This window comes from Triturus cristatus, chromosome 7, assembly GCF_964204655.1.
Source record: "Triturus cristatus chromosome 7, aTriCri1.1, whole genome shotgun sequence".
In the NCBI taxonomy this organism is placed as follows: domain Eukaryota; kingdom Metazoa; phylum Chordata; class Amphibia; order Caudata; family Salamandridae; genus Triturus; species Triturus cristatus.
Window position 1 is genome coordinate 1,251,070,921 of NC_140590.1, and position 72,089 is coordinate 1,251,143,009.

Here is a 72,089-nt window from a genome sequence, read left to right on the forward strand (position 1 = left end):
GCCCATTCTTGACATTCCATTAAAATACATGACATTCCTGACATTCTATTAAAATACATGACATTCCAGACATTCCATTAAAAGACATGACATTCCTGACATTCCATTAAAAGACCTGACATTCCATTAAAAGATATGACATTCCTGACAAAAAGACATGACATTCCTGACATTCCATTAAAAGACCTGACATTCCATGACATTCCTGACATTCCATGACATGACTGCCATTCCTGACATTCCATTAAAAGACATGACATTCCAGCATTCCATTAAAAGACATGACATTCCTGACATTCCATTAAAAGACATGACATTCCATTCCAAGACATGACATTCCATTCCAAGACATGACATTCCTGACAAAAAGACATGACATTCCTGACATTCCATTAAAAGACATGACATTTCTGACATTCCATTCCAAGACATGACATTCCTGACAAAAAGACATGACATTCCTGACATTCCATTCCAAGACATGACATTCCTGACATTCCATTCTATGACATGACATTCCTGACATTCCATTAAAAGACATGACATTCCTGACATTCCATTAAAAGACATGCCATTAAAAGACATGACATTCCTGACATTGCAAAACATGACTGACATTCCATTCCAAGGCATGACATTCCATTCCAAGACATGACATTCCATTCCAAGACATGACATTCCTGACATTCCATTCTATGACATGACATTCCTGATATTCCATTAAAAGACATGACATTCCTGACATTCCATTAAAAGACATGATATTCCTGACATTCCATGACATGACTGACATTCCTGACAGTCCATTAAAAGACATGACATTCCTGACATTCCTGACATTCCATTGAAAGACATGACATTCCTGACATTCCATTGAAAGACATGACATTCTATTCCAAGACATGACATTCCATTCCAAGACATGACATTCCATTCCAAGACATGACATTCCTGACATTCCATTCCAAGACATGAAATTCCATTCTATGACATGACATTCCTGACATTCCATTAAAAGACATGACATTCCTGACATTCCATGACATGACTGACATTCCTGACATTCCATTAAAAGACATGACATTCCTGACATTCCATTCTAAGACATGACATTCCATTCCAAGACATGACATTCCATTCCAAGACATGACATTCCTGACAAAAAGACATGACATTCCTGACATTCCATTAAAAGACCTGACATTCCATGACATTCCTGACATTCCATGACATGACTGCCATTCCTGACATTCCATTAAAAGACATGACATTCCAGCATTCCATTAAAAGACATGACATTCCTGACATTCCATTAAAAGACATGACATTCCTGACATGACATTCCATTCCAAGACATGACATTCCATTCCAAGACATGACATTCCTGACAAAAAGACATGACATTCCTGACATTCCATTAAAAGACATGACATTTCTGACATTCCATTCCAAGACATGACATTCCTGACAAAAAGACATGACATTCCTGACATTCCATTCCAAGACATGACATTCCTGACATTCCATTCTATGACATGACATTCCTGACATTCCATTAAAAGACATGACATTCCTGACATTCCATTAAAAGACATGACATTCCTGACATTCTATTAAAAGTCATGACATTCCATTAAAAGACATGACATTCCTGACATTCCATTAAAAGACATGACATTCCATGACATTCCTGACATTCCATTAAAAGACATGACATTCCTGACATTCCATTAAAAGACATGACATTCCTGACATTCCATTAAAAGACATGACATTCCTGACATGACATTCCATTCCAAGACATGACATTCCATTCCAAGACATGACATTCCTGACATTCCATTCTATGACATGATATTCCTGACATTCCATTACAAGACATGACATTCCTGACAAAAAGACATGACATTCCTGACATTCCATTAAAAGACATGACATTCCATGACATTCCTGACATTGCATTAAAAGACATGACATTCCATGATATTCCTGACATTCCATGACATGACTGCCATTCCTGACATTCCATTAAAATACATGACATTCCAGACATTCCATTAAAAGACATGACATTCCTGACATTCCATTAAAAGACATGACATTCCTGACATTCCATTCCAAGACATGACATTCCATTCCAAGACATGACATTCCTGACATTCCATTCTATGACATGACATTACTGATATTCCATTAAAAGACATGACATTCCTGACATTCCATTAAAAGACATGACATTCCTGACATTCCATGACATGACTGACATTCCTGACAGTCCATTAAAAGACATGACATTCCTGACATTCCAGACATTCCATTGAAAGACATGACATTCCTGACATTCCATTGAAAGACATGACATTCTATTCCAAGACATGACATTCCATTCCAAGACATGACATTCCATTCCAAGACATGACATTCCTGATATTCCATTCCAAGACATGAAATTCCATTCTATGACATGACATTCCTGACATTCCATTAAAAGACATGACATTCCTGACATTCCATGACATGACTGACATTCCTGACATTCCATTAAAAGACATGACATTCCTGACATTCCATTCTAAGACATGACATTCCATTCCAAGACATGACATTCCATTCCAAGACATAACATTCCTGACAAAAAGACATGACATTCCTGACATTCCATTAAAAGACCTGACATTCCATGACATTCCTGACATTCCATGACATGACTGCCATTCCTAACATTTCATTAAAAGACATGACATTCCAGCATTCCATTAAAAGACATGACATTCCTGACATTCCATTAAAAGACATGACATTCCATTCTAAGACATGACATTCCATTCCAAGACATGACATTCCTGACAAAAAGACATGAAATTCCTGACATTCCATTAAAAGACATGACATTTCTGACATTCCATTCCAAGACATGACATTCCTGACAAAAAGACATGACATTCCTGACATTCCATTCCAAGACATGACATTCCTGACATTCCATTCTATGACATGACATTCCTGACATTCCATTAAAAGACATGACATTCCTGACATTCCATTAAAAGACATGACATTCCTGACATTCTATTAAAAGTCATGACATTCCATTAAAAGACATGACATTCCTGACATTCCATTAAAAGACATGACATTCCATGACATTCCTGACATTCCATTAAAAGACATGACATTCCTGACATTCCATTAAAAGACATGACATTCCTGACATTCCATTAAAAGACATGCCATTCCTGACATGACATTCCATTCCAAGACATGACATTCCATTCCAAGACATGACATTCCTGACATTCCATTCTATGACATGACATTCCTGACATTCCATTACAAGACATGACATTCCTGACAAAAAGACATGACATTCCTGACATTCCATTAAAAGACATGACATTCCATGACATTCCTGACATTCCATTAAAAGACATGACATTCCATGATATTCCTGACATTCCATGACATGACTGCCATTCCTGACATTCCATTAAAAGACATGACATTCCAGACATTCTATTAAAAGACATGGCATTCGTGACATTCCATTAAAATACATGACATTCCTGACATTCCATTCCAAGACATGACATTCTATTCCAAGACATGACATTCCTGACAAAAAGACATGACATTCCTGACATTCCATTAAAAGACATGACATTCCATGACATTCCTGACATTCCATTAAAAGACATGACATTACTGATATTCCATGACATTCCTGACATTCCATGACATTCCTGACATTCCATGACATGACTAACATTCCATGACATGACTGCCATTCCATGACATGACTGCCATTCCTGACATTGCATTAAAAGACATGACATTCCAGACATTCCATTAAAAGACATGACATTCCTGACATTCCATTAAAAGACATGACATTCCTGACATTCCATTCCAAGACATGACATTCCTGACATTCCATGACATGACTGACATTCCATTAAAATACATGACATTCCTGACATTCCATTGAAATACATGACATTTCTGACAAAAAGAAATGACATTCCTGACATTCCATTAAAAGACATGACATTCCATGACATTCCTGACATTCCATTGAAAGACCTGACATTCCTGACATTCCATGACATTCCTGACATTCCATGACATGATTGCCATTCTTGACATTCCATTAAAAGACATGACATTCCTGACATTCTATTAAAAGACATGACATTCCAGACATTCCATTAAAAGACATGGCATTCCTGACATTCCATTAAAAGACATGATATTCCATTAAAAGACATGACATTCCTGACATTCCATGACATGACTGACATTCCTGACATTCCATTAAAACACATGACATTCCTGATATTCCATTAAAAGACATGACATTCCTGACAAAAAGACATGACATTCCTGACATTCCATTAAAAGACATGACATTCCTGACATTCCTGACAAAAAGACATGACATTCCTGACATTCCATTCTATGACATGACATTCCTGACATTCCATTAAAAGACATGACATTCCTGACATTCCATTAAAAGACCTGACATTTCATGACATTCCATGACATGACTGCTATTCCTGACATTCCATTAAAAGATATGACATTCCAGGCATTCCATTAAAAGACATGACATTCCAGACATTCCATTAAAAGACATGACATTCCTGACATTCCATTAAAAGACATGACATTCCATTCTAAGACATGACATTCCTGGCAAAAAGACATGACATTCCTGACATTCCATTAAAAGACATGACATCCCAGACATTCTATTAAAAGACATGACATTCCAGACATTCCATTAAAAGACATGACATTCCATTAAAAGACATGACATTCCATGACATTCCTGACATCCCATTAAAAGACATGACATTCCTGACATTCCATTAAAAGACATGACATTCCATTAAAAGAAATGACATTCCTGATATTCCATGACATGACTGACATTCCTGACATTCCATTAAAATACATGACATTCCTGACATTCCATTAAAAGACATGACATTCCTGACAAAAAGACATGACATTCCTGACATTCCATTAAAAGACATGACATTCCATGACATTCCTGACATTCCATTAAAAGACATGACATTCCTGACAAAAAGACATGACATTCCATTAAAAGACATGACATTCCATGACATTCCTGACATTCCATTAAAAGACATGACATTCCATGACATTCCTGACATTCCATGACATGACTGCCATTCCTGACATTCCATTAAAAGACATGACATTCCAGACATTCCATTAAAAGACATGACATTCCTGACATTCCATTAAAAGACATGACATTCCTGACATTCCATTCCAAGACATGACATTCCATTCCAAGACATGACATTCCTGACAAAAAGACATGACATTCCTGACAAAAAGACATGACATTCCTGACATTCCATTAAAAGACATGATATTCCATGACATTCCTGACATTCCATTAAAAGACATGACATTCCTGCCATTCCATGACATTTCTGACATTCCATGACATGACTGCCATTCCATGACATGACTGCCATTCCATGACATGACTGCTATTCCTGACATTCCATTAAAAGACATGACATTCCAGACATTCCATTAAAAGACATGACATTCCTGACATTCCATTAAAAGACATGACATTCCTGACATTCCATTCCAAGACATGACATTCCTGACATTCCATGACATGACTGACATTCCATTAAAATACATGACATTCCTGACATTCCATTCCAAGACATGACATTCCTGACAAAAAGACATGACATTCCTGACATTCCATTAAAAGACATGACATTCCATGACATTCCTGACATTCCATTAAAAGACCTGACATTCCTGACATTCCATATATTCCGGACATTCCATGACATGACTGCCCATTCTTGACATTCCATTAAAATACATGACATTCCTGACATTCTATTAAAATACATGACATTCCAGACATTCCATTAAAAGACATGACATTCCTGACATTCCATTAAAAGACCTGACATTCCATTAAAAGATATGACATTCCTGACAAAAAGACATGACATTCCTGACATTCCATTAAAAGACCTGACATTCCATGACATTCCTGACATTCCATGACATGACTGCCATTCCTGACATTCCATTAAAAGACATGACATTCCAGCATTCCATTAAAAGACATGACATTCCTGACATTCCATTAAAAGACATGACATTCCATTCCAAGACATGACATTCCATTCCAAGACATGACATTCCTGACAAAAAGACATGACATTCCTGACATTCCATTAAAAGACATGACATTTCTGACATTCCATTCCAAGACATGACATTCCTGACAAAAAGACATGACATTCCTGACATTCCATTCCAAGACATGACATTCCTGACATTCCATTCTATGACATGACATTCCTGACATTCCATTAAAAGACATGACATTCCTGACATTCCATTAAAAGACATGACATTCCTGACATTCTATTAAAAGTCATGACATTCCATTAAAAGACATGACATTCCTGACATTCCATTAAAAGACATGACATTCCATGACATTCCTGATATTCCATTAAAAGACATGACATTCCTGACATTCCATTAAAAGACATGACATTCCTGACATTCCATTAAAAGACATGACATTCCTGACATGACATTCCATTCCAAGACATGACATTCCATTCCAAGACATGACATTCCTGACATTCCATTCTATGACATGACATTCCTGACATTCCATTACAAGACATGACATTCCTGACAAAAAGACATGACATTCCTGACATTCCTTTAAAAGACATGACATTCCATGACATTCCTGACATTCCATTAAAAGACATGACATTCCATGATATTCCTGACATTCCATGACATGACTGCCATTCCTGACATTCCATTAAAAGACATGACATTCCAGACATTCCCTTAAAAGACATGACATTCCTGACATTCCATTAAAAGACATGACATTCCTGACATTCCAAGACATGACATTCCATTCCAAGACATGACATTCCTGACAAAAAGACATGACATTCCTGACATTCCATTAAAAGACATGACATTCCATGACATTCCTGACATTCCATTAAAAGACATGACATTACTGACATTCCATGACATTCCTGACATTCCATGACATTCCTGACATTCCATGACATGACTAACATTCCATGACATGACTGCCATTCCATGACATGACTGCCATTCCTGACATTGCATTAAAAGACATGACATTCCAGACATTCCATTAAAAGACATGACATTCCTGACATTCCATTAAAAGACATGACATTCCTGACATTCCATTCCAAGACATGACATTCCTGACATTCCATGACATGACTGACATTCCATTAAAATACATGACATTCCTGACATTCCATTGAAATATATGACATTCATGACAAAAAGAAATGACATTCCTGACATTCCATTAAAAGACATGACATTCCATGACATTCCTGACATTCCATTAAAAGACCTGACATTCCTGACATTCCATGACATTCCTGACATTCCATGACATGATTGCCATTCTTGACATTCCATTAAAAGACATGACATTCCTGACATTCTATTAAAAGACATGACATTCCAGACATTCCATTAAAAGACATGGCATTCCTGACATTCCATTAAAATACATGATATTCCATTAAAAGACATGACATTCCTGACATTCCATGACATGACTGACATTCCTGACATTCCATTAAAATACATGACATTCCTGACATTCCATTAAAAGACATGACATTCCTGACAAAAAGACATGACATTCCTGACATTCCATTAAAAGACATGACATTCCATGACATTCCTGACATTCCTGACAAAAAGACATGACATTCCTGACATTCCATTCTATGGCATGACATTCCTGACATTCCATTAAAAGACATGACATTCCTGACATTCCATTAAAAGACCTGACATTTCATGACATTCCATGACATGACTGCTATTCCTGACATTCCATTAAAAGATATGACATTCCAGGCATTCCATTAAAAGACATGACATTCCAGACATTCCATTAAAAGACATGACATTCCTGACATTCCATTAAAAGACATGACATTCCATTCTAAGACATGACATTCCTGGCAAAAAGACATGACATTCCTGACATTCCATTAAAAGACATGACATTCCAGACATTCTATTAAAAGACATGACATTCCAGACATTCCATTAAAAGTCATGACATTCCATTAAAAGACATGACATTCCATGACATTCCTGACATTCCATTAAAAGACATGACATTCCTGACATTCCATTAAAAGACATGACATTCCATTAAAAGACATGACATTTCTGATATTCCATGACATGACTGACATTCCTGACATTCCATTAAAATACATGACATTCCTGACATTCCATTAAAAGACATGACATTCCTGACAAAAAGACATGACATTCCTGACATTCCATTAAAAGACATGACATTCCATGACATTCCTGACATTCCATTAAAAGACATGACATTCCTGACAAAAAGACATGACATTCCATTAAAAGACATGACATTCCATGACATTCCTGACATTCCATTAAAAGACATGACATTCCATGACATTCCTGACATTCTATGACATGACTGCCATTCCTGACATTCCATTAAAAGACATGACATTCCAGACATTCCATTAAAAGACATGACATTCCTGACATTCCATTCCAAGACATGACATTCCATTCCAAGACATGACATTCCTGACAAAAAGACATGACATTCCTGACAAAAAGACATGACATTCCATTAAAAGACATGATATTCCATGACATTCCTGACATTCCATTAAAAGACATGACATTCCTGCCATTCCATGACATTCCTGACATTCCATGACATGACTGCCATTCCATGACATGACTGCCATTCCATGACATGACTGCTATTCCTGACATTCCATTAAAAGACATGACATTCCAGACATTCCATTAAAACACATGACATTCCTGACATTCCATTAAAAGACATGACATTCCTGACATTCCATTCCAAGACATGACATTCCTGACATTCCATTAAAATACATGACATTCCTGACATTCCATTCCAAGACATGACATTCCTGACAAAAAGACATGACATTCCTGACATTCCATTAAAAGACATGACATTCCATGACATTCCTGACATTCCATTAAAAGACCTGACATTCCTGACATTCCATATATTCCGGACATTCCATGACATGACTGCCATTCTTGACATTCCATTAAAATACATGACATTCCTGACATTCTATTAAAATACATGACATTCCAGACATTCCATTAAAAGACATGACATTCCTGACATTCCATTAAAAGACATGATATTCCATTAAAAGATATGACATTCCTGACATTCCATGACATGCCTGACATTCCATTAAAATACATGACATTCCTGACATTCCATTAAAAGACATGACATTCCTGACAAAAAGACATGACATTCCTGACATTCCAATAAAAGGCATGACATTCCATGACATTCCTGACATTCCATATATTCCGGACATTCCATGACATGACTGCCATTCTTGACATTCCATTAAAATACATGACATTCCTGACATTCTATTAAAATACATGACATTCCAGACATTCCATTAAAAGACATGACATTCCTGACATTCCATTAAAAGACATGACATTCCTGACAAAAAGACATGACATTCCTGACATTCCTGACATTCTATTAAAAGACATGACATTCCTGACTTTCCATTAAAAGACCTGACATTCCATGACATTCCTGACATTCCATTAAAAGACATGACATTCCATGACATTCCTGACATTCCATTAAAAGACATGACATTCCTGACAAAAAGACATGACATTCCTGATATTCCATTAAAAGACATGACATTCCATGACATTCCTGACATTCCATTAAAAGACATGACATTCCTGACATTCCTGACATTCCATGACATTCCTGACATTCCATGACATGACTGCCATTCCTGACATTCCATTAAAAGACATGACATTCCAGACATTCCATTAAAAGACATGACATTCCTGACATTCCAATGAAAGACATGACATTCCTGACATTCCTGACATTCCAAGACATGACATTCCATTCCAAGTCATGACATTCCTGACAAAAAGACATGACATTCCTGACAAAAAGACATTCCATTCCTGACATTCCATTAAAAGACATGACATTCCATGACATTCATGACATTCCATTAAAAGACATGACATTCCTGCCATTCCATGACATGACTGCCATTCCATGACATGACATTCCATTCCAAGACATGACATTCCTGACATTCCATTCTATGACATGACATTCCTGACATTCCACTAAAAGACATGACATTTCAGACATTCCATTCCATGACATTCCTGACATTCCATTTAAAGACATGACATTCCAGACATTCTATTCCAATACATGACATTCCTGACATTCCATTAAAAGACATGACATTCCTGACATTCTATTAAAAGACATGACATTCCTGACATTCCATGACATTCCTGACATTCCTGACATTCCATGACATTCCATGACATGACTGACATTCTGATACATGACTGACATTCCATTAAAAGACATGACATTCCTGACATTCAATGACATTCCTGACATTCCATTAAAAGACATGACATTCCTGACATTCCATGACATTCCATTCCAAGACATGACATTCTATTCCATGACATGCCATTCCTGACATTCCATGAAATTCCATTCTAAGACATGACATTCCTGACATTCCATTCCATGACATGACATTCCTGACATTCCATTAAAAGACATGACATTCCTGACATTCCATGACATTCCATTTCAAGACATGACATTCCTGACATTCCATTCCATGACATGACATCCCTGACATTCCATGACATGACATTCCTGACATTCCAAGACATGACATTCCTGACATTCCATGGCATTCCATTCTAAGACATGATATTCCTGACATTCCATGGCATTCCATTCCAAGACATGACATTCCTGACATTCCATTCCATGACATGACATTCCATTCCAAGACATTCCATGACATGACATTCCTGACATTCCATTCCATGACATGACATTCCTGACATTCCATTAAAAGACATGACATTCCTGACATTCCATGACATTCCATTCCAAGACATGACATTCCTGACATTCCATGACATGACATTCCTGACATTCCATGGCATTCCATTCTAAGACATGACATTCCTGACATTCCAAGGCATTCCATTCCAAGATATGACATGTTTGACATTCCATTCCATGACATGACATTCCTGACATTCCATTCCAAGACATTCCATGACATGACATTCCTGACATTCCATTCCATGACATGACATTCCTGACATTCCATGACATGACATTCCTGACATTCCATTCCAAGACATGACATTCCTGACATTTCATGACATTCCTGACATTCCATGACATGATTGCCATTCTTGACATTCCATTAAAAGACATGACATTCCTGACATTCTATTAAAAGACATGACATTCCAGACATTCCATTAAAAGACATGGCATTCCTGACATTCCATTAAAATACATGATATTCCATTAAAAGACATGACATTCCTGACATTCCATGACATGACTGACATTCCTGACATTCCATTAAAATACATGACATTCCTGACATTCCATTAAAAGACATGACATTCCATGATATTCCTGACATTCCTGACAAAAACACATGACATTCCTGACATTCCATTCTATGACATGACATTCCTGACATTCCATTAAAAGACATGACATTCCTGACATTCCATTAAAAGACCTGACATTTCATGACATTCCATGACATGACTGCTATTCCTGACATTCCATTAAAAGATATGACATTCCAGGCATTCCATTAAAAGACATGACATTCCAGACATTCCATTAAAAGACATGACATTCCTGACATTCCATTAAAAGACATGACATTCCATTCTAAGACATGACATTCCTGGCAAAAAGACATGACATTCCTGACATTCCATTAAAAGACATGACATTCCAGACATTCTATTAAAAGACATGACATTCCAGACATTCCATTAAAAGACATGACATTCCATTAAAAGACATGACATTCCATGACATTCCTCACATTCCATTAAAAGACATGACATTCCTGACATTCCATTAAAAGACATGACATTCCATTAAAAGACATGACATTTCTGATATTCCATGACATGACTGACATTCCTGACATTCCATTAAAATACATGACATTCCTGACATTCCATTAAAAGACATGACATTCCTGACAAAAAGACATGACATTCCTGACATTCCATTAAAAGACATGACATTCCATAACATTCCTGACATTCCATTAAAAGACATGACATTCCTGACAAAAAGACATGACATTCCATTAAAAGACATGACATTCCATGACATTCCTGACATTCCATTAAAAGACATGACATTCCATGACATTCCTGACATTCCATGACATGACTGCCATTCCTGACATTCCATTAAAAGACATGACATTCCAGACATTCCATTAAAAGACATGACATTCCTGACATTCCATTCCAAGACATGACATTCCATTCCAAGACATGACATTCCTGACAAAAAGACATGACATTCCTGACAAAAAGACATGACATTCCATTAAAAGACATGATATTCCATGACATTCCTGACATTCCATTAAAAGACATGACATTCCTGACATTCCATATATTCCGGACATTCCATGACATGACTGTCATTCTTGACATTCCATTAAAATACATGACATTCCTGACATTCTATCAAAATACATGACATTCCAGACATTCCATTAAAAGACATGACATTCCTGACATTCCATTAAAAGACATGATATTCCATTAAAAGATATGACATTCCTGACATTCCATGACATGCCTGACATTCCATTAAAATACATGACATTCCTGACATTCCATTAAAAGACATGACATTCCTGACAAAAAGACATGACATTCCTGACATTCCAATAAAAGACATGACATTCCATGACATTCCTGACATTCCATATATTCCGGACATTCCATGACATGACTGCCATTCTTGACATTCCATTAAAATACATGACATTCCTGACATTCTATTAAAATACATGACATTCCAGACATTCCATTAAAAGACATGACATTCCTGACATTCCATTAAAAGACATGACATTCCTGACAAAAAGACATGACATTCCTGACATTCCTGACATTCCATTAAAAGACATGACATTCCTGACTTTCCATTAAAAGACCTGACATTCCATGACATTCCTGACATTCCATTAAAAGACATGACATTCCATGACATTCCTGACATTCCATTAAAAGACATGACATTCCTGACAAAAAGACATGACATTCCTGACATTCCATTAAAAGACATGACATTCCATGACATTCCTGACATTCCATTAAAAGACATGACATTCCTGACATTCCTGACATTCCATGACATTCCTGACATTCCATGACATGACTGCCATTCCTGACATTCCATTAAAAGACATGACATTCCAGACATTCCATTAAAAGACATGACATTCCTGACATTCCAATGAAAGACATGACATTCCTGACATTCCTGACATTCCAAGACATGACATTCCATTCCAAGTCATGATATTCCTGACAAAAAGACATGACATTCCTGACAAAAAGACATTCCATTCCTGACATTCCATTAAAAGACATGACATTCCATGACATTCATGACATTCCATTAAAAGACATGACATTCCTGACATTCCATGACATGACTGCCATTCCATGACATGACATTCCATTCCAAGACATGACATTCCTGACATTCCATTCTATGACATGACATTCCTGACATTCCATTAAAAGACATGACATTTCAGACATTCCATTCCAAGACATGACATTCCTGACATTCCATTTAAAGACATGACATTCCAGACATTCCATTCCAATACATGACATTCCTGACATTCCATTAAAAGACATGACATTCCTGACATTCTATTAAAAGACATGACATTCCTGACATTCCATGACATTCCTGACATTCCTGACATTCCATGACATTCCATGACATGACTGACATTCTGATACATGACTGACATTCCATTAAAAGACATGACATTCCTGACATTCAATGACATTCCTGACATTCCATTAAAAGACATGACATTCCTGACATTCCATGACATTCCATTCCAAGACATGACATTCCATTCCATGACATGCCATTCCTGACATTCCATGAAATTCCATTCTAAGACATGACATTCCTGACATTCCATTCCATGACATGACATTCCTGACATTCCATTAAAAGACATGACATTCCTGACATTCCATGACATTCCATTCCAAGACATGACATTCCTGACATTCCATTCCATGACATGACATTCCTGACATTCCATGACATGACATTCCTGACATTCCAAGACATGAAATTCCTGACATTCCATGGCATTCCATTCTAAGACATGATATTCCTGACATTCCATGGCATTCCATTCCAAGACATGACATTCCTGACATTCCATTCCATGACATGACATTCCATTCCAAGACATTCCATGACATGACATTCCTGACATTCCATTCCATGACATGACATTCCTGACATTCCATTAAAAGACATGACATTCCTGACATTCCATGACATTCCATTCCAAGACATGACATTCCTGACATTCCATGACATGACATTCCTGACATTCCATGGCATTCCATTCTAAGACATGACATTCCTGACATTCCAAGGCATTCCATTCCAAGATATGACATTTTTGACATTCCATTCCATGACATGACATTCCTGACATTCCATTCCAAGACATTCCATGACATGACATTCCTGACATTCCATTCCATGACATGACATTCCTGACATTCCATGACATGACATTCCTGACATTCCATTCCAAGACATGACATTCCTGACATTTCATTCCATTCCATGACATTCCTGACATTCCATTAAAAGACATGACATTCCTGACATTCCATTCCATGACATGACATTCCTGACATTCCATTAAAAGACATGGCATTGAATGGCGTGGGGTGGAGTGACGTGCAATGCAGTGGAATGTCATGGCATGGAATGCAGTGGAGTGGCGTGGAATGTAGTGGAGTGGCGTGAAATGCAGTGGCATTGAATGGCGTGGCGCGGGGTGGAGTGGCGTGGAATGCAGTGGCATTGAGTGGCGTGGCGTGGAGTGGCGTGGCATGGCGCCGAGTGGCGTGGCATAGAGTAGGATGGAGTAGAGTGGAGTGGCATTGTGTGGAGGTATAGCGTTAAGTGGATTAAAGTTTCAGAGAGTGTAGTAAAGCTTATTCCATGCTTGAATTTTGCCAGGTAGTACCTGCCAAAATTTTTATTTTGGAAACTGGTTATGAAGAGGACAAATGTGTGGAAATCTAATGTTATAACCCAGATTCCACACATTCTTTCTTATTCTTAGAAGAAAAATTCATATTTGCCCCCTGGAAAAAAATCACTAAGAACCTCATTTAGAGCTGTCTGGAGAGGTATACATGGCGGAATATTGCTCTGGTCAACAAAAGGTTTTTTGGAGTTTCTGGGCCCCGAGTTATCGGGTCCTCAAACTTCTGAACTGATTTTTCTAAGCCAAGAGACACAGGATCTGAAGACTTCCTAGGAGCATCAGGGCTGTGGGAGGCTGCTGTGCTTAGACACTGCCCACACTCGTACTTCAGCATGGAAAGGAAAATGATTTTCCCAGCTGAAGTTAAGGAAACTGTGCCTTCCAGCCACTCCTGACCCCTTCTACCGAATATGACACTTTACCCCGCATTTTTTACTCCGCAAAATCTTTTACAACACAGGGCTTTACAACGCAATCCATTACAATGCATTGACCTTTACAACACAATTTACTATTTTAACTCCACCAAAGTGTTGTAATGGTTTGCGGTGTAAAGCCCTGCATTGTAAAAGATTTTGCAGAGTAAAAAATGTGGTGTAATGATATGCGTTGTAACGCAGTCATTGTAAAGGATGTTTACCCTTCTACCCCTGGCGACCATGAAAATAAAAACCCTCATAAAATCTACCACCTGTTGTGAGAAGGTGGTAAATGTATGTGAATTTAGGCCCATTTATGCCCCAGAAAGGAGAAAACATGCAGAACTGGTGCTGCAAATCTATGATCTGCATGTTATTTACCAGTCTGGGGGGGGCGGGGTGGATTTGTAATCCTCATTAGCTCAAGGGAGACACCCATTCGTAAACCCTCACAGATATAACAGGGAAGTGAGAATGAGGCCAGATGTGTGATTTTTAATGGTTCCTAAAGGGAAATTAGCGCACAGTAATTCTTCTAGGCTCAGAATGTGGACTTAAAAGAGAGGAAGAGGACTGGTAAATTACTGATAACTAATCCAGACATTAGTATGACCTGAAAAGCTTTCACATCCAGAGCTAAATCACAATTGCACTACGCATGTTGACAGTGAGAGAATTTGGAACGTTTTATCTAGCACTAATATCTCATTCTAAGCAGCGGGTGCAAAAACACTCTGGCACAAAAACATATAAATTGGGTGCGTGGTGTGCCTTTACACCAGATTTACAAGTTAGTGTGCGAGCAATCAGTTTTTGGACTTCACAATTTCTGTGCCATGTTCCAATCTGCAAAAACAGGTGGTATAATCATGCTCAAAATGCCAGTGGGCCCAGTTTACACCTGAATGGTAATCGGTGGAGGGCAAGGGCGAGCATAAATTCTTTTTATACCAGTTTTGTAATTCAGGTAAAATTAATGCTGCATAGCTAATTCGTTCCTTTTGCCCAAAAATGACAGTGAAAGAAGCACCATAATAGTAACTACTCTTTCTGCAAAATAACGGGTGTTACTATTACCCACCTTAATCGTGGTAGGTTTAAAAACTGTAGAAGAACGGAAGGTTGAGTAGGTTTTATTGGGATTCCAACACATGACCTACAGATTGGCACACTTTTCAGCAACTAGCGCTTAACTCACTGAACCATTTTGACAAAGGGAATAGAGGTATGTTGGCAAAAGGAGCGGTTTAATAATTGTTTTCCTAAAATTTCTAACAATGCAAACTGTAATGTAATCAAATAGGCTCACTTCAGAAATACTTAATGCCAAGGCCTTCGTTATTATTTGTGTGGGAAAAATATATTGGTAGTTAGTTACCAGTACCATATGCTAAAGTAATTTTAGGTGCATAACTCCTCAGTGTTATGCACTACAGCATGAGGAAGAGAGAACCAAATGCAGCTTACTGCTTTAAAAAAAAATCAAAAACACTGCACTATTTCAGTTAGATTATCAGCTTCTGCATTCGGCAGAATTTGATGTCGATTTTCAGTTTCAGAATACAAGTCAAATTAAATCAAATGTTCTCGTGAGCAGTTCAGTCGGTTTCCATAAACCTATAAGCCTGCAACAGGGTCCAATCCACACTATTTTTAACTGGTAGAAATGGGCTGACTGTTTTAATGATATGTCATTTTTTTCATGAAATGCTAAAGAATTATGCTACCTCACTTCCTCGGGGTATTCCCCACTTTCCAATGCAGTATTTGTTGCATGTGGGAAGCTAGAATATAAAGTCCTACAAGTATAATGGAATCCCTTCTTGAGGAGCCGTTAATTATTCTGTAAATCAATTCCACACATCTTTGGTAAATAAACCGGAATTATTTTTATCATTTGCTGTTGAGATGTTCTAATCCCTTAAGGGAAATATACTGCAGAAATAAATATGGTTGATTTAATTTACACATCCCAGGTATGTTTCTGCAAGGGGCAGAGCTTTCTTGGAGTTTGGTACTTTTAAAATGCTAGGTCTTCTTGAAAGTGCAATTGGTTTGAAAGTGATTCCAGGATGACAGCTCGCCCCAGTCACAGCATGAGGCAGCTACACTTAATGCGGTAATTAGCACATCTCTTCACCTGGGCTAGGCTGCGCGGCACACCCTTCCTTCAACAGTAGCACAAAACACGAGTTGAAGGATTTCATTAACATATCTATAGTTGCCGAGCAACTGCTCCCATCCCCAATGCCCCACCGGAATCTCCACGCATTAGCAGTACTTTAAGATGCAATGTGCCTTTGGCCTCTCCAGAGCAGCAGCGTTAAGTGAATTTCAGAGTGAAGACTGGCAAGGTATACATCCTGTAGGAAATGCTGGCTGTAGTTAAATCATTTACAGGTATACGGCCTTACAATTTGTTTTATTATTAAATATACATTTTGCTACTGTGTGTAATAAAAATATAGTTTTAAAACATAGTGACTCCTTCAGTTTGTAATAACTACATATAAGGTGCTTTAACTCAATTCAATTCAATTTCAAGTCTTTATTTCGATTTACATCATAAAAGACAACATAAAATTTTAAGACAATTTAAAAGGGAGGGATACAAAAAGCAAGGGAGGGGACCAAAAATCTCAACGTAGACAGCCAATGGGACAAACATAGCAACAACAATTTAAAAAATAAATAAATATGTCATTTATTAAAAAACCCTATAAATGTTAAAATTACCAAATTGTCAAATGAGGCGTAATTTATGTGCACGAATAGTCCAAAACCAGTGGAGGAATTTTGCAATAGCAATAGTCACAGATTGAGTTGCATTTGTCTTAAGGCACCGCAAAGCCTCAACACCTGACCGAAAACCCAGTAAAAGACAGATTGGTTTAAGCCAGACCCGCCTTGGAATTTTATACTCCGGGCAGACAAATAAAATGTGTGCAATATTTTCCCGTAGTGCTGGACAAAAAGGACAATCAGGGTTAAGGCCTTTTCGCCATTTAGCGACAAAAGAATTAATTGGAAGAGTGCCCACCCTGAATTGATGATATCGTTTTCTGTCCTCCACAACTGTAATACAGTCCCAATAATTTTCAAACGAGGGCCTGTCCTTAAGTGCCAAAAAGTCCGAAGTTAAAGACCGGCCGATACTTGATCCAAATCTTCTTTCTGAGACCACCCGCCAGTATAAGTCTTTAAAAAAATTTCTAGGGGGAAAAATGTGTAGTGTGGGCTCCTCCCATTGACTTGCTAGGCCCATGGCAAAGTAGAGTGACCTGACCTCCCTCAACCATAAAATCTTATGCGCCTTGTCCATCCCCCTGACATCCAGAAAAGCCCGGGCGTATTCAGAGAGTTCTGGAGTTACCCAGAGCCGCCTCCAATAAGCCACTGGTCTATAGCGTGCTATATCCTCTAGGCGCAAAACACCCAGATCGTAATACAGGGGAGTTAGAGGAGTTGATATCGGAAGGCCAGAAATTACACGCAAAAACTTGTTCTGAGCCCTAGACAACTGGGTAAGGTTGGAATAACCCCACATTTCTGCCCCATAGAGAGTTGCCAGACCTATCTTGGCATCGTATATTTTAAGGGCTGGAATAATAGGTCTGGTGTGAGACAAGTGTAGCTCTTTTGTTAGTGCACCAGTTAGCTGTGCATGCTTAATTACCACTTGATCTATGTGCGGTTTCCATTCCAATTTCGATGCCAGGGTTATACCTGAAGAACCAGAACCTTATGGGCCTGGTGGCGCAGGGTACGCCTTAATCTCCGGGGTTCTCCTGCTCAGCTTCACAGAGACACGGGACACTCTGTCAGGCGTAAAAGATCGGATTTATTTAGCTGAAGCTAGTACAGTTATCCCAGAAGTACACAAGGTAGGTTCTCAGGAGACTGCCACTTCACTCTGTGGCGCACAATCTTATATAGTATATAGGTGACTTATACATTAACCAAGAGCACACCTAAAATATATAAAAGGAGCCAATAGGAGAAGTTGGAAAACAGGAAGGAACCAATAGGAAAGGTTGGAAAACAAAAGTGTCATGTAACTCGAAGAAACCTCTCCTCCAACTGTGTTTGTCACCCCTCCCCACAGGTTAAGGTATTAACCGGGTCTGTAACTGACTTGCAGGTGGCGAGACACCTTTGTGTGTTTTGGAGGACAGTTGTGAAACGAGAGAATACGAGCAGAGAACAGCAAAGGCCAGATGATAAGATAAAGTCAGAAAAGAATAGTGTGAACCAACAGATAGTTGAGACAGGGATTAAGGAAACCAGACGGGGTTTAGTGCATTCGGCCGGTCCCTGACACCGGCTTCGTAAACAGAGGCAGAAGGCCTATTTCGACATAATGTTGCAGAAAAGAGCAGAAATGCAGAAATGACTTTGTTCGCCGTGCTGCCTGAGTGAGGGCAACATAAAATGGTGGCGGAGCACAAAATGGCGGGTCGATTCGATCGCGATTGAAAATCGAATTTCCTCATACCCAAGTAAGAAAAGACCTTGGTCTGCTCTAATTTAATTCCATTCATCAACACTGTCCCTCTGACGTGTTTGGACTTATGCAAGACCATAAATTTCGTTTTAGTTACATTTACAATAAGCCCATGGTCTTTGCAGAAGACTTCGAACAATATCTATAGCTTTTTGTAGGCCCTGCTGGGTCTTGGAAATTAATAGAGTGTCATCAGCAAACATCAACAGAGGAATCAGTTTACCATCCAACTTTGGGGCATCAGTCGGAGTTCTCTTAAAATAGTTGATCACTTCGTTGATGTATAAAGAAAAAAGAGTTGGGGCTAGAACGCACCCTTGGCGTACTCCCCTGGCAAATGGAAATTTATCTGTGACACTGCCTGATTGATTCCATCTGACTTGGGCAAAATTATCCTCATGTAATTTCATTAAAAAAATTCAAATATCGATGGGCATTCCTCGATCTTTAAAAACTGACCACATTTTTGCTCGAGGGACTAAATCAAAAGCTGATTTTAAATCAACAAAGGCTGCAAATAACATACCATCTCCCAAATAAACTACCCGCCAACAAAAACCTAAATACCTGATCTATGGTGCTCGTGTGGCTGCGAAACCCTGCCTGAAGTGGTGATAGGACTTTCTCCTCCTCTATCCACCCTTGGATTCTTAGTAAGACGAGCCTTGCCACCACCTTCTGAATACAATCGATCAGGCTGATAGGCCTATAATTACCTGGGTCGGAGCGCTCTCCCTTTTTAAAAATCGAAATGATTTGGGCGCCCTTCCAGGTATTAGGTATGGGTGAACCATTTGATATGCAATTAGCTAGACATAAAATGTAAGGTGCCCACAGTTCCTTGTCGTGCATAAACAGGTCAGCCAGAACCGAATTTAAACCTGGGGCTCTGCCTCTGGGGACGGAATTCAGTACCTTTCACACCTCATTTAGATCAAAAACCAGAGGAGTTATGTTCATGGAGGCTGGAATAATTGGTATACAACTCCTCTCGAATGCATCTATAGAAGCAAACTGAGATGCATAGTGCGAAACCCACAAATTGGGTGGTACAAAGTTAACTGGTTCATCTCTTTTTGAGCCCCTTCCCCACCTGACCAAGTCCCAAAAAGAACACATTGATCGTTCTTTGCTGGCTGTGTGGAGATCACTCCAGTAATCCTGATCCCATGCGCGTTTTGCCTCATATTGAGCTTTTTTATAGGATTCGCGAGCTTTCCTTATATCAACTATGTCCTTGGTTTTTACTGCATCTGACAAGGCCTGATATGCAACCCTACAAGATTTCCCATACCATTGGTCCTCCTTTCTGGGTGGCCTATTCGGTTTGGCATGAGTCTGTTTTATAAAAAAAGACACTAAGTTGATTAAAAAAATTCGTATGGATAATATTTACTTTACCCATATCTTCCTTCTGAGCAATACAATATTGTAAATCATTGGTGGCTTTAGTAGTCAGATCCCTAATGCTTAAAATCTGACTCTCATTCATTGGACAGTTATCTCATTTGACACGCCTTGAGTCATTGGATTGGACAATTTCCACCTTCCTAGGAGGAGCCTCGTGACAATTGGTATTAAATAATAATTTAAATGATAGTAGTAGGGGGTCATGATCACTCTCCACCCTATCCACCACTATCATATCCTTAATACTGGACCAATGTTCTTTATTGGTAAGAATATAATCAATGCGACTTTTGCGAAGTCCATTGTTATACGTGGAGGCCCCATGTGTGTCAGAAGCTGATCTACCATTTATGGCACGTAGTCCATGACCAATACAAAGTACCTTATGCTGTAGTGCAGCCTCGGTCCATTTTTTAATTGGCAAGAGTGTCAGCTGGGGAATATTCCAAGTACGATCCTCTTCTAAAGTAAGATCGATATCATTGGTGTCCAGAGGTTCAAAACAACAATTAAAATCGCCTGCTACAATGACATTACCCTTTTGGCTATATACATCGAGGAGATGGTCCAACTCCTCCACAGTGTTTGAGGATTTACCCCCCGGCAGCCCTCTGGCATAGATATTAAAAACAAAAAGAGCCTTTTGTCCAAGACACTAGACTTGGATAAGTAAAATGTCATTACTTTTCGAGTCCAATTGAGTCAAGATATACCCGCTGTCCTGTTTAATCCATGTTAGGAGTCCCCCCTTAGCTCTTCCATGGAGACTAGGGTCAGCGGGAACATAAAAACTGAGGTAACCAGGTCTATGATCTAAGGCAGTCGACCAGGTTTCCTGCAGTAATATAATATCCCTGTTCTCCAGGAACTTAGACCAATCGGATGACACAACTTTATTCCTAAGCCCTGCCACATTCCAAGAAACTAAAGATGAGTAAACATTATTGTCATCCCTATCTTGGGGACCACATGATGATGCTTCCTGCAAGTCTCCAACATCTTGGTCTCAAATGTTTCGAAGCCACTTGCACATGGCTATTAGTATTAACAGGTACACTAGTCTGAGCCACTTGACATAGTTCTGGGGAGAGTACACCGAGTAACCCTCCATCAGATGATGTAATTTCTTCAGAAAGATTTACCAAACAATGTCCTCGCAAACCCTGGTCTTGACCATTAACCAGTCGATCATTACAATCAAGAGAGCTCAACGCCTCAAATCTGTTACTTACTACAATAGGTCTAACATGAGTGTCAAAACAAGGAACATGGTCTCTCCCTCTGATAACGGCTGTAGGGCATGGGGGATAAAAGTACCCTAAAGGCAGTATATTGACACGATCTTGGTGTATCCTCATTGAACCTGCCTGTCGTAGGATATGATCAACCAATTGGGGAGATGCAAAATTAACGACAACACAATCCCCACCCATACCCTTCTTGGTGTCTCCCACCCAAATCCACCCTTCGAACCATCTTAAAATATTTATATAAGTTGTCGCCCAACACTGTTCTAGAGTTCAGATGGTGTAATACTTTATTTTTGAGTGATGACCAATGTTCCTTTTTGCCATCCAGTGTTTTAGGAACATTGGCCAGTATAATAGTGTATGGGCATGCCTCAGGGGGAAGATGGAGATTTTTATGTTTTTGGGAATTATGGTGAATACCATTTAAACTACCCCTAAAACTTCCACAACCAGAGGTGGTACCTCCTATAGTGGCTGGAATATTTGGTGCGGTTGTTGCCTGTACTGCTACCTGATCACTAAATGATTGCGCTCCACCATTCAAACTAGTATCTAGTGGTATATGTGTGGGAGCACAATCAGGACGAATGGCTGTCAATTTGGTCTTCATCATGCAGCCCTGATGGTTTAGTACCTGATTTTCCAAGGTGATTAGTCTATGGTCAATTAACTCCAGTTTTTCCATAACCGGGCTAATAAGAGCTTTTTAAACGCTCCTCTAAAATCCCCAAAAATCTGAGCATGTGATCGCCCTCAATAGGATTATTAGATATGAAAGTCGTTTGGACTCCCTCTACATGAGACTTAGATTTAGTGACCTGGGTTGGTTGACTTTTTACAGGAGAACTCGGGCCAACAGTGGATTTGCTTTTCCTCGCTTGTTTGGCATGTGGTTTACTGCCCTTAATGGCACTATCTGCCTTCCGCTTCCTTGGTAGCTCTTTAGCTCTAGTGACAGACTCGGCCCATGCCTGCCTAGTGCGTGTGTTGGGGGGAAGGCATTGGGCTAGGAGCAGCAGAACAGGAGGGATTTGATATGATTAATAAATCTTGGTTTTGTAACGATACCATAGGTGCTTGAAGATCCCCATAAAAGCGGTAGTTAGTGCATTTATTAAGTTATTAATGTTGACACAAGGTGGGTCAAGAGATAGCCTCCTTTCAACCAGTTCTATCTCTTTAGTCACCACAATTTCGGCCCGTTTTAAATACGTATCCAATGTTCCAACCACCCCTTTAGGATTAGCAATAGATTTGGCCATATTACCAGGAGCTTCCACGAAGAAGAAAGCAAATGTCAATCACACAATTGTAAGGGGCCAGACAAATAGTCACAAATCAAGATGGGAATTGTTAGATGGAAGGCACATAGAGACTTATCTGCTCGCCATGTTCGATACAAGTGCTCCGGAACCGCCAGGCAAAATGAAAATGAGTAGTCCCGACCCAGCCTCCTTCGTCCTCTGACGGCCACAGACGGCCCGTCCTTTGCCCGGGCTTAGCCCGGCGTCGCCCGCCCGTGCTTGTCCCGCGTGGCGGGATTCCGGGTTCCTATAAATATCCCCCGCTGACTTAGGGGAGTGGCCGGCAATCACGCTGGTGCCCCGCTGAAACCTGGGGCTTGTAGTCCGGGCTCTGTGTCCTGCTGGCAGTCAATTGGCGGCAAAACGGCAAAATCCGCTAACGAAGCATCTCCCGCGAAGCGGGAGGCGCGAGCGGTAGAAGTAGCCCCCGCTGACTTGGGGGAGTGGCCGGCAATCACGCTGGTGCCCCGCTGAAACCTGGGGCTTGTAGTCCGGGCTCTGTGTCCTGCTGGCAGTCAAATGGCGGCAAAACGGCAAAATCCGCTAACGAAGCGTCTCCCGCGAAGCGGGAGGCGTGAGCGGTAGAAGTAGCCCCCGCTGACTTGGGGGAGTGGCCGGCAATCACGCTGGTGCCCCGCTGAAACCTGGGGCTTGTGGTCCGGGCTCTGTGTCCTGCTGGCAGTCAATTGGCGGCAAAATGGCAAAATCCGCTAACGAAGTGTCTCCCGCGAAGCGGGAGGCGCGAGCGGTAGAAGTAGCCCCCGCTGACTTGGGGGAGTGGCCGGCAATCACGCTGGTGCCCCGCTGAAACCTGGGGCTTGTAGTCCGGGCTCTGTGTCCTGCTGGCAGTCAATTGGCGGCAAAACGGCAAAATCCGCTAACGAAGCATCTTTAACTCATATTACTGCTCCGATAAAAGTCGCAATGATTTTGTATTGTAGAGAAATATTTGTTCAATCGATGGTGTCACTAAATGTCTAACAAGCAGTTGTATTGCAGTCCACAGCGTTTGAAATTATTGTCATGCACAGAAGCCACCCTAGTTAAAATCTATCTGTGGTTCCATAAACTGTTTAAATAACGAAAATATTCTTATTTTTTTATAATCATGCACATTTTCTTTAAATGAAAATGCCAGCAACATTGAGAGGAAAAAGAAAGAAAATGCGCCCATCCTTTAAAGGCATAGGTCGTAAGCAATCCCCAGTTTTACTTTCTCAGCTTTGGTTTAGCATTCAACCTATTGCAACCTAACATACAGAGATAATGTGGAATGCCCTACACAAACTAGCCATTAGTACAATTCGACATTACACTAGCACTAATATAATTTGCGCACACAAGCAGTCTGGCAATGCATAGAGTAGAAATACATAGCACCAAAAATGATTTTCCTATAGCGGAGCGCAAGAAGTGAGTCATTTGAACATGCAAACCTTTTGCACATGTTTACTATATAGAGCACCAGAAATTTAAAATACAAAATGTTCTCTGATAAGATAGGTAATGCAAAGGGGTACGTTGGTCCTGGTTTTAGGTTTCGAGATAGATCGAAGGTTGGTAAGAACAGAAAATATGGTATGGTATGGATATTGTGTAGGGCTAATACCCAAAGTACTGAAGTGACTTGTAGACATATAGTACGCTAATCTATATGAAGAGTTGCAGGTTATCATGCACAACATTTACAGACTATCATGCTTTTATTACATGGTTGATATGCATTTGTTTTTGTGTCACTGATTAAATGTATGAATATTACAGACTGTTGTTCACACTTCACAAAAGGGATGTTTTCTATACTGGAAATGTTGTGTATAGTAAATTACAATTGTTACACTGTGTATCACACAGTTGTCAAGCAGTCTCCACAACCTTAAATCAGAAACTAGTTTCCAGATGTAAAAATCTCTTTTGCTGTCAAACACACCTTCCAATTGGCAAAGCGCCAGACTAACTGACCTATTTTGTGATGTCAATTTTTTTAAATTAGCTGGATTTGCAAAGGCAAACTAGGTTTTCCCTATCTATTAATCAGGTTTTAGGAGTCTGTAAACTTATACCAACTCCTAAATTGGGATGTAGAAGCGCTACCAACTGGGCTGAGTCACAATTTGTAACCTATGTTATTAATACTAATGAGGTCGGTTGGATTTTGAGCAACTTTATACAGGAATCTTGCAAAATCGCCTATTAATGCATAGGTCAGTTTGCAAAATCTAACTGGATTCACAGTGCGACTAGTTCTGGTGAATTCAATCTTAGTACATCTGGCCCATAATCAGAGGATCTACAAACTCAAAAGGGCATTTGCTATTCTTTCTGTAATGCAAATAGGTAGGATCATGAAAGAGGTGTGATGAATTACCAAACCCTGAGTTGGGGTAGTATCTGATTCGCAAAGGGCACACTCTCCCCTTTTTAAATCGTGCCAGAGCCATTGGGGGCAGTAGAAATTGGTCCAGAGGAAATCAATTTTTTTTTAAAACACAGGACTTGTGCTTCATATGGACATCAACTTGCTGCTTCTTAAAAAAAATGTTGAAGGATGAAGGTCTGATATGCTTTAAGCAAGTTGTTTCGTCAAGTGGATTCTCCTTCAGCACATCCCTTGTTAGTGAACGGAAATGATACATCTGACTAAAGGAAATGTAAATTGTCATGATGTTCCTGCAAAGGGGTTACTGACTGTCAAGCTCTTTATCCCGTGATTGTAATGCTTGGTGTGACAATCTGCATGCAGTTTTTTTGTCTCATTTGTTTTATGAATATGTACACAGATTGGAATGGCATGGTGAGCAAAAAAACGATGGATTTAGGCCCAGATCTCTGTACTGGGGTGAATGTATGACATTGTTCTGCATTCTGTCCATCAATTGTTGTTTTTGCATTTGTCACCCCGAGTGGGAAGGGTATGCTCAGACGTGAGTCCCTTGCTCTCCATGCCACTGGAATCAAGCTATCCTGGCTGACGAGGGCTGAAAGCCCGAAACCGGTCCTAGGATGCTTGTTTCCAGTCCAGGGAGGACCTGGCTTGGCAATTCGGGCTGGACTGTTCCCATGGGGCACAGGGTCAAGACTGATTTGCATATGGCTGGGTTCAAACTGGAATGGCATGGTGAGCAAAAAAACGATGGATTTAGGCCCAGATCTCTGTACTGGGGTGAATGTATGACATTGTTCTGCATTCTGTCCATCAATTGTTGTTTTTGCATTTGTCACCCCGAGTGGGAAGGGTATGCTCAGACGTGAGTCCCTTGCTCTCCATGCCACTGGAATCAAGCTATCCTGGCTGACGAGGGCTGAAAGCCCGAAACCGGTCCTAGGATGCTTGTTTCCAGTCCAGGGAGGACCTGGCTTGGCAATTCGGGCTGGACTGTTCCCATGGGGCACAGGGTCAAGACTGATTTGCATATGGCTGGGTTCAAACTGGAATGGCATGGTGAGCAAAAAAACTATGGATTTAGGCCCAGATCTCTGTACTGGGGTGAATGTATGACATTGTTCTGCATTCTGTCCATCAATTGTTGTTTTTGCATTTGTCACCCCGAGTGGGAAGGGTATGCTCAGACGTGAGTCCCTTGCTCTCCATGCCACTGGAATCAAGCTATCCTGGCTGACGAGGGCTGAAAGCCCGAAACCGGTCCTAGGATGCTTGTTTCCAGTCCAGGGAGGACCTGGCTTGGCAATTCGGGCTGGACTGTTCCCATGGGGCACAGGGTCAAGACTGATTTGCATATGGCTGGGTTCAAACTGGAATGGCATGGTGAGCAAAAAAACGATGGATTTAGGCCCAGATCTCTGTACTGGGGTGAATGTATGACATTGTTCTGCATTCTGTCCATCAATTGTTGTTTTTGCATATGTACACAGATTGCTCTGCACATTTATATAAAATCATCCTCACTATATTACTAACTTAGTCATGCATAAGGAAATTGGTTTGCAATGCTGTTGTCACAAACAATGCCATTTAGTTGGGTATTTATGGTTTTTGTAAGCAGCTATGCATTATGTACTGTCTTACAGAAAAAGGTTAAAAAAACGGTCATTCATACAGCACCTACAGTAGTAGAAATACTATCCAGTTACGGAACACTAGCTACTATCCTAGCAATATTTGAAGACGCCTACAGTAGTAGGTCTAAGAGGCCCACTTGGTAAGGAGTAGCTACCCTAGTGATAGCTATAAAAGCCCATAGAGAATGAAGCCTTAGGTTGATAAGACCCATTCAGGACTGGAAAATTTGCTATCTTATGACGACCATGATGTAACCCAAGCCCACAGGTGTAAGACAGAAACCTTTTGTACCAAGGATGTCATGGGACTGTGAATTGGGTTTCCTTCCAATTGAGCAAAGATTTGTTAGAAAGCAGCAGTAGTGGCTGCTACTGAGTGGGGGTGGTAGGCGGGAAGGAAGAGTAGAGGAATAAAAAATAAAATAAAATGACTAACCTGGGTGCCATCGGCTGCCGCCTCTCCTCCGTCGTCTTCTCCGAGCCGCAACAGGAAGCACACAGCCTCCCAGAGTCCCCTGGCCAAACACACCGCTGCAATGCAGCGTTGGTATTGGTCTGAGCATCGTGGTCCAGCACTCAGACGGGAACATTTAGGCTATGCATGTTCCCCACCAGGCTGTGTAATGCATCCTGGTGGGGAATATGCAAAGTGCGCAGGACTGATTGGTTGGCCCAAGAGGGCCGGCCAAACCGTCCTGCACACTTTAGAGTGTGCTTAACACTCCTCCCCCTGGCTCCTGCTCTACACTATAAAACACATAGTGTATCTAACAGAAATTATTTAATCAGCCTGTGTTGTGCCTATAATCACATAAGCTATACAATCTCTATCTGTCATACTAGCTGCCATGCCATTCTGCCCACAAATGGCTTATTAAATGATTTACTCAGCAATAGGTGTTACCAATCCTTACGCAGCAAATGCTAACCAAGACCTTCATCTTGCAGTGGGTTGCCATCCAGACCAGGCGCCATGGTATCTTGGAAAAAATCTATATAACCATGTTTTTAGCTAGGGAGAGGGGAGGAGGACTCTTTCTACACACCTGCAAGCTGTGCCGGTCCAAATATATTTTGCACTTATTCGCCAGAACCCCAATTAGACAACAGAAGGGGTCTGCGATACCTGGCCTTTTCTCTTTTTTTCCGTAGAAAAAAGGCTATTCCCACCTCTCTGGGAGCTGTGGATGTTTAAATGGGTGCACTCCCATACAAAGAGTGGACATGCTGAATAGCTAACTGGAAAAAACACCATTGGTACCTCTGGAAGGTCCACTTCAGACTCAATTTTATTTGACAAAGGATGGTAAAGAAAGGGATGCTTACTTTTTGTGAGATGTGCTTCTTCTCACAACATTTGCCATGATGTCTTGTCAGCATAGGATTCAGGCTCCACTTTACTTCAAAAAGTGGATTTGTGCCCGGCTGGTGTTTCTTTAATTTACATACAGTTACATTTTCCACTACCTTCAGATCCCAACTCATTGGCTTTACAGTTGACTATCCCCCTACTGCCTTGTGATTACATAGTTTTATTCTACCTCATGGGTGTCATAATATGTGTGAAACCTGATATGTTGCAAGCAGCGTTATACACATAATTAAAATATGGTTTTTAATGTGTCTTCCAGTCTGCTACTGCCATGAGTATTTGGCTCAGATACTTGTAATTATTAGGGATGTGGTGAATTTGCACAACGTATTTTTCCCCAAAGTTACACAAAATTTCAGAAAAATAGTTGCTCAATTACACAATGTGCACCTCACATGACTTTTCTAGGTGATAGGTGATGGCTGTGGGCATACCTAGAACAGAAAAGTTACAAAATGTGCAGACAGGCAGAGATTGGCTTAAGGAGAAATTGACTAGTTCATGAATAAAAGGCCTCCCTGCTAGACAACTTCTATTCAAATCAGCATCCAACAGGCGAATATAAGTATAAACTTTACATCATGTGAAATGGTGAGCATTTTGCACATTTTACATAATGTGACATTTATAAATTACTTAGGATTTCACCCAACTAATGAAGTTTATGCACGGGCCTAAACGTTACCTGACACTTCGATAGCTCACATTTTACTAGGCAAAGTAGCACTTGATCTGAACCATTGTACTGACCTATGATGAGTCATACCTTTTGGAATGGGAAATAAATATGCAGATGCCAAATTACAGTGTGGAATTCTGCACATTATTCCCAGCTAGTTTTAACAGATTGTAAGTAGAAGCGGTGGCTTCCGAGTGGGTGGAGGAGTTTGGAAGGTTGGGGTGACAAAGGGAAGAACAGTTCTGGCGGGGGGGGGGCAAGTGAATGCTTCCCTGTTACCAGACAAAATGCTTGTCCAGGATTGGGGATGAAGATTGTATGCTGTTGCAGCCAAAGCTTCATTCATTTTTTCCAGCTGGAAATTTCAACCAGGAAAATAAGATCTGGTGTTCTTTTACCCAGGAAAACTACGTGTGCGAAACCTGTCCCAGTCGTGATAGGGCAGATCTGATTTCCAAATGAGAATTCTGCTCTGTCAGACACATAATCAGTACCTTACAGGTTATCTTCATTACCCACTGTAATACTCTTTCTCATCACAGGCCGTACTAATGAGGTGGATTACACCTCAGAGAAAATAACTTGCATTAATAAACACTAAACATCTGTAGAAGATAGTTTTCTTGCCCACCAAATAAATTTGCTAAAAGAGAAGCTGGCCAATTATAGAAGCATTCCAGGCAAAGCAAAGCTCTAGGTGGAAAGATGTTTGGTAGGATGTAAAGACTATGACAAAGAAGCTTGGACTAGAAGATTTGGAGATTACCATTAAGCAATCTAGGCTTTCCATAAATACTGCTATTCCCTGTCACATTCTTACTAATCAGGTATGTTAAATTAGAGTTGTTCTGGCCTCAGACTATCCTGTACATGAACTAAGAGATTTGAACCTGCTTTGGAACTGAGCCAAAGTAAGCAGCTCTGCTGCAACACCACATCCTCTCTCCTGTAGCACTCTGAAAACCCATTGTGGTTCAAGGTTTCTGACTTGACTTCAGTCTAAGTAGTCAGTCAGCATTCTATTTGTGGAACAACAGGGCCAGTGAATGTTACATTTTAAGACCGCAATTGATAAAGTATGCAGCAATCTGACGATTAGACCTCCCTCTTCCTTCAAACGCCAAATTATTCACATACCATCCATAGTAAAGGAAGTGTTGCTGCTAACAAACAAATACCATAAATGAATTATAGTGGCCTGACAAAGCAATAAGTAAGTCAATATAATGAGGACATTGAGTTAGGGGTGACACTTAGACTTTTCCCTGCTTCCAAAATTATGTGAATTTGAAGGACAGTGGCAGATCGCCTCCAACTCCTTACTTACCAGCTGCTTCGTGGGTCAGGCTGAAGTATTCATCCACGTAGGTGTATGGAGTTATCCTCCAAGTAGCAGGAAGGCTATTACCTCAGACAGGAACTCCATGTAAACCTGTAGGGTGGGTTGGCTTGAAGCCAACAAGTTGGACCACATACTACTAATGACAACCAAGAGTAGCAAACAACATGGATCCCTTATGCTGAAATATTTTTAACACAGCCAAGAATCAACTGAGCAGTTATAGTGTCAGATTTCTCTTTCATCGTTCTGGGGATCTTGATGGATCATATCAGAGTGTCTAGTTCAGCCACCAATCTTCAACATACTGAGACTGTGTATCTAGCAGGTCAGCAGAAATTTTACTTTTATGATGTATTGGTATCGGAAGACAAGACAATTTCTACACTGAGCCTAGGAAGCTCTTCAAGAAGCTTACTTTGATTTAAGGTTACAGAGATTCAGTCACTCCTAATTCCATGGTTTGGTAGAAAAAAAGTGAAAATAATTAATCTCCAAGACTCAAACATCTGCAGGAGGTTTATGCTTTATGTGCATGGCCAGATCATCAAGGAATTACTAACAACTCTAACATAAGTCTCAAACTATTGTTGCTATCCTTAATTAGTTCCCAGGTTGTACCTTCTGTACAGTTTCACAGTGGCTGCTTGCTGTTGCTGGAAAGGATGAAAAACATACATACCAGATTACAAAAATGAATTCAGTTAAAGTCTCAAACTAGGGGAGTATTCCATGTGAGGATTCATCTCCTCTAACCTCTGTGCAAATCATTTTGATTGCATGAGAGCCCTTTTCAGACGTGCAAAGGTCTATCCAGATACCAGATTCCAATAAGGAGGTGTTGCTAGTACGGTTTCTGTGAACAATGTAATACTTTCTGAGTCGGTTAAGGGCAAAACTTGTACAGATTAATAATCTGCTATCTATTTAACTCTAAACATGTACCCCTGGGTAGTGTGCTACTGGCCTCAAAATGCATCAACACCTCATCAAGGGTAATAAGCATTATATCAATACAATTTATAATTACATGACAAAATATGCCGCCATATTTCTAAATATGCAGATGTACAAAGTAAATTATGCTATTTTATGTCATACTTAAGGGAGGGGCGACCTGACTCATGAGAACCCAAAGACAATGTTGACAGGTTTGTACCCTGTCAAAGTAGGGAACTTTCCTTCTAGTCAGGGTAAGGGGGCTTACACTTGTAAAATAACCTTTGCTCACCCCCTTGGTATGAGCAGACAGGCTTATAGCAGAAGCAATGTGTAAAGCATTTGTACATAAAACACATAGTAACACAGTGAAAACACTACAAATGGACACCACACCAATTTAGAAAATTAAAATACGTTTATCCAAACCAAACAATGACAAGAATCCAGCACACATATATCAAGATATCACTTTTAGAATGAGAATTGCAAAAATAACACTTGTAACAACATATAGGTCCAAATGGGGCTATTACGACATCGTGACAGGCACAAATCCCAAGTACGCCGCTGACTGCAAGGTGTAGAGGCCGGCCACCTATTCACATTGATCCCTAAGTAACAGTACCTTGGAAATCAGACTCAATGGATGGTGCACAGCATCACGGAGGTGAAGCGTCAATGGGCCAAGGCGAGGGCTGGCTCCTTACTGCCACAGGGAGGCGAGACATTTAGTCCATGAGGCATCGATTCCATTCAGCAGTCAGTGTCGATGAGTTCGGGAAGTCACCCACATCGGTTATTGGCTTTGCGATGATGAGATGCAGTCGCTGGCGACGTCAGGTGTCAGTGCGAGCGCTGGCGTCGGGAAGAACGATAACTTGCAGGTATCGGCGGTTGTCAGAGCTGCGGTGCAGTCAGGGCAGTGCGTCGTATACTTCACGAACAGGTGCCCACGGTCTCGGTGTATGTTGCAGCATTGCTGGCAGCATCGCTCCCCCAGGATCTGGAATTGGCACCCTTTGGCAACCAGGAGTCCAGCAGAGGAAGCCAGGTGTTGTTTAGCAAGTTGCAGGTAAAGTCTTTGTGTCCCTGAATCAAGCTCTACTTCAAGCCCTTAGAAAATCTTCTTAAATAGGATACCACAGCAAGGCAAAAGTCCATCCTTTCCACTGCCCACAGACAGAAGCAGCAACTGCAGGCCAACCCAACAAAGCAACACTTGTTCCCATCGCTCCGTGTGCTGCACAGAGTCCACGCATTTGATCAGCATGTAATATGCACACATTTATGACCCGATGCCATGCGATGTGAGAAACTCTCACTGCCCTCATCTTCAACTACAAAGCCCTCAACTGAGCCCCAATAGGAATTGCCATCCCCAACCCAAATTCACCCAGACACCTATGGGCGACTCAGTTCACAGTATGCACTAGACAAGAATTCTATGTTGCATGAAAAAACCTACAGAAAAATAACATCTGGCAAAACTAAATTACACTTGGGGTATGCAGCATTAAAAAAATGTGAAATGTAAACAGGGACTGCATTGCTAACATACATTACTGTTAGTCTAGTGCCAAGGCTTACAACTGGTTACCCAGTTGCACAGTCCACAGTGCTGGCCATAACACCACATCGTGGGAAGAGGGAGTAAAGCAGGCAAAAGCCACATGAAAGATCGACTTGTTTTTGGATCAAGGTTCTAACAGAACTTCAAGCTGATTCAGAGCCAGGATTCAGGCTCAAACCTGACTCAAAATTTCAGTATCCTGAGCCATCTCTAGATTGTTTGATTGGAGAATCAGGTCTTCAGCTTCTTGCAGAATTCAAGAAGAGAAGAAAGAAGGAGGCTCCGATGTGGAGTGGGAGGTTGTCCCGCACTTTAGGAGTGATGTAATAGAACGCACATCATCCTAGTTCTGCGTATGCGTGAAATGTATGCAGATTGGAGTCCTGTGGAACAGTGGTGTCTAGTCTGTCTGGTGGAAGGAGATGCAACTATTCAGATACGTGGTGTCTAAGTTGGCTAGTGCCTTCGGTGAGTGTGTGAGGTGTTTAAAATGAGTGTGTTTGTGTATCAGGAGTCAGTGGAGCTCTCTGAGGTGTGGTGTGATGTGAGCACTATGTGGGATGCTGTGGATGAGTAAGACTGCTGAGTTCTGAATGGATTGTAGTCTTCTAGTGGGTTGCTTGGTGATCTCAGAGTAGAGGCTGTTCCGGTAGTCTAACTTGCTAGTGACCGTTTTTCTAGTGTTGCTTAGAAGCCATTTTGAAAATACTCCTCAGCATTTCCAGAGTGTGGTGATGGTGCTGACTAGTGCATTTATGTCCAGTATGCTGTTGATGATTTTGAGGTTCCTGGTATAGCTGCTGGGTGTGGTTGTGGGTCCGAACTTGGCTGGTTACCAGTTGGAGTCCTATGGCGAGATGTTCTTCACGAAAATCACTAGTACTATCTTATCAGTGTTAAGCTTGAGGCAGTTGACTCATCCATTTAGCAACTTTGGTCATGCATGCGGTGAACTTGACTCTTCTGTTGGGTCTCTTGTCGGAGAGGGAGAGAATGAGTTGTGTGTATTCGGCCAGTGGCAGTTGGTGACATTTGAAAGTAGCATTTTGTAAACGTTGGTTATGGTTTTTATGTAGGGAGCAAAGAGAGCAAGCTTAATGGACAAACATGAAGATTGGGAGAACCTCCTCCCAAGAATAAAAAAAAAAAACAATAGGCAAATGGTGCAAATGAATTTAGTGAGAATGCAAGGTTTCTAAAGCAGTGGAAACATATAGTCTTAAAATATTAAACAAATTGAAAATGTCCCCGTATCTTACTGCATTAACATGCTCAACAGTGCCTGTAATGCGAAAATTGTACAGCGCTATAACTTCAGGCCAAGTGACTTGCACTACATGCAGCATCGACTTGGAAGAAAATGATGCTCTAACCAGGTTTCAGGAAACACCCACACCTCCTGGCTGCAATCAGTCATATGGAAATATGTGTAGACAGGTTTGAAGGTGGGATGAAAAAAGCGGAGGCTCGCTTAAAAGGGAAATGTAAAACACATTTTTGTTTCCCATAGTTTGTCACTCGACCAGCATTTGTTTTCTTTCTGAGATGTTTCTGTATCCTTGTATATGCTAATACCTAAAACAATCCCTTGCCATCCAAAAACCCATACAAATGCAAAACCTTAATAAAATCATTATCACTCAAAAACCATACCCAACCTAAACCCTAATAAAATCATTATCACACAAAAACCCATACCCACCCTAAACCATATAATTTCCCTTGCCCCACAAAAACCCACACCCACCCAAAACCTTAAAAATTCCATTGCCACCCAAAAACCCATACCCACCGTTAATCATACAAAATCCCTTGCCACCAAAAATCCCACACCCACCTTAAATGATAGAAATCCCTTGCTACCCATGAAAACCCATACCCACCCTAAACCCTAAAAAAAAAACAATTACCACCCAAAAACCTACACCCACCCAAAACCTTAAAAATTCCATTGCCACCCAAAAACCCATACCCACCGTTAATCATACAAAATCCCTTGCCACCAAAAATCCCACACCCACCTTAAATGATAGAAATCCCTTGCTACCCATGAAAACCCATACCCACCCTAAACCCTAAAAAAAAAACAATTACCACCCAAAAACCTACACCCACCCTAAACCCTAAAAATTCATTTGCCACCCAAAAACCTATACCCATCCTAAACCCTAAAAAATCTCTTACCACCCAAAAACCTTTGCCTACCCTAAACCTTAAAAAAATCCCTTTCCACCCAAAAACCCATACCCGCCCTAAACCCTAAAAAATACCTTGCCACTCAAAAATCCATACCCAACCTGAACCCTAAAAATTTCCTTGCCACCCAAAAACCCATACCCACCGGAAACCCTAAAAATTTCCTTGCCACCCAAAAACCCATAGCCACCCTAAACCCTTAAAAAGCTCTTTTCACTTCAAAGCCTATAATCAACCTAAACCCTAAAAAATACCCTTCCACCCAAAAACCTAAACCCACCCTAAACCCTAGAAATTCCCTTGCCACCCAAAAACCCGTACACACCCTAAACCATAAAAAAGCCGATATCGCTTAAAAAAAAAACATACCCACACTAAAACCTAAAAAATCCCTTACCAACCAATAACCCATACCCACCATGAATCCTGAAAATTCCCTTGCCACCCAAAAATCCATACCCACCGGAAACCCTAAAAAAACTCCTATCACCTACAAATCTATATTCACACTAAATCCGAAAAAATACCTTAGCACCAAACACCCATACCCACCCTAAACTCTAGAAATTTTCTTGCCACCCTAAAATTTCCCTTGCCACCCAAAAACCATACCCACCCTAAACCCTAGAATTTCCCTTGCCACCAAAAAACCCATACGCACCCTGAACCCTAAAAAGCCCATATCACCTAAAACCCATACCCACCCTAAAACCTAATAAATCCCTTACTGCCCAAAAACCCATATCCACCCTAAACCATAAAAAAGCCCATATCGCTTAAAAAAAACATACCCACCCTAAAACCTAAAAAATCCCTTACCAACCAATATCCCATACCCACCATAAATCCTGAAAATTCCCTTGCCACCCAAAAATCCATACCCATCGTAAACCCTAAAAATTCCTGTGCCTCCCAAAAACCCATACCCACCCTAAACCCTAAAAAACTCCTATCACCTACAAACCTATATGCAGGCAACGTCGCACACCACAAAGTCTAATATACCATGTTGTTCATTTTTTAGAAATTGTCCATAGAGTATTATATTCATATGAAGAAGTAAATCAATATCCCATCTTGATTCCAATGTTGTATATATGTATTTTATTTGTCATATATGTATCCAAGTTCAAATCACAGCCGACGCGCGTTTCGCCCACAGGGCTTTTTCAAGGCTGCATACATATGAAAAAGAAAATATAACATAAGGTCTTACTAGATTTCATGAGTAAATATGCTGAAGAATAACACAGTTAGCCACAAACCAAGTGTACAAAAAGAAGGCAAAGAAAAATTGTGCTGATGCACCCGTGTAAAGAATAGGACTGAGAATCTTATATTTGAATAATACCACAACCATGAATAGTCCCGTTTCCGGTGGGAATAAGAGTTAAACTAATAGATATATGGTGAATCCACTTTTCGCCAGATTAAGACATAAGTATAAATCAGAAGTCATTATTTAAGCATAATATTTTGTTAAAAAATAGTATTGAGAAAAGGCGTAGCCAGTAGATAGAGCCACACAGTGTAAGGAATAATTAAGAAGGATGAGAAGGGTCGTTGTCTCACCTTAAAATGTTCGATATGTCTACTGTTCTATAAGTAGTCCCTAATCATGTAAAGTCTCCTATTAGAATTCTGTGGGCAAAGAAATAATGGGCCTGCCAGGGGGAAAAGATCCTTATTTGTGGATCTTAGGTAAGCAGTATATACATGGTATAGTTGGCGTGTCATTATATAGATATCTGAATTCAGTGTCTGAAATAAGACATCTGTCTTTCCAGTACAATAGTTTGCTGAGTATTGTATCTTTGGTGTTGGGAAGTGGGTTGTGATCAATATGAATGTAAGTAGTGGCATCGCTAAGTTGTCTATTTCTGCCATGTAGTCTATTTTGTTCATTAGTACCACATTTCCTCCCTTGTCGGCCTCTCGGATGACAAGGGAGTGATCATTTTTGAGATTGAATATTGCCTGTTTTTCGTCCATCGATAGATTTTGTACCCGATGTATTCTTTTGGTAAGTGTCTTATCTTCCAATTTGTATAGATCATCAAAAACATTTCGTTGGAATTTGTCGATCAGGTTATAGCCTGACATTTGTGGAGTAAATCTGGATTTTACGTCAATGCTATCAATACAATCTTTTTACATTTGATTCTTACTTATGACTGGTTAATACCTACGTAGGGGGTCGCTCTCGCACCCGTTTACTGACCAGGGAGCTATTTACTTCTTAGATCATAATCTCATTTAAATGGAATAATTGATGGTTCGTCACACGTTACGGTTAGTCTATTGACTTACCACAATGTAAATTAAACGATTAAGGGCTATAAATAAGACTCTTTTTTTCTTCATTGAATTATACAGGACGGATACTGGTCCAAATACTCATTACATTTACGGACACCTATGAACCAGGAGCCAATCAATACATGTCCTCGGCGTTAGGGCATTTGCTTACATATTGGAAATATTTACTTTCTGTAAGAATTTTATTTTGCTTAGACTAAAGGATGACATTGACAAACTTTATTCATCCTTTAATTACCGTACTTTTGGGTGCTCTCAATATAGGCATGTTTTGCTAGTTAAAATATCGACTTATTTTGTATATACGCTTACATTTGTATATAAATTTTTCTTTGCCCACAGAATTCTAATAGGAGACTTTACATGATTAGGGACTACTTATAGAACAGTAGACATATCGAACATTTTAAGGTGAGACAACGACCCTTCTCATCCTTCTTAATTATTCCTTACACCGTGTGGCTCTATCTACTGGCTACGCCTTTTCTCAATACTATTTTTTAACAAAATGTCAGTGGTTAATTTGTAAAATAAGAAGTGTCGGGACTCCCATCACGAGCCAGCTTTGACCAGCCCATTTCCCCTGTTGTCACTGGCTAACATACAACCAACAAACACTACAAGAGGGTAGGAGATGTAGCGTAATGGCCAAGCTGCCGACCTCAGAACTGGGCGACCAGCTTCGAACCTCGGGGTGGGCTCAACCTGCTGTGATTCTGGACGAATCACTTAATGTCCCTGTGCTCACCAAAATTGAATTTGTCCTTAACTAGTGCTCAAGCACCGGTGCTGATGATTAAGTGCAGGTGCTGAGCACCGGAAAGCACCTGCTCAAATTAAGCACTGCAAAATATTATGCTTAAATAATGACTTCTGATTTATACTTATGTCTTAATCTGGTGAAAAGTGGACTCACCATATATCTATTAGTTTAACTCTTATTCCCACCGGAAACGGGACTATTCTTGGTGGTGGTATTATTCAAATATAAGATTCTCAGTCCTATTCTTTACACGGGTGCATCAGCACAATTTTTCTTTGCCTTCTTTTTGTACACTTGGTTTGTGGCTAACTGTGTTATTCTTCAGCATATTTACTCATGAAATCTAGTAAGACCTTATGTCATATTTTCTTTTTCATATGTATGCAGCCTTGAAAAATCCCTGTGGGCGAAACACGCGTCGGCTGTGATTTGAACTTGGATACATATATGACAAATAAGATGCATATATACAACATTGGAATCAAGATGGGATATTGATTTACTTCTTCATATGAATTTAATACTCTATGGACAATTTCTAAAAAATGAACGACATGGTATATTAGACTTTGTGGTGTGCGACGTTGCCTGCATATTGGATTTAAGTCTTTTGGATTTTATAATCGCAAAAGACACGTTTAATACTCTTAGTGGATGAGTATTTGTCTTCGTTCAGCACCCTATACTACTATTCGATTCTTTACTGTTTGTTAACATTATTGATGTACATTTAATGATGTGCAGATCACTTGAGCATATCCACTGAGGTCTCTATTATATGCACCTACAAACCTATATTCACACTAAATCCGAAAAAATACCTCAACATCAAACACCCATACCCACCCTAAACTCTAGAAATTCCCTTGCCACCCAAAAAGCCATGCCCACCCAAAACCCTAACACTAACCTCACAACCCAAAAACTCATAACCACCCTCAATCCTAAAAATTAATTATCACCGGAAAACCCATACCCAACCTAAACCATAAAATGTACCTTGCCCCCAAAAACCCACACCCACTCTAAACCTTAAAAATGATCTTGCCACCCAAAAACCCATGCCCGCCCTAAACCCTAAAATTTCCCTTGCCACCCAAAAACCATACGCACCCTAAACCCTAAAAAGCCCATATCATCTAAAAATCCATACCCACCCTAAAACCTAAAAAATCCTTTACTGCCCAAAAACTCATATCCACCCTAAACCATAAAAATCCAATTGCCGCCCAAAAAAATCATACCCACCCTAAAATATCCCTTACCATTCAAAAATCCGTATTCACCTTAAACCCTTAAAAATCCCTTGCTGCTCAAAAACCCATACCGACCCTAAAAAAATCCTTGCCACCCAAAAACCCATACAAACACTAAACCCTAAAGATACATTGCCACCCAAAAACCCATACCCATTCTAAACCCTGAAAGTTCCCCTGCCACCCAAAACCTATGCCCACCCTAAACCTTAAAAAATCCCTTACCACGCAAATACCCATGCACAACTTCTTTTTCTTATAACATGCCGTACTCTTTATAAGATCATCGCATGAGCAGTACTTCTTTTAGTTAAAAATCTTTCAGACCATCAGTCTTTCCACAGCAACATTTTACTGCAAGTACATGAGTATAATGCGAATGGTAGCAGGGTTTGGGGTGGTGAAGCTGTAGTAGATCTGCCTGATCTGGTGGTGGAAGAAGGCGCCAAGTTTGTTGCAGAGGTCTTGGGAGGGTGGGATGTATGTTGACTTCTTAAGTCGTCCGGACTCATGGAGGGCGGGAGTGAACCAACTGGCTTTCTTCGAGTGTAGCTTGCCTGGTGTCTTCTGGAGAGGGCCAGAGTGTCGGCGCAGTTGGAGATCCATTGGTGAAGGTTTTGCGCTGCGTTGTTGGCGTCTGTTGGTGTTGGTGGAGTGGTTGTGCTGAGGAGGTTGACGAAAAGATCTTCTGTGTCCTTGTTCCAGCTACGACGGGGGATGATGAGGGTGATAGTGTAAGGTGGACAAGGCAAAGGCGAGATGCACGCAGTGGTGGTCAGTCCAGCCGAATTTGGTGGTGTGGCTGTAGGTGATGTTTCTTCTGGCAGAGAAAATGGGGTCAAGCATGTATCCAGCTGAGTGAGTTGGTGTGGTGACTAACTGCTTGAGTCCGATTTTGGCAAGGTTCACCAGTAGGGAGGCAGTGTTCTGGTCACTGGGCTTGTCCAGGTGGAAGTTGAAGTTTCTCAGTAGGATATAATCGGTGGATGCTAGAGCCTGGGGTACGATGAGGTCTACGTTGGTGTCGGTGAAGAGCTGGCGGGGGCCTTGGGGGACTGGATATGAGGGTGCTGCAAAGGGTGTTGTTGGTCTGGATCTGGAAGTGGAGGTGTTCCATGATTGTCATTTGGTCGTTTGAGTGCATGGTCAGTCGGAGCGTGTTCTTGTGGATGATGGCGATGCCTCTTCCTGGTCAGTCGGTGCAGTCCTTGCAGGTGATTTTGTAGCCGTCGGGGATAGTGATGGCGATGTCCGGTCCGGATCAGGGGTTGATCAAGGTTTCCATGAAGAAGGTGATGTCGGGATAGGCCACGTTAAGGAGGTCCCAGATTTCAGTGGCATGTTTGTGGAGGGATTGCACGTTGAGGAGTATGCAGTTGAGTCTGTCGAGTGTGCTGTTGGTCGGTTGGGCGGCAAGAGGATCTGGCATGCTGGTGTGGGTGAGGATGGGGCTGCAGTTCTGGCAGAAGAAGGGTCCATGGGTCTTCAGTGACACGAGGTTGCAGGCGGTATGGCGTCCCAAGTTGTGGGTGAGGAGGGTGCTGGCATCATAGCGGTGGAAGGTCCGAGAACCAGGCTCCCTGGTGCTGGGCATGGTCCAGGCACGGACAGGTGCAGACAGGCCTGCCTTTGGCACCCCAGTGGTACAGCCGCGCAGCAGCTGCCATTAAGTTGTGCTGGGGGCTGGCCAGCTAAGAGGCAGGAAATGCAGAAGAGGAAGGGTCACTGGAGGGGTCAGGCCATGGGGATCACAGCAACAGGAACGAGGGTTGCAAACAAAGGAAAGAAAAAGGTAAAAAAGTAAAAAGCTGAATAAAGACAGAAATGAGAAAAGAGAGGCAGAGGGACAGCCCAGCAGCAGAGCAGTGACGCTCTACCACTAAACCACCAGATATGAGGCGCAGGCAGGGGTATGCGGGTGGAGGTGGGCCTCGAGCTCCTGACCAAGGGTCAGCAGCAGGAACAGAGGCAGCAGCAGCTACCAGGCAGAGCTTTGCTATGAAGGGATCAAGTCCACTAGAAGGTCAGTGTTTGCTACTTCCACTCCAATCTAAGTAACAGTAGGGAAAGTGTTGGACTTCAAAGGGGTTCAAATGGCCATTTTCACATCAGTCTAAACAACATTAGGGAAGGTGTTGAACCTCTGAAGGGGTCACATTTATTATTCCCATTCCACCCTATGCAAAAGCAGGGAAAATGCTGTATTTCGGAGAGGTTAGATTTACTATTCCCACTGCAATGTAAGCAACAGCTGGGAAAGTGTTGGACTTCAGAAGGATTAGATTTGCTATTCCCATCCCAATATATATAAAACAGAAGGAAAAGTATTGGACTTCAAAGAGGTTATATTTACAATTCTCCTTCCAACCAAATCAACAGTAGGGAAAGTGTTGGACTTTGTAAGGGTTAAATTAACTAGCCCCACCCCATTTAAGCAATAATAAGGAAAGCATAGGAATTGGATAGACTAGATTTACTGTTCCCACCCCAATTTAAGCAACAATAGGGAAAGTGTTGGACTTCAGAAAGGTTACATATACCATTCCAATACAGTCATTAAAAAAAATATTTAAATACCTAAAAACATAAAATGACTAACCATAGATAAATTAGAAAACATATATTGTACACATTTAATTAAAATGCACAATTTATAATAAATATACAAAATAAATGCATGATTAAATGAAATATTTAAATAAACATACATAGAATTCACTTCTCTCACTACTACTGAAGAAACCCACAAACACCAAGAAGATAAATTAAAATATAAATAAAACAATAATAAAATTAAAATAAATTAAACATAAACATTATAAATATAATATACACTTGCTGATATGTATTACTAATTATTTCTTGCATAGTCGAAATAAAACTATTCTTTCATTTTAAAGATTCAATTAAAAATTATATAATGATTTATACATTAAATATTTAAATAACAAAAAATTAATAAATAAATCTATTTTCATTTAAATAATTTCTCACTCTATTCCCCTACAAACTGAACATGCTGCTAAATCATCTATAACTAATTATACCATAAAAAATATATATTAAAAATCTGAAATTAAACCCAAATAAATGAGAGAACAATTAAAACATTACATACTAACCATTTATATATTGATTTTACCATACATTACTTAACATAAAAAAATTGTTAAAATGTAATTAACCTCCCACCATATTCCCCTAAAAACCCGATATCCCACTACTAAATTATAAACTACTTAACATAGGTATTTGTAGATCGCACATTAACTTTTAGGTAACTTGGTGCTAACAGGTGTTTATTGTTACCCAATAGTACTGAGCCACCAGACCCATCTAATTACCTATTGAAAATTCAATTACACATTTAAAATTAATTGCAAACTATATTTAAAAAAGACAATTTTACTAATATTATAAGTATATATATATCTAATTAAAAACAATGTTTATTACAAGTATACTAAAGTACCCAATATTAATTACAACAATTGTCTTCATTACCATATTGTAGACAATAAAATCTGCATTCTTAAGGGTCGATTCAGATCCGGGTCGGAAAGCACTCCGACCGAGCCGGATCCGGAGTGTTTTCCGACCGAGCCGGAGTCCTGCAGTCCGACGGAGCGAGTACGATGCAGCCGTATGCTGTATAACTCGGTTCGGTCGGACTCCCATAGAAGTCAATGGGAGCCGGTCGTACGACGCGTACATGGGCTCCCATTGACTGAATGGGTACGTCGTGGACAAGTGCGCCCCCTACAGTGAGTACGCGTCGGTGCCATTCGCACCGTACATGCCTGTGTTGGGGAGACCCATGGGTCTCCCCCTGTGTCCGAGTCATAGGGCTGCGGGTGACAGGGGGTCCGACGGGGACCCCCAAAGGCAACCACCCGGACGATTTGCGAGCCGGACATTCCAGCTCGCACAGGCTGTCCGACACGTGCATCGTACTGGCTCGGTCGTGAATAGCATCCATTGCACGCCACGGTTAGCTTCCGACCGAGACATATGGAGCGGTTCGGACCTGAAAACGAGTCGGTCGGTGAATTTCATGTAGCTTGCATCGTACTTGCTCGCTCGTACAGCTGTATGAGATGGGCGGACAACACACGTACGGCGCATAGTTTTTCCGGGCGGATAGCGTTCGGTGCCCTTCCGACCCGGATTGGAATCGGCCCCTTTATTTTGATATTCTGTTCCACTTTAATTTTGCAGTGGTGATATTTTTGACAACATATTTATGTCACATGATATTTTGGAAGGTTTCTTTTCTCACAAAAACAGCTAGTGCATGGCTATCAAATTGTCCCTCTCTATTCCTGAACAAATGATTCACCGGCTCCTTTTAGGAAGCCTAGTTTTATACACCACACACACCGAAGCACAACATTTGGGCGGACTCCTCAACAAAGTTTTGTTAACATTGTGAAAGATTCCTATAGTTAAAGTAGGCACATTCTGAGGTTTTTATTCCCATGAAAAAGACAGCTGCATGTCAGCTAAAGTGACTTTCTCTACTCTTACATTATGAGCATACAAGCTCAGTTCAGGAATACAATTTGTAAGACTCTTGTATAAGATTTGACCTTCAAATAACAAGACCATCAACACTAAGAAAGTCTCTTGTAGCTGACATGGACACTTTTGAGAATGTTTGAGCCTTGTTTAAAGATTTCTATTTTATACTCCAGATATAAAAGGCTAAACAAATAGAGGTTTCAACTTTGTGAAAGTTTCCCATGTTTCCCCTAGTTTGGAAGGAATAAAGGCTGAGTCGTAGCACCAGGATTCAAACATGTGAGAGAGTGGTCAAACACATCCCTCAAGTGGATTCATTCATTTAAGCCACCAGACTAATACGATCTGTATGTGTTCTCCAACAAACCTATCAATACACACATCACTGTGGAGACATGACTTGAATATGACTGTAATCACACATTATCACTGTGAGGATTTAAACCTCACTGTAATCGCACAATCTCTATGTGAGGACTTGTACATGACTTTAATCATGCACTATCACTGTGTGCTATCCACGTGCATCCCATTAATCATCTCTGTGGGGACCTGGGCATGTCTATAATCAAACACTATATCTGTGAGGACCTGGGCATGTCTTTAATCATACTCTATCTCTGTGGGGACCCGGGCATGTCTATAATCACACACATTCTCTTTGGCAACCGTGGTAATACTATAGTCACACAACATCTCTGTGGGGACCTCAACATCTCTATAATCACACACTATCTCTGTGGGGACCCGGGCATGTCTATAGCCACACACTATCTCTGTGGGGACCTCAACATCTCTATAATCACACACTATCTCTGTGGGGACCTGGGCATGTCTATAATCACACACTATCTCTGTGGGGACGTGGGCATATCTATAATCACACACTATCTCTGTGGGGTCCTGGGCATGTCTATAATGACACACATGCTTCTTGGCGACCGTGGTAATACTATAGTCATACACCATCTCTTTGGAGACTTGAGCATTCCTGTAATTACATGCAAGCTCGGTTTTGGCTTGAGGATCATCAGCTTCGCATTCTCTGTATGGGACTATGTGAATACAGAAAAGTAGTAAAGTTAGACTTTTGGTCTAAGTTTACATTTGAGAAACTGAAAAGAAGAAAAGTTAGATTTTTTGTCTAAGTTTACCTTTGTGAATAGGGCCCTATTTTAATGTGGACTTAAACACAATCATCTTCATGCACTATCTCTGTGGGGACTTAAACATCGCTATAATAACACAATATCTTTGTGGGGACTTGAAAAAACTATAATAAAACACTATCTTTGTGGGGACTTGAACATCACTATAAAAACATACCATCTCTGTTGGGACTTGAGCATTCCTGTAATTAAACACAAGCTGTGTTTCGATTTGAAGCTCCAGGGGGGGCCACGGGGCACAGGGTCCAGACTAATTTGCATATAACTGGGTGTGAACTGGGGTGGTGAAGTGAGCTAAAGAACGATGATGGATTCAACCCAGATCTGTGACTGGGGGTGAGTGACTTAAAAGTTCCAGCACTCCGTCCATCATCTCCTTGTATTTGCTTTGACTTGAATATCATCAGCTTCACATTCCCTGTATGGGGATTTGTGAATATTGAAAAGTAGTAAAGTTAGACTTTTGGTCTAAATTTACCTTTGGGAATACTGAAAAGTAGTGCAGTTAGACTTTTTGTCTAAGTTTACCTTTGTGAATCAGGCCTTATTTTAATGAGGACTTAAACACAATCACCTTTATGCACTATCTCTGTGGGGACTTACACATCGCTATAATAACACACTATCTTTGTGGGGACTTGAACAACACTGTAATGACACACCATCTCTGTGGGGACTTGAACATCTATCTGATAACACACCATCTCTGTGGGGACTTGAACATCTCTATAACAACACACTATCTCTGTGGGGACTTGAATATCTCTATGATAACACACTATCTTTTTGGGGACTTAAACTTCGCTATAATAACATACCAGCTCTGTGGGGGACTTGAGCATTCCTATAATTACACACAACCTCTGTGTGGACTTGAACATCATTAGCTTCACACTCTTTATAATGGGATTTAAGCTTTGAATGTACACACTATTTCTATGGAGGCTTAAGCGCATTGATATCCACCCACTATCTCTGTGGGGTCTTGAACATCTATTTTGGCAAAAATATAATCAACTAATCAAGCTCTGGACTCCACTTGACCATTTTCGTTGGTTCCATAAGTTAATTTCTTTATGTATTAGTTCCATTATCTCCTAAGATTTTAAGCACTAATAAATAGGTTAAATACAGCTTTAAGTGTCTTTCTTTAAGCATGATATATTTTCTGGCACATTAACATAATCTGTCTTTAATGTATACCTCTAGTATATATGCATCAATTCATATATGAATAGATTATAATGTTGTTTGTGTATATTGTTGATAAAATAAACATTTAGCCATGTGCCTTTGACTGTATTCAATCACAAATAGTGTTACAGACTAGGTCCCCACAAGGATGGTAGCACGTGTTCAAGTCCCCACAAGGATGGTGCTGTGCGCACGATAAAATAACAATATATTTGCAAATTTAAAGCAGGATCCTGTATCATGAATTTTTTCTTAACATTTTCCTGTTATTAGTGTAGTTTAAAAACATTGGGAAAGGTTAGTCCCCACAATGCAGGTATTCACACATAGTCCCCACAAGACTGGTAACACGTGTATGTGTGTGTGCGGTTGTGGGTGGTTGTGTGTGTGGTTGTGGTTGTGTGTGTGGTAGTGTGTGTGGTTGTGGTTGTGTGTGGGTGCAGTTGTGGGTGCAGGTGTGATTGTGTGTGTGTGGATGTGTGGTTGGGTGTCATGTGTGGTTGTGTGTGTGGTTGTGTGTTTGTGTGTGGTTGTGTGTGTGTGGTTGTATGTGGTTGTATGTGTGGTTGTGTGTGTGGTTGTGTGTGTGGTTGTGTATGTGGTTGTGTATGTGGTTGTGGTTGTGTGTGTGTGTGTGTGGTTGTGTGTGTGGTTGTGTGTGTGGTTGTGCATGGTTGTGTGTGGTTGTGTGTGTGGTTGTATGTGTGGTTGTGTGTGTGGTTGTGTGTGTAGTTGTGTGCGTGTGGTTGTGTGTGTGGTTGTGTGTGTGGTTGTGTGTGGTGTGTGGTTGTGTGTGTGTGGTTGTGTGTGTGTGTAGTTGTGTGTGTGGTTGTGGTTGTGTGTGTGTGTGTGGTTGTGTGTATGATTGTGGTTGTGTGTGGTTGTGTGTGGTTGTGTGTATGTGGTTGTGGATGTGGTTGTGGTTGTGTGTGGTTGTGGTTGTGTGTGTGTGGTTGTGGGTGTGGTTGTGTGGGTGTGGTTGTGGTTGTGTGTGTGGTTGTGTGTGTGTTGTGGTTGTGTGTGGTTGTGTTGGTGTGGTTGTGTGTGTGGTTGTGTGTGGTTGTGTGTGTGGTTGTGGGTGTGGTTGTGGGTGTGGTTGTGTGTGTGTGTGGTTGTGTATGTGGTTGTGGTTGTGTGTGTGTGTGTGTGTGGTTGTGTGTGTGTGGTTGTGTGTGTGGTTGTGTGTGTTGTGTGTGTGGTTGTGTGTGTGGCTGTGTGTGGTTGTGTGTGTGTGGTTGTGTGTGTGTGGTTGTGGGTGTGGTTGTGTGTGTAGTTGTTTATGTGGTTGTGTGTGTGTGGTTGTGTGTGTGGGTGTGGGTGTGTGGGTGTGTGTGGTTGGGTGTGGTTATGTGTGGTTGTGTGTGTGGTTGTGTGTGTGATTGTGTGTGGTTGTGTGTGTGTGGTTGTGGGTGTGGTTGTGTGGTTGTGGGTGTGGTTGTGTCCTTGTAGGTGTTGAACTTCAAAAACTACTTACACTGTTCAATGCCTCGCTTTAGGACAACAAACTTTTGTTCGTAACAGAGAAACACAGAGAGAGAAAGATTATACGTTTAGCCTATGCTTTATTTAAATTAAAACTAACTTACTATACACTTTAAATAGATACCATATAAATATGTAGGTCTACAATTAAAATAGCTATTTAATTTTGCTGGCAAGGTTTACTTCAAACTATCATGAAAATAAGTCGAAATTAAGTTTTAACCAAATTGTAAATGCACTTTAAGTTGCTCCTTTTAACAATTATTAGTTTTATTTCATTAGTTAATCAGATTTCTTTTTTTAAATATTAAATGAGAGCTGTATGTATTGTTATGTTAGCTTGAAATATCAGTAAGCACTTACTCTAGCAAACATTCAAAGAATGTTTTTGTTATATTCAAAATAGTTTGGTTAACCAGACTTTGTATTTTAAGTTGTTCATGACAGAAAGGAACACCTTAGCACAACAAATAATGATGCATGAGTCTTTGGGGAAATTAAGCCAATAGGAGCCTTAAAGAAATTGGCAAAAAGTATTATTTCCATAAGGAGAAATGCTTTGTTCTTTAAATTTAGGGTCCGATTTAGATGTCAGTGAGGGGCCTGTTCCTCCACAGAGCGACGGAGTAAATTTCTCCATCACCCTAACGGAGATACCGCCCGCAAAATTTATAAATGATCGTCAAGCCATTGCGATGGAATATCTACACTACCAAGATATTAATCATCCTGAAAGTATTGAATATTAATATGTTAATTGCATTCGAAAGGTCTGGAGAAATGTCTTGGGAGCAATGCAGGGTACACACCTTCCAAAATACACCGCAAACGTAAACTATAACCCATAGGTTGGGCCCTTTTCTTTAGGCAAAAGTACAGAATTCAAACTAGATCCACATTGAACACCGAATAGAACTGCCACTGATCTCTCTCAACATGTATGGGCTGGGATTATTTTTCAAAAGGAAAAAGATTGAACACTAACGACATATGAAAATGACAAATGTTGCTGTCGTACAGTAAACAAATCTGAATTGAAAAGCAAATGGGCGGGCACAGCCCACCAGAGGGTGTACTCCTGTAAGAGATTTGAAAAAAGCTCAGCCGGACCTACTTCGTTGAGGAATTAGACATTCAAATGAGTTCAATTATGTTCAACCTATGCCTATCTGCAACATTGTGTGTTACTAGTTTGAAAACTATGAAGGGACACGCACAATACAAATGAACATACTTTTGGTATGCCGTCTACATACTGTTTGTTTTTATTTCCTGATAACACTGGTTAATGGATTTCCCGATCACACTGGTTAAGGAACAGCAAACACTTTGGCTTGAATGAGTTTTACGTTGAAGCACGTGCTTCATGCTCTGGTTTGCTTGCCATTGACTATGATTTGACTCAGCAATTGTCAACGTCCAGCACAAAACGTATGATAGACATGACACAAACAGCTTTGCACTATGGTTTAAAGGTGTGTGCATAGAGCTAGGAAGGCGATTGTGTGCCAGTGCTAGAGACAGAGCAGGACAGTGGCGTATCTTAGTAGATCTGGTGTTCTGCTCTCTACCTCTCATGCAACGAAGCACAGTGAAGCATATTTGGTTGCTGAACTGCTTGGCACGACTTCTTTATAAATCTGCTCCATGGTGCATATGTAACTGTTAACTTGTACAGCACGTCTTTATGGGCGCCCACAAGTTTTTATTTATATGCAGCCAGTAATTAATGCATACACAGCAGTGGGCAAGCAAAGTACCAGAGTTTTGGACATGTTTACAGATGACCCATTAACATTATCAAAGCAATAAAATAAAGTGCACATATAAGTATATATAATTACATCATACATGCACACCATTTTCTATGTACATTTAATCTTGACACCTTTCACTTTAATTGCAAATATTGAAAACATTGGAGACAATTTGTTTCTGTGAATTACCCATGCAGAGCTCTAGAATAGGCATGTAAACCATAGTATTATGTCTATAAACCAATTTATTATGAAGTGAAACCAGTCATGAGGAGATTCGGACAGACACCCTCTCCATTCCTGAAGTTTGTCCCCCACTGTAGTTATCCCTGGAAGTCTGCCCGGCGAGGGAGCAAGGAGGACCAGGGAACTACAATTCCCTACCCACACAGCGACGTGCTTATCATCACTGTCACCACACATGCCTGGAGGCGCTTAAGTTGCGGTAGGGGTCCCCGCAGCATGGGAGCTCACTTTCCTTTTGTGCCTGCAGTTTGTCACCCACGGAGTAATCCCTGGAAGTCTGCCCAGCGAGGGAGCAAGGAGGACCAGGGAACTACAATTCCCTACCTGCACAGCGATGCGCTTATCACCACCGTCACCGCACCATCATCACACGTGCCTGGAGGCGCTTAAGTTGCGGAAGGGGGCCCTGCAGCGCGGGACATGCGCGTCATGCCCGGGCTAATGGCGGGCCCGTCTGCGCCTGTCCGAGACTGGACGAGGCTGGGCTGGGCCACCCCTCTTGGTCCTGTGATCCGAATTAACAACTTACCAGTAAGACTTTCTAAAATCTTATGATCTTGTGCTACGGCATAACGGCATAATAAGTGAAATGGGATAAAGGATATTGGCAGTAACAACCAAGGGGAAGCCCGCGGCTAAAACAGCACCGATTACAAATTATTTGAAAAGTGCAACGGGTATCATCAATAATGAGATTGTTCAGGTTGAGGAGCGACTAGCTGCTACTAAGACGGCACTGATTTCTGCCCAAAAAGAGACTAAACTTGTCATGGTGGAGGATTGTGAAAGTAGTACTGGTTCTGAGCTAGAAGTACAGGATCCTGGTGCTGAAAATGTTAGGATAAATTTCAGCCCGAAGGACAAAAGTTCTAATCCCTCTAACCTACCTAAGTAATTTTTTGCAATTAGGTCTGGACCTTGTGTATCGAAAATGTCTCCCGAAATATCTGTAGTATCCAACTCACCAGAACTGATCTCACCACCTGCGAAGAGGTGTAAGCAGCAAATGGCACCAGCACCGCTAAAGAATAGCCTCCAGAAACCCCCAAAAAAGGGGAAGACATCAAAACAGGATGAAAGAAAATTCTCTGATAGGTCCAGATGATGCATTACCACATATGCAAGGCATCGAGACACTTTTTAAAAAGCTACACGGGAAGATAGACACTATCGAGAGGCGAGTTATGTCCGAGATAAAAACTGTGCAAAAATATATCTCCACACTAATGGAACTGGTCTCAGCTTTGCGGTCATCAAATGTTAATAATATATGCCAGAGACCCATGCTAAAGAGGAAGGATAAGGAATTACAGCAAAACCCGCAAAGCTTCAGCAGTGAAGTAGTAAAGATATCAACCCCCTGTATTGCATAGTAAGGAAATACCAGGATTGTCCAGATTACAACCAGTTACTAATAGTATAAATGGCCATTTACAAAATGGTAATCTAAAAAATGGTAAAAAATACACCCAATTGTTTGATAGCTACTATTGACCGAAGATGCACCAGGGGGGATCTCTTAGCTTGCCCCCCAAGCTATCCCCTATGTTACTGTCCTGAAAAATGTCCCAAGACCTTGTGAAAATGTTATCGAAACATGGGACTCACTGAAGAACCAGGTTGTACACTGGTTCTCCAGGAACACCCATTGTAGTCCTGTGCTCTTATTTCAGGAAATAATCATGTTAAGAAGAGTAAGCTGGGTGGGTAAAGGGGAAAGCTATGTGAAGGGGATTGCATTGTAGTAAATATCCGCCATCCTGATGTGGTAGGTCACCTATTGGAAGAGGCTTCAGCAAAACACTCCTGGCAATATGACGATTGTAATGAGGGCATTATTGCTTTACTCCTTGGATACCTTTACAGATGTAGTCCTGAGCCATCTTTTCAAATAGGCAGAAATAACTGCACCCCTGTTAATCTTAGGTTACCACTCATGCCTAGTAGGTTTGCACCTCTTGGAAGCTGCAGCGAGGTTGATTGACTGGGCTTAAAAACAACTAAATTAGATGATAGCTCTTGTACTCCAAACCAACTAGATATATCTAGGGAAGAAGTATGTAAGACAGTGGAGAGGATGAAGGAAGTTGATCCTTGTAACCCCTTAAAAGGAATGGAAGTAAATCATATGGAAGCGTCACAACTAGATACTTGTAACGATCCTACTTATCCAAACAGTATGATTGGGGTAGCTCCAACGGACTGCTCACTGGTCGGGTCACTAAAAATGATGACATGGAATGTCGTAGGGGTCAAAAATAAACTGCAAAATCCAGTACGGCTAAAGAGCATTCAGCACTGTTCCCTGATTCTTTTACAGGAAACTTGGGCGACAGAAGCCTTTTATATTAATAGTTTTAAAACATTTTTCTCTAATGCAATACCGTCTACGGCGGGGAGAGCGAGCGGGGGCCTGGCAGTATTAACCTCCATATTAGCACCCTTGACTCTAAAGAAGATCTATACAAACTCACTGCACTTTCAGCTCCTAGTTTTTACTGTCAAAGGAAAGCAGAATATTGTACTCATTAATTTCTATAACAATATTTTTGACAATACAAGACAGGAGATAATTTCACAACTGGAGGGAGAGTTGGATAGCTTTTTGAAAGAACTGAGGGGCGAAAGCAATATAATCTGGGCAGGGGACTTCAACACTGAACTATGTGGATATACTATAGGGGACCAATGTGGTTACGAAGACATACTTGGCGACCAAATCTACCATTTCCCTCATATTGTATATGGCAAAGCCATTAATCATGTTATATTTAAATTTAATTTAGAAATTATGGAGCCATGACCCTATGAGGGAGTGCATGTTAAACACACATATGAAGGTGCCAGGTCATTTTCATGTATCAACCATTTTTTAATATCCAGAAACTGCGGGTGTCTGGTTGAAAAATTTGTTATACAACCTAGTCTGCTAAGTGACCTTCACCCTGTCCTGCTAACATTAAACTCTAAATTATATCACAGAATGAAGATAACCCCACTTGCAATTAACATTAAAATCCAAGGTGAAAATTGGATATCGATAAAGTGGGCAGGTGTAGATCCCACAATTTTTGGTGAGAACATAATGCAAAAAAATAACCATTATATAAAAAAATGTTAGGATAACCTGTCTAGTAACAAAGATATTGTTTCGGCCTTCCAAAATATCTCTGACGCAATTTCCAAGGAATTGAAAGTAAAAAATAAGAAAAATAGCAATGATTGTCCGCGTTGGTTTAACCACCACTGTTCCAGATTAAATAGGGATTTGAAGGAAGAATTTAAAAGTAAACCAAGGAATAGAGAAAAAATGTGTTGTCTTCGGAAGAGCTATAAACAAGCTTTAAATTTGAGAAAAACTGAAATCAGGGAGAATGCTTGGGATAATTTGGCCCAAGCAGCCAAGACAAAGAACCCTATCCTATTCTGGAAAACTATTTAGATGCTTCGTCTGCAAGGGTTGACACATTAGTTACGCCAGCAGAATGTTTAATTCACTTTTAAAATATTTTTAATCCCTCACAACACCTGATGGAAATTGAAGAAAACCCGCTATATTATTTTAACAAACACTCCCAAGATAGAAATAATCACCATAGAAGAGATAAAAACTGCTTTAAAAAATAGTGCAAGTGGGAAGGCAGCAGGGCCGGATGGGGTCCCTATTGATGTTTTTAAAAACGATGAAGAACTTTGGCCCCCCATACTAGTCAACTTGTTTAATGCTATTGTTAACGGGGTGCTACCATTAACTTGGGCTGAAAGTGTGATTGTCCCTATTTTTTTAAAAGACGATACAGGTAGCGCAGAAAGCTACCAACCGATTTTCCTTCTGGACTCCACCTCTAAACTTATGGGTAGAGTTCTGTTAGCCAGGTTGGAAAGCTGCATAAAAGATAAAAATATCTTAACAGACGGCCAGTATGGTTTTAGAGGGGGGAATGGAACAGTGGAGCAATGCATAAACCTAGAGTTGCTTATCGGGAAATAGAAACTGGCCAAAGAAGGATCACTCCACCTTTGTTTTGCCGACCTCTCTAGTGCGTTTGACTTAGTAAATCATGCCAAGTTATGGCACACTTTACCAGAGATGGGTGCCCCTGGCACCATTATAAATTTTTATCACAGATTTATGCCCATCTAACTTCAAAAATACGCTATGGCCAGAAGGGGGAAAGACTACGCACTTTAGAGTTACCAGAGGAATTAGACAAGCCTGCGTCCTCGCCCCACTCTTATTCTCCCTTTACATTAACGGTATTGATTTTTTAGGTCTCGCCTAGCGTTGCTGCGCACATGCCCAGCTCGCTCAGAGAGATTTATTGCAGAAGAGTACTTTCTGAAAAGGGCTTGAAGCCCCGCCCCTTATTCCCATTGGCTTGCGTCACGTTATGTTAAACAGGGCGCTGCCATTGGAAATAAGGTTTCCAGGATGCCTCCTTTTTGCTTTTTTGGCCAGCCCACCCGGACTGGCTCTCCTGCTTTCCTTCCGTCGTGAGGCAAATTCTTATCTTTAGTGGGCGTGTTGTTTAGTTGGTGTTCACCGGACCGTTGCTGTGCTACCGGCTTGCAGCGTAGAAGAGGGAGGAGAGCGCCAACAACGAGTTAAGATTTATTTTCTTAAATACACCGTTGTTTAATCATAGTGTTGTCAATATATCGTTGTTTAAATAGTGTACTTTTTATCGTCATATTTGTGTGTTTTGTTTTAAATATGTTCTTTTTTTGAGCCCGGACTGTCGCTGTGCATTAACGGCTTTAAGAGGAAGGAGCACGCCAACAACGAGGTAAGATTTATTTTCTTAAATAAATTGTCGTTTAATCATAATTTTGTATTTTTGTTTTCAATCCGGACCGTTTCTGTGTAGAAGAGGGGGCAGAAGATTTATTTTCTTAAATAAATTGTCGTTTAATCATAATTTTGTATTTTTGTTTTCAATCCGGACCGTTTCTGTGTAGAAGAGGGGGCAGAAAACCCCACTAGACACCAGGGAATTTGTTTATTTTTTAAATGGAAGCGACCCCTTGGGCAAGAGGATAAAACCTCAATTTTAGCAGAAAAAAACACTTTTTTCACACATTTTTGTGTGAGAAAGTTGTGGCATCACCGGGCTGACACAAATTTCATTTCACAAACACCACATTTTCACAGTGAAAACTGACCCTTTTTTTGCAAAGTGCCTAGCTGTAGATTTTCTGGTTTTTTTTAGAAATGTTTAGGTTTGCAAGGGATTCTGGGTAACAGAACCTGGTGAGAGCCAATCATGTCACCCCCATCCTGGATTCCCCTGGGTGTCTAGTTTGCTAGGTTTCCCTAGGTGCTGGCAGAGCTAGGGTTCAAAATCTACAGCTAGGGACTTTGCAAAAAAAGGTTCTGTTTACTCTAAAAAATGTGGTGTGTCCACGTTGCGTTTTGGGCAGTTTCCTGTCGCGGGCACTAGGTCTACCCACACAAGTGAGGTACCATTTTTCTTGGAAGACTTTGGGGAACGCGGGGTGGGTAGAAATTTGTGGATCCACGCAGATTCCATAACTTTCCACCATAGAAATGTGAGGAAAAAGTGGGTTTTTTGGACACATTTTTAGGTTTGCAAGGCCTTCTGGGTAACAGAACCTGGAGAGAGCCAGTCAAGTCACCCCGTCCTGGATTTCCCTGGGTGTCTAGTTTTCAAAAATGTATATGTTTGCCAGGTTTCCCTAGGTGCCGGCAAAGCTAGGGTTCAAAATCTACAGCTAGGCACTTTTGGAAAAGAAGGTCAGTTTTCACTCTGAAAATGTGGTGTGTCCATGTTGCGTTTTGGGCCATTTCCTGTCACGGGCACTAGGCCTACCCACACAAGTTAAGTACCATTTTTCTTGGAAGACATTGGGAAATGTGGGGTGGGTGGAAATTTGTGGATCCACGCAGATGCCAGAACTTTCCACCACAGAAATGTGAGGAAAATTGGGTTTAAAAAAAAAAAAATAGGTTTGCAAGGGATTCTGGGTAACAGAACCTGGTGAAAGTCAGTCAAGTCACCCCATCCTTGATCCCCCTGGGTGTCTAGTTTTCAAAAATTTATAGGTTTGCTAGGTTTCCCTAGGTGCCGGCAGAGGTAGGGTTCAAAATCTACAGCTAGGCACTTTGGAAAAAAAGGGTCAGTTTTCAGTCTGAAATGTGGTGTGTCCACGTTGTGATTTGGGCCGTTTTCTGTCATGGGCACTAGGCCTACCCACACAAGCGAGGTACCATTTTTCTCAGAAGACTTTGGGGAACGAGGGGTGGGTTGAAATGTGTGGATCCACGCAGATTCCAGAACTTTCCACCACAGAAATGTGAGGAAAATATATTGTTTTTGACAAATTTCTAGGTTTGCAAGGAATTCTGGGTAACAGAACCTGGTGCGAGCCAGTCAAGTCACCCATCCTAGATTCCCCAGGGTGTCTAGTTTTCAAAAATGTATAGGTTTGCTAGGTTTCCCTAGGTGCCGGCAGAGCTAGGGTTCAAAATCTACAGCTAGGCACTTGGCCAAAAAATGGTCAGTTTTCACTGTAAAAATAAATGTGTACGTGAGGTACCATTTTTATTGGGAGACTTAGGGTAACACAGAATTGTAGAGCAACTGTTATTACCTTTTGACTTTTGATGCATTTCTGCCTTCCAAATGAAAGACAATGTGTAAAAAAGAAGTCATTTTGAAAAATGACCTATAATTCTTATGTTAATATGGGTACCCACAATATCGGAAATGTGCAAATATCTACTGTTTCTACTCTATATTTTGTTCCTATTTCATAAATACATAGGTGTCTTTCATACCGATTTTTTCCATGTATATATTTTCCCAAACGAATTGCTCTATACCCGGTACATAATAAAAAACCATTGCAAGATGCTGCTCAGTTATTGGCTCAGGGTTCGTCGGGTTCTTGGTGAATCTACAAGTTCTATATATCCCCACAACCAGAAAGGTCCAGCGGATGTAATGGTATATTGCTTTCAAACAGCTCTCATAATTTGAAGAAGTTACAGGTGAAAACGTTGGCACAAATGGCAGCTTTTTCAACTAATTTTCAATTTTTCCTATATTCAACTGTTTGTTTCTATAAAGAAACCTTGAAGGATGTACACAAATGACCCCTTGCTGAATTCATAATTTTGTCTACTTTTCAAAAATGTATAGCTTTCATTCCCATTTCTACCATTAACTAGAAGAAGGTTGAAAGCACAAAAAATAGCAAAAATAGGCTATGTCCCAGAAAAATGCCAAAACTGTGTAAAAACAGTTTGGTTTTCTGACAAAAGTCTGCTTGTCCCTGAAAGCTGGGAAGATGGTGATTTCAGCACCACAACCCCTTTTTTGATACCATTTGCAGGGGAAAAACCAGAAGCTTCCATCTGTAGCCCATTTCCCCCCCCCCCCAAAAAAAATGTTGCTGAATTTTGGCTAATTACTGAGTCCTCTCCAGGGGAATCCGCAAACCCTGGGTACCTTTATAATCCTCATGATGTTGGAAGAAAAGGACGCAAATTTGGCGTGGACAGTTGTGGTCAAAAAGTTACAGCACCAACTACCCCAAATAGCCAAAAAAGGCCTTAGCACAGGGGGGAAAAAGGCCTAGCAGTGAAGGGGTTAAATGAATGTATAACTTTTTATGCGGCCACATACAATTTGTTTCAATTATTTATTGCATTTAATGGCACTTTATCTCTCTGCTTCACTTTACCAAAGGTGAGGGTCACAATTTGTCTTGGGGGTTTACACGTGTATATATATAAATATATATTAAAACTTCCTACCACAACCTTTTAATTACTGATTTATTGCAAACCGCTAACTATCGTTTTATTGCCTTTTTAGGTCACTACAACTACAAAAAAAAAAAACCTCTTTTATTCGGATGAAAACATTCCTATCCATCCTACAAGCTAGAACGCTTATTACTTTGATCCACCCAAAACAGTAAGTTATTTTTAACATTACAATGCTAATATGTTTAAATTATTTTGGGCTTTTAGCACTTCTATAATGCACAGTAAACTTATTTCAAACATACACTTTTTTTATATTGTTTTCTGCAAGATTCGCAATGTACTTTTACACATTTACGCAACACCAAATGTTTAACAGATAAACACTCGTATACTTTTAAGATACCATCAGCTACTTGTTGTGTTGCACATACGTCTTTTTGCTGACACTCTGGCAGCTCGGAGCCTAGCACCAGAGGGTGCCTAATACCTAATAGAGAAAATTTCCATAACAAACCACATCTTTTGGCATCACACAGGGCAGGCCAGCATGTGTAAAAAAACTACAGACGGGTGGGGTTGTTAAAGACATTGTTCAACGGAAATTAAAAAAAACTTAAACAATACTAGACGTGGGAACTTAGGACCTAGCCTGCAGGGGGCAAACAAACTTGTAAAGTGGCAGACTGATTTCATCAGAGGTGTTCTATCTGCTTTCCAAAGGCAGCAGTAGGCCCGTTAAAGATCTTTGGTGTATGCTAACATTGCGTTACGTCACAACCCCCCTCCACCATGTCGTGTTTGAACCTACACTTAGAGAAATGACCCAACAGATGCACAGCCGCACTTTATCGCTCACCTTCTAGGATTTTGCAGTTAAAGTGTCTAATTTTGCGTTAAAACAAAATAAAAATGAGGCCTAAAACAGCACAAGTTAGCAGACAATGCGTTCGCCGAAAATACCAAACGCTTTTCCTCTATCACTGCTGGAAAATATACAATGTCACAGTCTGCAACTTTGTATGTCATTTTTAAACGTATATCTTTTTGCTGTCACTTCCAAGAACCTTACAAAGTAAAAATATTGTGCCGCCGTCGCCTAATTTGTCTATCGTTACCTCTAGTAAAAGCAAAAATGCTACATCAGTATTGTATTTGATCGCTTTTTTCAAATAGATGTATACCATAACAACATTTACACATCTGTCTTTGAACTTGATTGTAGTTCCCTAATACTTTATATGTATACATATTACAACATACTTATGCTATTTTTAAAATATTTTAAACAACATTTCGTGCTGCATGTCTTTAAATGCCATTATAAGACGCTTAGTTTTATGCTCTAGTATAAAGTATTTGTTTTAATTTCACAAACTGCCCCTATCAATGTACATCAATTGCTAATGCTCAGTTTTTAGAAATAGCAAGTTATAACATTACATTAGGCCCCAACATCCATCTCACCCCCGTCATGTGTATAAACTCTAGGTTTGGCAGCTTCTACGGAACACGCACAGCTACAACCTATTTTTAACACTTTTTTGCAGTTACTTAGGAGTATAATGCATTACGTCACAACCCTCCCCCTGCCCACCCCTTTACAGCTTGTCGTATTTATGCACCCACGCTTAAGTAAATGACCCGACAGCCGTACATTATCACTTCACCCCTACGATTTTACATTTAAAGGGGCGCTTGCACAAAAACGGGTGTTTTTGCACTCAGCAAACAATGCGTTTGCCAAAAATATCAAAAGCTTTTCTTTTATTACTGCTGCAGAATATACAATGCCACAGTCTACAGCTTTGTATAGTCTCCAGCAGCTCGGAGCCTAACACCGAAGCGTGCCTTATATCAAACAGAGCAAATTTCCATGACAAACCTGCTCTTTTGGCATCACATAGGACAAGCCAGCATGTGTGGAAAACTACAGACGGGTGGAGTTGTGAAAGCGAATGTTAAGGGGAGATTAAAAAAAAAAACAATTCCAGCCATTGAGAGGTTACGACCTAGCCTGCAGGGAGCAAACAAACTTGTCAAGTAGCAGGCTAATTACTCAGAAGGGTTTTAGTTGCCTTTAAAACACAGCAGCAACACCGCTAAACACCTTTGCTCTTTGCTAGTTAGCGGCTTTTAAAAAAATATTTACTGCCACAATGGCAACACAAACACAGTATATAGGGTAAACAGAATTTTTCCCAAAAGCATATGTTGCGTTTATTTTGGAAAGAAATTTTATTTTACAAAAGAAACAAGCACATCTTTTTCAACAAATGCAAAATCACGACATTGTACAACAGTTTAAATTATTAAAAAATAACAATTTGCTCTGCTGCTATACCTTATTGCAAACGTGCAATCTTTACACTGCCAAATAGTAAAAAATAGATCCCCACCCTCCTACCTTATATTAGTTAAACGTAACTTTAGGTATGCCTCTACATTGCATCATGCCAAAAAAAACATTACAAAATTCCTTTTAAAAGAGTCATTTGTTTTCTGAATTTCTCTACTCTTTTTAAAACATACAAACAACAAAATTGTCCATGTGTCAACAGGACTTTAAGTTTAACTTTTAAAAATAATATACAGTAGTTAAGCTGCTGCCTATTTATAAGTGCAATTAAAAACAAGAAACAAAGTAAATCTTTCTTACTCCACCACAGTTGCATAACCATTTCCATTATAACAGCATCTGAGTACATACGCTGCTAATGTTTATTTAATTTGCCACCTTGTCACTCACTGTTATACATTACCACTTGGGAAAAACAATTATTTTATTAGAATGTTTTTGCAACCTACTATATCTGTGTTCCAACATATTTAGACAGTACTTATAATTTATAAAACAAATTAGTTTATGTGGGTTTTTTGTAGTGTTCCTCACTGTTTTGTATGCTGCTATAAGCTACTTACTTCACAAAACATCCATGCTTTCCCAAACATTCTTAAGTACTTTATAATATTTACTATTCAGGTATAAGCTTTCGCAATATTATTTATAGTATGCAATTTATAACTATTAGCAGATGTTATTCTTGTTAGACAACTAACAGTTGCATTCCAATTTATATATCAGCGTCAAAATACATATGATGCTAATATTAGGATTATTTTGCCACCTTATCATTTACTATTAAATTACCTTACTTAGCTAAAACATACAATTTTTAACAATTTTGCCTACACCATAACGGCATTCTCAGTTATTGTGCCAATTGTGTCTTTCTATTACTTGTATTGTCTCCTCCCTCACTATTGCTCCACCCTGTGCGTGGCAATATAACTGTGTTTTGTAAGCAGCCTTATCATAAAGCATGTCACACCTGTGTTAGGGAGGGCAGTATTAGCACATACAGCACATGCCATCTTACACCACTACACACTGTACTATTAGTTACATCTCTGTAATATAGTAGTTATTGCATCACACCCTGAATGCACCCCCCCACCCCCCTCTTCTCTTATAAGTCACCAGCTTCTCAGGCACACACACAGTCACTCACCAAACTTAGCTTGCTTTATAAACACCAATTACTTTCTTTTGTACTTTGCTTATCTCCCATCACTTCTTACACCACGTGCAATATTTTTTATTCAACTTCATTTTAGCTTTTTATTATTAAGTTTCTTCCCAGAAAGTCCACCAAAAAGTTTAAAACACACTAACACCCTCAGCTAGCTCATCTTATTGCTACCAACATTCCCAGTCACTGTACCAATTGTGTCTTGCACTTAGTTGTCTTGTCTTCCCCCTCCCTATTGCTCCACTCTGAGCATGGCTATGCCAGGGTGTTTTGTAAGCAGCCCTATGATGAAGCATGTCACACCTGTGTGAGTGAGGGCAGTATTAGCACACAACACATGCCATCACACAGTACATGCCAGCAAACACCACTACACACCATACCAATTTCTACATCTCAATAATACAGTAGTTATTGCATCACATTATGCACCACCCAAACTCAGTAGCTTCCCACACACACAGACACTCTAAAAACATAAGTTTTTTTCAAACACCATTTACTTTCTTTTGTACTTTAATTTCCTCCCATCACTTCTTACAGCACGTGCAACATTTATTATGCAACTTCATTTTACCTTTTTATTGCTAAGTTTCTTTACAAAGTCCAAGAAAAAGTTTTACACACATAACCACTTTCAACTAGCTTTGCCTTACACCTGATTACTACCAATATTCACAGTCAATGTGTCGATTATATCTTTCTCTTAGTTATATTGTCTTCCCCCTCCCTATTGCTCCACTCTGTGCATAGCTATGGCAGGGTGTTTTGTAAGCAGCCCTATACTATTGTAAAGCATGTCACACCAGTGTGAGTGAGGGCAGTATTAGCACACACAGCACATGCCATTTAACACCACTACACACTGTGCCAATGTTAACATCTCGGTTATACAGTAGTTATTGCATCACACCCTGCACTCTCCCCCCCCTCCTTTCACATAAGTCACCAGCTTCTCAGGCACACACACAGTCACTCACTAAACTTAGCTTGCTATAAAAACACCATTTACCTACTTTTTTACTTTTTTTCTCCCATCACTTCTTACACCACGTGATTTTCTTTTTTATCCAACTTCCTTTTAACTTTTTATTTTTAAGTTTTTTCCCACAAAGTTTAACAAAAAATTTAAAACACACTAACACCCTCGACTAGCTCATCTTATTACTACCAACATTCCTAGTCACTGTACCAATTGTATCTTGCACTTAGTTGTATTGTCTTCCCCCTCGCTATCGCTCCACTCTGTGCATGGCTATGCCAGGGTGTTTTGTAAGCAGCCCTATGATGAAGCATGTCACACCTGTGTGAGTGAGGGCAGTATTAGCACACACAGCACATGCCATCACATAGTACATCCCATCAAACACCACTACATGCCATACCAATTTTCACATCTCAATAATATAGTAGTCATCGCATTACATTATGCACCCCCGTGTAACTCAACAGCTTCCAACACACACACACAGCCACTCACCAAACTTGACTTGTTTTTCAAACACCATTCACTTTTTGTGATTTGATTTTCTCCCAATACTTCTTACAGCACGTGCAATATTTATTATGCAACTTCATTTTACCATCATGTTATGTTTCTTCCCAAAAGTCCAAGAAAAGGTTTTACACAGACTAACACTCTGAACTAGCTTTGCCTTACACCTCATTACTACCAACGTTCATAAGCAATGTGTCAATTGTGTCTTTCTCTTAGTTATATTGTACCCCCCACCTATTGCTCCATTCTGTGCAAAGCTATGCTAATGTGTTTTGTAAGCAACCCTATAATGCAGCATAAAACACCTATGTGAGCGAGGGTAGTATTAGCACACATACTACATACGGTCAAACATACTAAATGCCATACCTATGTTCCCATCTCAGTAATACAGTAGTTTATTGCACCACATTGTACACACACCCCATGTAACTCAGCAACTTCCCAGACGCACACACAGCCAGTCACCAAACTTAACTTGTTTTTCCAACATCATTTACTTTCTTTTGTACTTTTAGTTTCTCCCATCACTTCTTATAGCACATGCAATATTTTACACACAACTTCTTTTTAACTTTTGCATTGCTTAGTTTCCTGCCCAGAAAGTAAAAGGAACATTTTTGGGACTTCCTACTACCCTGAGATAGATTTACCTCACACCTCATCACTATAGACATTCCCATTCACTGTGTCAATTGTGTCTATCTTTCAGTTGTATTGTTTCCCCCCAAAAGTATTGATCCACCCTATCCACAGCTACATCACACTATTTTGTAAGCAATCCTATAATTAAACAGATCACATCTGTATGAGTTTATTTTGATACTTTGTTTTTCTCCCATCACTTATTACAGTATGTGCAATATTTTTTATGGGGAAACATCCTTTACCACGCAACCATTACAACGCGGTATGGTTACATCGTGGTTTTAACAACGCAAGTCGTTACACCGACTTGCACTGGAGGGCGCTGTAGGATAAGGAATAGTGTGAATTACTTTCCAACACCTTCCCTACTGTACGTAGACTGGAGTTGGAATAGTAATTCACACTATTCCTATGTCCAGCGCCCTCCAACGCAAGTCGATGTAACGACTTGCGTTGTTAAAACCGCGATGGAACATACCGCGTTGTAATGGTACGCGTTGTTACATCATACATCCTTTTTTATGCTACTTCGTTTTAGCTTTTTATTGATACATTTCTTTCAAGAAAGTCCAAGAAAAAGTTTAAGATACCCTAACACCCTCAGCTAGCTCATCTTATTACTACCGACATTCCCAGTCATTGTACCAATTGTGTCTTGCACTTAATTCGTATTGTCTTCTCCCTGACTATTGCTCCAATCTGTGCATAGCTAGGGCAAGGTGTTTTGTAGGCAGCCCTATCATAAAGCATGTCACACCTGTGTGAGTGAGGGCAGTATTACCACACACAGCACATGCTATCTAACACCACTACAAACTGTGCCAATGTTAACATCTCAGTAATACAGTAGTTATTGCATCACACCTTGCACACACCTCCTTTCGTATAAGTCACCAGCTTCTCAAGTGCACACATACTCATTCACCATTTAGCTTGCTTTAAAAACACCATTTACTATCTTTTGTACTTTTTTCCTCCCATTACTTCTTACAGCACATGCAATATTTTTGATGCAAACAAACCTACACATGGGGGCGTAGCCTAGCGAGCTAACATGGTGGCCACGACTTAGGCGAGCTCCGTTGAGCCCGTCTGTATTATCTTGCATTTATCCTGCCCCATCTGTCTAAATCTTCCTGCAAGACGTCTGCGGTTCCCCCTGTACACCTGGAGACCGCGACGACATCGCCAGCAACTAGCCGCCATCTCCATGGTGCTCGCCTTGGGCGGACGTGCGGCCGATGGGCCTAAGGGGGCGGGGCTCCCGTGACGTCCGCAGGGCTTGCGTCCGGCCAGCTTCTATGCCAGGCCCCGGCTTCTCTTGCTGGGATAAGCCTGCTGATTGCGGCTCTTGGTGGGCTGACGCCGGCGGCTGGGTGCCAGCAACCTGGACATTGCCTTCTCCACTCTCTTCTGCGGAGCAGAGAGGCTGTTCTCATCGAGGTCGGAGGCCACACAGATCACCTAACATCAGGGCTGTGCTTTGCCTCCTCCTGGCCCCTGCGTCGTTGGTGCTGGGGGCGCCTGGATCTGCACAGATCGGCGAACTTCCTTGCCGCAGTTCGCCTCCCCCTGGACCCTGCATCATCGGCGGTGGGGGCGCCTGGGTCTGATACATTGGTGGCCGCCGTGTGTGGTGGGCGCGCTTGCTTCATGATTTTGCCTGCCGCATGCAGAGGGTCCAATCGAAAAGCCTGCTGTGCGGATATTGGGCCCCCTCTGCCTCACGGCCATAGTGGACTTTCTGGTGCTGGATTACCCCCGGTGGGATTCCTGATTCCTGCGACCCCGGCGCCCCTCCCCCTGAGTCTCCATCGGCGGTTATTTCGGGCCACGGTGGGGGGGTCCTGTGGTGGATACTGGGTGACCTGCCGACTTCTACACGGCGGACAGAGTGGCTGCAGCGGGGGATATGCCCTGCTCTTCCTTACATTCCTTTGCCCTCAGTCCTGACTGTGCCTGGGCCGCCAGCTGGGTGATTTCATGGTCTGCGGCCTGCTGTGTTCAGAGGGGAGCCCTGCTCTGGTGAGGTGGCGTGTGGCAACAGCGGTCCTTCCAGGAGGTACGCCTGACTCTTTCTTCTTTCTGGCTGCGCTGGTCTAGTCCTGAAGGTGTGCGCCTGGGCGCTTCCTAGAGATAGGAGGTTGCGGACGGGTGTGTGCCCGGTGGGGCTGAGGATTGGACGGCCTCGGGTCCAGTAGTACAGAGGTCTTGCCGCACTAACTCTCACCTGCCTTGGGTGTCCGGTTGGTCGTCCATTGTCTTTGTTGGCCGCGTATTCAACCTAGCCCAGATCCTCTCCCTCTATTTGCCCGATGGCTCCAGCCGACACCATCACCAGGGATAAACCTCATGGAGCGGTGGCAAAGCACAACACGATCGATCATACACGGCACCCGGGGCCTCTGCGCCTGACCCCGGGGGTGCCCAGGGTGGGGTTCCGTATAACGCAGCCCTTATGGCTGCTATCACACAGAGCAGGACAACTCTTGAGACCAAGATAGGAGAGGTGGGTTCTGAGGTTATGCTTCTCCGCCAGGACTTACGAAATGCATCTGAACGGATCACGGTGGCTGAGACCAGAGTCTCCGAGGTGGAAGACACAGTCGCGGCGTTGCAGAAAAAAGATTGCGTCCCTGGAAACGATCTCTAAATCATTGGCCTCACGAGTCGAGGACGCAGAAGGAAGGGCTCGGAGATGCAATCTTCGGTTTGTGGGCTTCCCAGAGGGCAGCGAATCCGGAGCAACGTAACAGTTCCTGACCACATGGCTGACCAGCTGACTCCCACCGGATGCTATGTCTCGCTGTTTTATCATTGAATGCGCCCACAGAGTTCTCCTGCAGAACCCACCCCTGGATATTGATCTTTCCAGACTACACCAGACTGGTCCAGCAGCAGCTCAAGTCCTTTCTGGCGACCAAGGCCAGACTCCGCAGTCTACAGAGTCCCAATGCTCTGCTCTTCCCGGCCCGCCTATGGGTCGTATACCAGTCCCGCACATGGTTTTTCGAGTCACCCGAAGAAGTGTTCAACTGGACTGATGAGACGGTAAAGCTGCACCCTCACTCACCGCCTCCTCCGGATTCGGACTCATTGAATGGAGGTCCTGCTCCTCAGCATCCCAAGTCTAAAGACAAGCCCCCTAGAAGATCTCGCTCTCGTCGCCGCTCACAGTCCCGCAGTGTTGTCAGTGGATCACTTCATCATCAGGGCCGGAACACTCAGCCTCGTGAGTACTTTGAACTGCTCCTACTGGAGGAATGACAATGTGCCTGCTGTTTGATGTTTAACCATGGTGGCCACCTTCTGGTGGCTGTTGGTGGGTCCCTGGGCCGGGGGGTAGGGCCTGGGTGGCTGTCTTCAGGCTACAAGCAATTTCTGGCCTACATCGCTGACGTGGCTTTCATATAATTCTTTTGGGGCTGTTGCTCTACAATTGTATCACCCGACAGATGGGGCTACATAGGGGGCCCCTCCCCTGTTTGACCGTCCGAGGTCCAGGGGACAGGGCTCAAATATCACATGGGGTCTTTGGGATCCATTGGCAGGATGACTGGAGTGCTCCCGTTGGGGGCCCAGGCTGTCTTAACCGTGACAAATGCTTCAATGGTTATGAGGTATTAGGGGGGGTTGTTGGGGTTGGGGGGGATTCCTTATGCACTGTCTCTTCTCTTTTGTCCTGGATATATGTACCTCGACTGCTCCTGCCCCGCTACATAGTGATTGCATTAATCTACTATACACTATATATGTTATTGTATTCTTAATGTGCCGTCTTATAGAGGCGGGTCCTGGTGGTCCGGCCCATGGTTCAATTTCCTCTGCAATGATACCTGTACATGTCTTCTCCTATGGCGGTTCCGCTGTTTAATACTGTAGGTCTTCACATAATCAGCTGGAATGTGCGGGGGGCTCTTGATAAAATCAAAAGGGGTGCTATCCTCCGACAGGCCAAACGCGATAATGCTGATGTCCTGATGCTCCATGAAGCGCGCCAGCAGGGTACCAAAGCCTCCTGTCTTCTCCGCTATGGTTTTGCATGCACAGGTTTTCCACTCTGGCTTTTCCAGGGGTTCCAGGGGGGTGGCCATCCTTATCCACCGACGGGTTCCAAATCTACACTCCAGAGCATGGGTGGGTCCACAGGGCAGGTACATTATACTACGGGGCTCCATCTACGGGGAACAAGTGACACTAGGCTCTGTTTATGCCCCGCCCCCCCTGTCTTGGACATTAGTGGAACGCCTTTTGACACTTTGGGAGGACATACCCCCTGGTATGGCTGTTATTGATGTTGACTGGAATGATGTGATGGATGTCTCCCGAGACTGCTGGAGACAGGGAGGCCTGCCCATGGCCTGCCTCTCCACTAAATTGAGTTCTCTTGTGACAGGTATGGGGTGGATGGATATCTGGCGTGCATTACACGGCCTGGACCGAGGCTACACTTATTTTTCCTCTGTTCATGAGTCCTTCTCTCGCCTGGATTATATATTTGTCCCGAGTGGTGCCCTCCATAGGGTACAAGGGGTAGATATTCTCCCGCGGGGCCTTTCTTATCGCTCCCCGGTAGCCTTAACATTGCAACTCGGCCCGGCACGCCCACCTTTCAAATGGCGTCTCTCCCCATGGGGCCTGCAGGACGAGCAGTATCGTACACATATAGATAAAGTCATAGATCAATACTTTGAGATGAATACTGGATCTGTGGAGGTGGCGGAACCCCTATGGGAGGCCATGAAGTCCACGGTATGAGGGGTAGACATGTCTTATTGTGCTGAGGCCCACCCGACACGTAAGGAGGAGTTGCTGAAATCTGAGGCTTGCCTGCTTGCTTTGGAGCGATCGAGCACAGAGGAAGGCGGTGCGCTGGCACGCCGTCAGCTGGGCCTTGCGCGTCAAACCCATGCAGACCTATTGATGGAGGAGGCCAGGTTGGTGTGGCTGGCTACCCATAGCAGAATCTCTCAATGGGGAGACAAATCGAGTAAATTACTACATTGTCTCTGTCAGGGAGCTATTTGTCCCCTAACCCTCCCTGCTATAGTGGGGCCGAATGGCGAACCGCTAGACAATCCTCATGCGATTGCTGAAAACTTTGCGCAATATTATGCAACGCTATATACCTCTCGGGAGAAGGTATCCGAGATGCAGATTCATCAGTTCTTGGTTGCCATCCCACCCCAGTATTTTTCTGATGTGGCTCGCGATAGCCGGGATTGTCCGCTTACGGTTGACGAATTGTGGGTAGCATTGGCAGGCCTAAACTCGGGTAAGGCACCGGGCCCTAATGGATATCCCTGTGAATTCTTTAAACGATACTCTAATAAATTAGGGCCCTATCTTTTAAACACGATAGAGGAGGCGAGGGAGCTTGGTTGTCTGCCACTAGATTGTCGACACGCCGAAATAGTGGTCTTCCATAAACCTGGTCGACCCCCTGATTGCCATGCCGCATAACGGCCTATTTCGCTGCTCAACATTGAAGCCAAGATATTGGCCAAGGCCTTGGCCAATAGGCTCGTACCTTATATTACCTCGGTTGTTCATCCAGATCAAGCCGGGTTTATGCCCCATCAGGCGACACGGCATAATATCTGTCGCGCCCAGGTCGCAGTTGATACTATCCAATGACTCGGTCTCTCAGGAGCCCTCTTCCTCGCGGACATGGATCGGGCATTCGATTAACTCAGCTGGACGTATTTGTTTGCCCTACTGGTCCGACTGAACTTAAGCCCGCGGTTTCTATCCTATTTATGACTCTTGTATACGAATATTACAGCCTCAGTCTGTATTGCAGGATCCGTCTCGTCAACGTTCGCGATGGACAGAGGAACCAGACAGGGATGCCCACTGTCACCATTCCTCTTTGCCCTGGCCATGGAGCCCCTGGCGGCATGGGTACGTATTGATGCGCAGGAGGCAGGCTTTGAGTGGGCACAGGGGGTGTCTGATCGAATTGCCTTATATGCGGACGATGTCGTCCTCTCCCTGACCGATGTTAATAGGACTGGCCCTAGATTGCTCTGGATTATGGAAATCTTTGGAGAGACCTCTGGGCTATATATGAACCCTAATAAGTCCACTCTTTGGGTTCTTGGCTCTCAGCCGGCTCTTGGCCACTGGGCCTCTATGATACAGACGACCACGCTTGGCATGAAATATCTAGAGGTCTTTTTGTCATCTTCTGCTGAAACTTCATGGGAATGTAACATTCAACCGATATGGTTGCGGGTGCGGGATGAATTGAAAACATGGTCCCATGTGCCCCTCTCTTTACCGGGCCGCTCGGCTATTTGCAAGATGGTCTCCCTGCCACGTTTATTATATCAACTACAAAATTACCCTTTTTGTATTCCTCCGTCGTGGTTTTGCCAGGTTAACTCAGTGCGGGGGCTATTCCTGTGGGCTGTGAAGTCCTCTAGGGGGGCTCTACGCATGTGTTTCCAATCTACCTATTGCGGTGGCTTGGCCACGTCTGATATCCTGTCCTATTATCCAGCCTCTCACCTGCTTGTCCTGAATGAGTGGTGGTATGGGGATCGCACTTATTGGAGTGGACACTTATGGGGAACCACGCCTTACACACCATACTCTATTCGGCACCGATGCGTCGGGTCCTCCCCTCTAATACTACTGTGGTGTTTTGGGTTTGGAGGCAAACCTTGCGCAAAATTGGATGGTGGGGTAGACTTACCAAGGACCATTGTGGTCAAATGGATTGCTGCCCCAACTGGCTGGTCTGGTGGGTTTCCGAGACTGGGATCTCCACCCTTGGAGATGTGATGCAGGGTACGACTCCGAAGTCTTTCGCACAACTTCAGCAGGACTTTACTATGTCCAAGACCCAATTCTACAAAAATTTGCAGCTCTTGCACACTCTTCTCCCTAGTATTTCTAAACTGGAGTCCCTTTCAGACTTCAGTCCTATTGAAGCCAAACTGTTCATGGGGGATCTCCAGGATCAAAAAATTTCCAAAATATACCAATCCTTAGTGACTAATAGTTCCACCACTTTGGGTAGACTCTGGGAGTCCTGGGAGGAGGATCTAGGCCCATTGGACAGCAAAGACTGGACAGAGGCTCTCTATTCCCCTAGAGAGGCTGCTATCTCTATGCGGCTCCGTGTTCGTCTATATAGGGCCGGCCTGATAGCCTCTCCGCTTTGCCCGCACTGCGGGCAAGAAGATGGAACCTTTTTCCATATGGTGTGGCAGTGTGGGGTGATCGTGCGATTCTGGTGAAGAGTGTTGGCATGCCTGTCGGAGGTTCTGGGATTGGACCTTCCCTATTCACCTAGGCTTGCACTCCTACATGTTATGGAAGCGATTGGAGGCAACATTTACAAACGCCACCTAATGTTTTTGGGTTTTACGCTAGCTAAACATGACATTGCATGCCATTGGAAGGCGGCTGCCTTACCCCCCATGGCGGCATGGAAGAATGGCTTAGACTTCAATATGGGTCTGGAGCTTCCAATTTTTAAGGCCAGAGGATGTCCGTGTAAGCACATAAAGATCTGGAAGCGGTGGGCTGATTATAGAGGACTTTCGTTGGAACCCGTCTCACTTGGTATAGACGCGCACTGAAGATGGTATGTTACAATGTAGTTCGGGAGTGGCTCGGCCTGGCCGAGGCCT